Source organism: Microtus pennsylvanicus, chromosome 15, assembly GCF_037038515.1.
Source record: "Microtus pennsylvanicus isolate mMicPen1 chromosome 15, mMicPen1.hap1, whole genome shotgun sequence".
Classification (NCBI taxonomy): Eukaryota; Metazoa; Chordata; class Mammalia; order Rodentia; family Cricetidae; genus Microtus; species Microtus pennsylvanicus.
Window position 1 is genome coordinate 10,014,190 of NC_134593.1, and position 72,089 is coordinate 10,086,278.

The following is a 72,089-nucleotide window of genomic DNA, read 5'->3' on the forward strand; positions in this document are numbered from 1 at the left end:
ATTTGCATTTCCCTGATCGCTAAGGAAGTTGAACATGACCTTAAGTGTTTTTTGGCCATTTGAAGTTCTTCTGTTGAGAATTCTCTGTTCAGCTCAGTGCCCCATTTTATAATTGGGTTGATTAGCCGTTTACAGTCTAGTTTCTTGAGTTCTTTATATATTTTGGAGATCAGACCTTTGTCAGTTGCGGGGTTGGTGAAGATCTCCCAGTCAGTGGGTTGCCTTTTTGTCTTAGTGACAGTGTCCTTTGTTTTACAGAAGCTTCTCAGTCTCAGGAGGTCCCATTTATTCAATGAGGCCCTTAATGTCTGTGCTGCTGGGGTTATACGTAGGAAGTGGTCTCCTGTGCCCATGTGTTGTAGAGTACTTCCCACTTTCTCTTCTATCAGGTTCAGTGTGTTCAGACTGATATTGAGGTCTTTAATCCATTTGGACTTGAGTTTTGTGCATGGTGATAGATATGGATCTATTTTCATTTTTCTACAGATTGACATCCAGTTTTGCCAGCACAATTTGTTGAAGATGCTCTTTTTTTTTTTTGAACTCTGAAGTTTTATTCAGTGGATCTCTGGGTCTAGAAGAAGGTGTTAGGCCTCTTGGTAGTGAAGCGAGGCTTGTGCTGGCGCCGCAGAACACGGTGGGGCAGCGGGAACTTGATCTTGGAGTCATGGAACTGCTTGACAGCTGGCCTGCGACATTTGCCGGCGGCAATCTCTTCCACCTTCATGATCTGGATGGAGTGTGCACGGGCACGATGCCGGGCACCCATGTCTCGGTAGCACTGTGTGACAGCCCCAGCAGTGGTCAGGTCGCGATACTCGCGGTACATGTTGTGTGTCCCACTGCGGGAGTCATAGCGCAGCCAGATGCCGAAGTTCTTCACGCGCAGGGGGGACTTCTCGAATACCTGCCCACAGTACACAATCTCCCCGGATGACTTCTTCATCTTCTTCAGCTGTGACACGAAGTACCAGAAGCGGGACTTAGCCACCACATGGTTGGGGGCGAAGATGCGCATTCGGTACAGCGGTGGTGTGTGGCACTTCGGGGTGGGCAAGCAGCGCCCCACCACCTTGTACTCCCGGAGTGTGCCCGAGGCCTTCATGGCGGTCCGTCCTCGTCCGCCGCCAGTCACAAAAGGACAAGATGCTCTCTTTTTTCCATTGTATACTTTTAGCTCCTTTATCGAAAATCAGGTGTTCATAGGTTTGTGGGTTGAAGTCAGGGTCTTCTATTCGATTCCATTGGTCGACTTCTCTGTTTTTATGCCAATACCAAGCTGTTTTCAATATTGTAGGTCTGTAATAGAGTTTGAAGTCAGGCCTCCAGACAATCCTTTATTGTATAAGATTGTTTTGGCTATCCTGGGTTTTTTGTTTTTCCATATAAAGTTGATTATTGTCTTCTCCAGATCTGTGAAGAGTTTTGATGGGGATTGCATTGAATCTATAGATTGCTTTTGGTAGAATTGCCATTTTTACTATGTTGATCCTCCCAATCCAAGAGCAAGAGAGATCCTTCCATTTTCTGGTGTCCTCTTCAATTTCTTTCTTCAAAGACTTAAAGTTCTTGTCAAATAGATCTTTCACTTCCTTGGTCAGAGTTACCCCAAGATATTTTATGCTATTTGTGGCTATCGTGAAAGGTGAGGTTTCTCTGATTTCCCTCTCTGCTTCCTTACCCTTAATGTATAGGAAGTCAACTGATTTTTTTTTTGAGTTGATCTTGTATCCTGCCACATTACTAAAGGTGTTTATCAGCTGTAGGAGTTCTTTGGGTCGCTTATGTATACTATCATATCATCTGCAAATAACCAAAGCTTAACTTCTTCCTTTCCAATTCAATCCCCTTGATCCCCTTATGTTGTCTTATTGCTATTGCTAGAACTTCAAGCACTATATTGAAGAGGTATGGAGAGAGTGGACATCCTTGTCGTGTTCCTGATTTTAGTGGGATGGCTTTGAGTTTTTCTCCATTTAATTTAATGTTAGCTGTCGGCTTGCTGTAAATAGCTTTTATTATATTTAGGTATGACCCTTGTATCCCTAATCTCTCCAAGACCTTTATCATAAAGGGATGTTGAATTTTGTCGAATGCTTTTTCAGCATCTAATGAAATGATCATATGTTTTTTTCTTTCAGTTTATTTATATGGTGGATTACATTGATAGATTTGCGTATATTGAACCAGCCCTGCATCTCTGGGATGAAGTCTACTCGATCATAATGGATAATTTTTCTAATGTGTTCTTGGATTTGGTTTGCCAGTATTTTATTGAATATTTTTGCGTCGATGTTCATGAGTGAGATAGGCCTGTAATTCTCTTTCTTGGTTGGGTCTTTACGTGGTTTTGGTATCAGGGTAACTGTAGCTTCATAAAAGGAATTTGGCAGTGACTCTTCTGTTTCTATATTGTGAAATACATTTAGGAGTATAGGTATTAGCTCTTCTTGGAAGTTCTGGTAGAATTCTGCATTGAAACCATCTGGTACTGGGCTGTTTTTGGAAGGGAGATTTTTGATAACAGTTTCTAATTCTTCGCGACTAACAGGTCTATTTAGATCGTTCACCTGGTCTTGGTTTAGCTTTGGTATATGGTACTTATCTAAAAAAAATGTCCATTTCTTTTGCATTTTCCAGTTTTGTGGCATACAGGCTTTTGTAGTAAGATTTAATGATTCTCTGAATTTCCTCTGTTTCTGTGGTTATGTCCCCCTTTTCATTTCTGATCTTATTTATTTGCGTGTTCTCTCTCTGTCATTTAGTTAGTTTGGATAGGGGTTTGTCGATCTTGTTGATTTTCTCCAAGAACCAACTTTTTTCATTGATTTGTTTCATTGATTCTCTGGACTGTTTTCTCTGTTTCTATTTTGTTGATTTCTGCCCTCAGTTTGATTATTTCCAGTCTTCTACTCCTCTTGGGCGTGTCTGCTTCTTTTTTTTCTAAAGCTTTCAGGTGTGCTCTTAAGTCCCCAATGTATGCTTTCTCCGTTTTCTTTAAGTGGGCACTTAGTGCTATGAACTTTCCTCTTAGCACTGCTTTCATCGTGTCCCATAGGTTTGAGTTTGTTGTCTCTTTATTTTGATTAAATTCAAGGAAGACTTTAATTTTTTTCTTAATTTCTTCCTTGACCCAGGTGTGGTTCAGTAGTTGACTGTTCGGTTTCCATGAGTTTGTCAGCTTTCTGGGGGTAGCATTGTTGTTGCCTTCTAACTTTAGTCCGTGGTGATCTGATAAGACACAGGTGGACACTGATTTTTTTTTTTAGATCTGTGGAGGTTTCCTTTGTTTCCGAGTATGTGGTCAATTTTCGAGAAGGTTCCATGAGCTGCAGAGAAGAAGGTATATTCTTTCCTATTTGGGTGGAATGTTCTATAGATGTCTGTTATGTCCATTTGCTTCATTACCTCCAACAATTCTCTTACTTCCCTATTAGGTTTCTGTCTGATTGACCTGTCCATTGGTGAGAGAGGTGTGTTGAAGTCTCCTACTACTAGTGTGTGTGTGGTTTGATGTCTGCCTTGAGTTTTAGTAATATTTCTTTTATATAAGTGGGTGCTTTTGTATTAGGGGTGTAGATATTCTGGATTGAGACTTCATCCTGATGAAATGTTCCTGTTATGAGTATAAAGTGTCCATCTCGATCTCTTCTGATTGATTTTAGTTTGAAGCCAGTTTTGTTAGAAATTAGTATGGCCACACCTGCTTTTTTCTTAGGACCATTTGCTTGAAAAACCTTTTCCCAACCCTTTACTCTGAGTAGACGCCTGTCTTTGTGGTTGAGATGTGTTTCTTGCAAACAGCAGAATGTTGGATCCTGTTTTCGTATCCAATCTCTTAGCCTGTGCCTTTTTATAGGTGAATTGAGACCATTAATATTAAGTGATATTAATGACCAGTGGTTGTTTACTCTGGTTATTCTTATTGTTTTTGATAGTAGAGTTTGTGTGTCTCCCTTCTTTGAGTTGTGCTGGTGAAGGGTCACTAGTTGCCTGAGTTATTGTAGGCAGTGTTGGCTATGTTGGATTTCTTGGGTTGTGATTTTCCTTCTATTACTTTCTGTAGTGCTGTATTTGTGGCTACATATTGTTTAAATTTGTTTTTATCCTGGAATGTCTTGTTTTCTCCATTGATAGTGAACGATAGCTTGGCTGGGTATAGTAGTTTGGGTTTGCATCCATGGTCTCTTAGTTTCTGCAGTACCTCTATCCAGGACCTTCTGGCTTTCATGGTTTCCATAGAGAAGTCAGGTGTAAGTCTGATCGGTTTACCTTTATAAGTTACTTGCCCTTTTTCCTTTGCAGCTCTTAATATTCTTTCTTTAATCTGTATATTTTGTGTTTTGATTATTATATGGCAAGGGGATGTTTTTCTTTGATCCAGTCTGTTTGGTGTTCTGTATGCTTCTTGAATATTCAAAGGAATATCTTTCTTTATGTTGGGAAAGTTTTCTTCCATAATTTTGTTAAAAATATTTTCTGGGCCTTTGAGCTGTGACTCTTCTCCTTCTTCTATTCCTATTATTCTTAGGTTTGGTCTTTTTATTGTGTCCCATATTTCCTGAATGTTTTGTGATGAGAATTTGTTGACTTTGCTGTTTTCTTTGATCAGTGTGTTTATTTTCTCTATGGTGTCTTCAGCATCTGAGATTCTTTCTTCTATCTCTTATATTCTATTGATTATGCTTGTTTCTGTAGTCTCTGCTCGTTGACCTAGATTTTCCAGATCCAGCTGTTCCTCAGTTTGTGTTTTCTTCCTTGCTTCCATTTCAGTTTTCAATTCTTGAACTGTTTCCATTACCTGTTTGATCGTTTTTTTTCTTGGTTTCCCAGGGTATCATTTGCGCACTTACTCATTTCTTCAAACTTTTTGTTATACTTCTCATCCATTTCTATAAGGGCATTTTTTTACATGTTGTTTAAGGGACTCTATTGCTTTCATAAAGTCAATTTTTTTTACTTCTTTTGTGTTAGGGTGTTCAAGTCCTTCTGTTGTAAGATCATTGGGTTCTGGTGTTTTCATGTTGTTTTTCAGATTGTTGGGTGAATTCTTGCCTTGGCGCCTGCCCATCTCCTTCTATCGATGCTATCTAATGGGTCTTTTAAAACAGGAATGGGTTTTCCTGCTGGCCAGGGGCCCCGCTTACAAAATACCTTCTCTTCGTTTCTTGGGTCCCCTTGCTGGCCGAGATCTCTTTCACCACTTAGAAAAGTCTTCAGGACCAGGACCAGGCTCTCCGTTCGCCAGGGACCTCGCCAACAAAAGGCCTACCCCTCTGCAGGCCAGCCACTAAAACAGAGGAACTCCCGCTGCCCTCTGCCCTGAGCTCCCTATCCAGCGCCCAAACGGGCTAAAGTGGGTTATCCCGTGGCCCCAAGGAAGGGAGGGGGAGTGAAGGAGGTCCCTGGGCGCCAGCTGCGATGGGCCAGGGAGAGAGAGGTAGCAGCAGAGGAGGAGCAGCCCCAGCAGAGGGTACCAGCTCTCGCAGGTTAACGGGGTGGGGGGGGGTGTCAAGGGGTTCGGGGAATGGCCCCGTTTCCTGTGTCCTTCCTGTGTCCCGCTGCAGGCCAAGAACACTCTCCCGACTCAGGGTGGTCTTCAGGGACAGGACCAGGCTCCCCGTTCGCCCATGGACCTCGCCAATAAAAGGTCTACCACTCTGCAGGCCAGGCCCCCAAAAACGTGCTTGATTTAGTTGTAGTGGGGCGATCTGCTCTCAGTGTGGGCTTCACTGTTTCATGCTTGGACTATCCCCCCGTCCTCTGCAGGCTTTCACCGCGTGCGTCTTTTCCAGTCATTTTCAAAGGCTCCATCTTTAAAGACCACAGATGGATAAGTTTCTGCCTGTTTAAAGGCTTCTTTGGAGGGCTTAGATTTGAACACGTGAAACACTGGGAGCTACTCAAACCATATCCATAAGCCAGGGCAGTGAGCATGTGCTCCCGAGTTTACAGTCAGTCACTCCCTCTGCCAAGCCAGAAGCACAGTGTCTTTAAATTAATTACCCTTAAATGAGCAACTCATAAATTAGACCTCATTACCCGGTCAACAATGGAATGTTTAGGCCTTAATCTTCTCATCTGGGTCACTGTAATACTGCCTTGATCTTGGTTTTCCTGCCTCAAACTCTCCCACTTCAAATACTAAACTCTTCTGCCAATTTGTAGAGTCATTTGTAAGTTGTGGCCTATGGCCAACTTGAAATTAGTAAAATCCAATGTCCTGTGTAGATAAAAGTAATGATGAATTCTAATTCTAAATCTTATTCTTTCCCTAATGCCCACACCTTGAGCCATAAGGTGCAAATATGCACTTGGGAGACTGAGGCAGGAGGATCTCTGTGAATTCGAGGCCAGCCTGGTCTACAGAGCGAGTTCTAGGACCGTCATGGATACAAAAAGAAATCCTGTTTCAAAAAGAAAAAATACACTTAATCATTAGATATTCATCAGCTGATATTTGTCAAATGGTGAACTCTGTGCAAAGCAATAAAAACACAGATAACCCAGGCAGGTCCTGTCCTGAGCAGTTCTAGTGTGTTAGGACACCAAGACATAGAGAAGCAAACAAAATAGAAAATGTTCAGTGCAAAGATGACTGTAAGCAGCACATCTTATGTGAGGAGAAGGAAGAGGAACCTTCTTTGGACACGAGGCAGAGTGTTCCAGAGATGACAGGAGCCACACGTGAGAGACAGTAGGTGCTACACAGGAAAAAGGAACAGTATGCATGGGACATGGAAATCGTTCAGGTTAGCTGGAGTGCAGCGTGTGAAGGGGAAAACACAGGGACGAGCCTGCGGGGATCAACGGAGGTGAGAACCACAAAGAGGACAAGCATGGGTTGGAATTCTTCCCTGATGGTAAGAGAAGCCAATGAAAGATTTTAACCAAAAGTAGCTTTAAATCTAAGCGTAGTGGTGCACGCCTTTAATCCCAGCACTCGGGAGGCAGAGGTAGGTGGATCTCTGTAAGTTTAAAGCAGCTCAGTCTACAAAATGGGGCTTTTAGGGCATCTAGGGCAGTTAGAGAAACATTGTCTTGAAAAACAAAGAAACAAACAAAAAAAAACAACAGGGAGGCTTTAAAAAATAAAAATGGGCTGTAAAGATGGCTCAGTAGTTTAGAAAGTATACTATTTCTGTACAAGCCCTCAGCACCTATGCTCAGTGGCTCAAAACTGCCTGTAATCCAGTTCCAGCGGATATGACAACTCTGGCCCCTAAGAACACCAGAATTCACACACACACACACACACACACACACACACACACACACACACACACTGGTATACATAAAAATAACAAAAAAATAATAAAGGCATTCCTTGGTTGAGTGTAGGAAACAAGTGTTGGGATGAAGTCATTTAGTTGTTGGGGTGCTAGCATGCAGGGGGGATAGGCGTATGCAGAAGAGGAAGAGGGGGCGTGAAACGCTGGGATACTTCTGGCTTGGGAATGAGGTTGCGGATGCTGTCCTTCACTGAGTGACCCTGGAAGGGAAGGAGCTAAGCTTTGGACATGTTGAGGTTGAGGAGCCAGCAAGACAGAGATCGGAGGTCTAAGTCTAGGGCCCAGGAGAAAGTTCTGCTCCTGAGACACACAGAGCCCCTGAGCACAGTGGCAAGTGGAAGCAGCTGCGGTAGGGAAGGGGTTCCTGAGGTCTGACTCTGGAGGGAGCTCACAACGAAAGAACAGTGTGCCTGGGGGAGGCATGGCAGACAGCGGGGTAACAGAATGTAGAGAAAGGAGGCCAACACCAGAATTAGTAAAACGGTGGGAAATCAAGACCTGCGAATGTATCAGAGGCAAGGGGAGCAACGGGGGAGCAGGAGTGGAATTTGGGGGCTTTAGATAGTTGGGAAGCCAGCATGTCACAGGCTGAGGAAGGGAAGATGGGAGACAGCTTTTTACAGGAAGCTGCTACACTCTGGTTATGTTGGTAGTGTTTGGGAGAGATGCGTAGAACTACTCATTGAGCGTTGAGAAGTAAAAGTTTGGGTGTCAGTAAAAAGATCAAGAGTAGAGAAACATACAGAAGGAGAGTCAACCTGGGAGTAAGGGCTAGACTCAGTTAGCAGGGAGCATGCGTAGTGTACTCTCTGGGGTCACACATCATAGCAATGGTGTTTAAACAGGGAACACTGACTGGTGGGGTGCGAGGGGAACATTTAAGCTGAGCTATAAAAGACCAAGCACCCCCAAGGCCAGGTACTGGAAGAGGATGGCTATACCTACCCATTTCCATTCAATGGGCAGCCTGAGCAGAGAGCTAGTTAACAAAGCATCCCATGGTGATGGTACTAGGATCACACAAGTCTCTGAAGCTGGCATAAGCTGGCTGGTGACAATTCCAGAGCTAGTGAATCAGAGTTTTAAGAAGGATGGATATGAAGATATGCATTGTTCCATCTTCCTCAGAAGCAGTTCTCCACAACACTGAAAGTCAGTGGGTGGTAATGAGGTGAACCAAGGAAGTGGGTTTCTGGGAAGAGGAAGCAGGTGTACATGACCCTTCAGAGGGGTCATAGAGCACGGAGCAAGGAAAAGATTACTGGACAGGCTAACGAGCTCTCTGCACGCATACAACCCCCACCAGGTGGATAAGAAGAGACAGACCAGACAGTGAATGGAACCCAACAAAAGTAACTGTAATTCTAGCCTTGGGAGGCAGCAATGGCTGCCTAGGGAACTTGGGGCTCAATGTGCCCAGGCTTTGGATAAATCACAGCGTTGAAAGCACGGAAGTCAAATACCTTCTCCAGGTGTTCGATAGTAAGGAAAACAGAAGACGGACAGAGGTTAAGAAGGAGTCAGAGGACTGGATGAGAAAGGAGTTGGGAGGTGTTTTTAAATGGTAACATTTAAAGCTAATAATTAAGATTGAAAGAAATAAGGCAAGTTGAAGATGCCAGAGAAGAGGCACATGCATATGTGTTTGCTTTTCAAGGGCCAAAGGCCAGCAACTGCTCCTATCGGCCCCACAGCACAGCAGTCTGCTGTAGGCTACAATGTGGTGAGCCTTGAGATCACTGTGGTAAGTAAAACAGAAGCCAGCCACACGCCATCACTAGTGGTGCCTTATCATCTGACCCTGCATGTGAGCCCATTCATGAATGACCCAAACAGGCAAATGTATAGGGGCAGAAAGCAGGTTAGTGCTTGCCAAGGGCTAGGAGAAGGTGGGGGGATTGGGGCTAACCTGACAGCTACAGGGGTTCCTTTATGAAGTAATGGAAAACGTTCTGAAATTGATGGTGAACGGGCGTGCAGCATCATGAGCATGCAAAAGCGACTTTAAATTGTATTGGGGGGGGGTGCTCAAATCTTTACAATCCTTTAAATGAACAAAACAAACTTTGTGTACAATCATTGCAAACACTTGTTCTTAGAGCCCTGGGCCCTGTGACTAGCACCCGTGAAGCTGCTTACTAAGACTGAGGGGGGGTTTCAACAGGATCAAACGTTATCTCTTTCTAATAACACACTCAAACCAAACACTTTCACACAGATGTTTCACACAGTGTCATTGTTCATTGGCGAATTCTGACAGAAGCCTTGAGGAGCCCGTGAATATACTTAATGCCATCAATTTTATATCTAAAATGCTTAAACTTTATGTAACGTATATTTTACTACCACGAAGTTATGAAAAATGGAGTAATAATACAAGGTTCCCACCCACAGTGCTCTTTATGAGTTCTGTCTTGATAACAAAAGAGAAGTTGGAAACATTGCACACAGAGCACGCGTGGAATACACCTCCTCTGGCCAACCCTCTCCCTGAACAGCACAGCAGGACACCCATGATGGGGTGGCCGGGAGCTCTGTCTCCAGCAGATTCTATGTACTGCCTCAGGTCAGGTTGCAGGTCCCTAAGCTAACACTTGAAGTGAGGCTTCTACTGGCTGTTCATCACTTTTGCTACATTGTGAACCAAAATTTCCTAAGCAGCATCATTAGAAGTTGTAAATGGATATTGTGGTGCACACCTTTAATCCCAGGACTCCACAGGCAGAGGCAGGTGGATCTTGGGAGTTTGAGGCCATTCTAGTCTAAAAAGTGAGTTTCAGACCAGTCAGGACTACATAGAGAGACCCTGTCTCAAAAAGAAGAAAAGAAAGAGAGAAAAAGAGAAAAAAAGACGAAGAAAGACACGAAAGCAGTAGTCGTAGTGTGGCTCCCTATACTCTTCCCTGACTACCTCACCAAGTTCTTCACACTGAGGGCAGAAAAAACAAATGATTAGTTTAGCTGCAGCAAGGAAAACCAAGGCAACTTATCTTTACAAATCATTAAAAATAAACAAAAAAATAGATATTGAAATGTAGAATATGATTTAGTCTTCCAAAAGACTGGAAGTGTAGTGTAAACTGCAGCATGGATAGGCCTTGAAAACACTAAGAGATTCCACCTGCAGGAAGCAGAGTTCAATCGCAGCCATCACAGCGAGCAGCGGCTCAGAGGCTGGGGGGCGGGGGCAGGCTGGGGCAAGCAGATGCAGAGGTAGAGCTGGGGTAGGAATGTTCTGGAAATGAGCAGTGGCGATGGGTTCACAGTGTAAGTACGCAACGCCACTGAATGTATGCTTAAAATGCATAAGACAGTAGATTCTATCTAGTATGTATTTTACTTCACACAAGAATGAAAAATGCGATAGCATTCCTGAGAGAACTGCAGTGATGAAAACTGTACCTCCACAAGAAACAATCGTGAGTCTGGGATGATTTGGGCACTAAAGACACCAGGCTAAGGGGGAGGCTGTCTTGAGCACTCTCCCATGTGTCAGGGTGGAGTGAGCATTCAGGGACCACACACTGCTGGCTGCAGCAGGGGCTGTACTGTAGACAAGCCTGCTCTACCACAGTAGCAGCCTCTGCTAGGCATGGGAATTCTTCCAGCCAACCATCTATGTTCCCTTTAGGCACACACTACTGAGCCTGCTCCACCGCAGCCCAGACCCAGAAGGCTCGGTGGCTTTTGTTTGTTCTGAGATAGAATCTCATATCATAGCTCTGGTTGGCCTGGAACTCATGCAGACCAGGATGAATAAGAATTCACAGAGATCCAGCTGCCTCTGCCTCCCAAGTGCTGGGATTAAAGGCATGCGCCACCATGCCTGACTCTAGAAGATATTAATTACATAAGCTATGGAATGCAGAGGAAAGTTTAAATTGTTTATAAAATGAAGAACAGATTTTTCTTGCAAGTATTGTACGTGAATGGAAGGAAATGATATTTAAAAGAGGTGACACAGACTAGAGAGATGGCTCAGTGGTTAAGAGCAATGGTTGCTCTTCCAGAAGTCCTGAGTTCAATTTCCAGCAGCAAGATGGTGGCTCACAACCATCTATAACAGGATCTGATGCCCTCTTCTGGCATCAGTAGAAACAAAGCACTCATACCTAAAAATAACATAAATCAATAAATTTTAGCTGGTGGTAGTTAAGCATCCCTTTAATCCCAGCACTCAAAGGCAGAGGCAGGCAGATCTCTGAGTTCAAGGCCAGCCTGGTCTACAGAATGAGTTCCCTGCCTCAAAAAAACGTAGATAAATAGAAAGATGGATGGATGGATTAGAGAGATAGACAGGCAGACAGACAGACAGACAGCAGGTGTCTTCACAGAAAGGTTACACAGAAGAGGGTTTAGCATATCCCTAGGAGTCTCAGCTTACTAAGTGTGACCCACTTTCCCAGGAAGCTCCAATTTCCCTTTCTGTTACCTTGGAAAGAATGTCAAGGGTGGGGGTGGGGTGGGCAAGTCCATCCAGTTCAATGCTTACAAGGTATAATGAGGAATATGGGATACTGGGTTTATTTGGGATAGAAAATGGTAGGAAAAGAAAAGAAAAGTTATTTGTTGTTCCGTTTTTGTTTTTCTTTCTAGCTCTGTCCCTCTAGAAGACAACGTCTGGGGAGATTTGTCGCAAAGGAAGAAATGAGCAAGGCAGTGAGGGCCCCACTGCCCTTCCTGGGCAGAGCACAGGCTGCTAATCTAATCACATCTGACAACAGAGCCCATAAGTGAATGACCCATGAGATTTTATTATCCAGGTGTTATGTGTCTGCCCCCTGAGGATGAGAGCCAACTAATCCATGACGCACAGGAACAATCAGAACCGTGCCTTGTTTATGACTTCAGAACCTATGTGGAAAAGTTAAGACATGAATTTATGTAACTCTAATAAGGAAAATTTGAAACCAAATGAATATTTATAAAACGTATTTCAGAGACGTGGAAGGTAAAAAGTCCCTTCCAAATACTTTGCAAATTGGGAGACATGTAACTACTTTAAGCAGAATTCAGTCTTCTATTTCACTCCAGATTACATTAGAGGAAAAGCGGTCATCCACCCTGAACCTGTGTCTCCTGGAAGTCAGTGGATGGATTTCCAGAGTGATTTTCCTCATCCACATTACACAAAATCTTCTAGCTGGAAAAGCCAGATATTCACATTCTTCTCAAGAGCTGGGTCAAGTTTTAGGTATCAACGAACGCAGAACTCCAGGGCTCGCCATGCTGGGCAGGAAGAACTTCACATCACCACAGGGTACAGTATGAAGTGAAAATAGCATTCCCTCTGGCCGTCATGGCTGCAGCTTCTGTTATGATGACCCTAAGGACACAAGGCTCTGCACACGCTCCGGCTAGGAAGTGTTCAGGAGGCTTCCAGCACGTCCTTGTCTGGCTCCTTCTGACTGCACAGCGCGAAGGATTCCTGCACAAACTGCCGGCACATGGGACACTGCTTGAAGTAGCACACACAGCTGTCGCACAGGCAGGCATGCCGGCAGGGCAGCAGCACCCAGTTCACGCCCCCGTTCTGGCACACCACACAGTCCTTGCTGCTCTCCTCCACGGGCTCCACGTCACTCCCGGCCAGTCCTGCCTTCTCCAACAAGCTCTGCTCGGCGCTTCTATCTGCTGGAGAGGGCCTGCTGGAGGGACTGGGGCTGCTGTTGGCAGACATGAAAAGTTGCTGAAAAGCAAAGAAGCAGTGTAAAGGCAACTGTGAACAACAGGCGCTCCGTGAAGCCGGAGTCATAAAGCTAGCAAACCCAACAGCAAGACTAGTTAACTCTACAGCTAATGAGAAACCATAGTTCTCTTTACAGACAGCCATTCCTCCAGCTCTAAAACCAACAAACACTACCTCGTAGGACTTACCTTAAGATCATAAAATTGACCTTGAGCCAGGAGTAAATATTGATACAATATTCTGCAGGGAAGTTTGTAAGTCTTATCAGGAATATGAATTACTGACACCATGGAAATCTAAAATAAAATTTGGACATAAGTCAGTACTTAAAACTATTTCACAGAAAAGTGAAAAAAAATAAATGCTTCTCAAATAAGAGATATATTAGAATGTTTACACTAATTTATATAAATCACAGCACTCTAAGGAACGGTCACTGACAGATTTTTGACACATATTAATTATACTGAAATTTACAGATTCATTGTGGTCCCAATAAAATCAGCGTAGAAGAAGAAACATATAAGAAGAGGTAGGAAGGTACTCAATAGTCCTAAGCAGCCTAACTTCATTAAATATTAAGTCGTATTGAACTGATTCATAAGTAGATGAACGGAAGAGACAGAAGAAACAGCCCAGAAAAAAATAATAAAATAAAAAACAAAACAAAACACTTATGTGCAAAAATACAAAGAAGGTGTCATCTTGAACTACAAGGCACAGGGAAGTTTTGTTTATTTTCTTTAAATAAATAGTTTAGAGACAACTGGATAACAATTTGGAAAAATGTGTAACTGATGACTGTCTCATATGACACACACGTGACTTCACGTAACTGATGACTGTCTCACATGGCACACGTGACATCACGTAACTGATGACTGTCTCATATGACACACACGTGACTTCACGTAACTGATGACTGTCTCACATGGCACACGTGACATCACGTAACTGATGACTGTCTCACATGGCACACGTGACATCACGTAACTGAAGACTGTCTCACATGGCACACGTGACATCACGTAACTGATGACTCTCACATGACACACAGGTGACATCACGTAACTGATGACTGTCTCACATGGCACACGTGACATCACGTAACTGATGACTGTCTCACATGACACACAGGTGACATCACGTAACTGATGACTGTCTCATATGGCACACGTGACATCACGTAACTGATGACTGTCTCATATGGCACACGTGACATCACGTAACTGATGACTGTCTCATATGGCACACGTGACATCACGTAACTGATGACTGTCTCATATGGCACACGTGACATCACGTAACTGATGACTGTCTCATATGGCACACGTGACATCACGTAACTGATGACTGTCTCATATGGCACACGTGACATCACGTAACTGATGACTGTCTCACATGGCACACGTGACATCACGTAACTGATGACTGTCTCATATGGCACACAGGTGACATCACGTAACTGATGACTGTCTCACATGGCACACGTGACATCACGTAACTGATGACTCTCACATGGCACACGTGACATCACGTAACTGATGACTGTCTCACATGGCACACGTGACATCACGTAACTGATGACTGTCTCACATGGCACACGTGACATCACGTAACTGATGACTCTCATATGGCACACAGGTGACATCACGTAACTGATGACTGTCTCACATGGCACACGTGACATCACGTAACTGATGACTGTCTCACATGACACACAGGTGACATCACGTAACTGATGACTGTCTCACATGGCACACGTGACATCACGTAACTGATGACTGTCTCACATGGCACACGTGACATCACGTAACTGATGACTCTCATATGGCACACAGGTGACATCACGTAACTGATGACTGTCTCACATGGCACACGTGACATCACGTAACTGATGACTGTCTCACATGACACACAGGTGACATCACGTAACTGATGACTGTCTCACATGGCACACGTGACATCACGTAACTGATGACTGTCTCACATGGCACACGTGACATCACGTAACTGATGACTGTCTCACATGGCACACGTGACATCACGTAACTGATGACTCTCATATGGCACACGTGACATCACGTAACTGATGACTCTCATATGGCACACGTGACATCACGTAACTGATGACTCTCATATGGCACACGTGACATCACGTAACTGATGACTGTCTCACATGGCACACGTGACATCACGTAACTGATGACTGTCTCACATGGCACACGTGACATCACGTAACTGATGACTGTCTCACATGGCACACGTGACATCACGTAACTGATGACTCTCACATGGCACACGTGACATCACGTAACTGATGACTCTCATATGGCACACAGGTGACATCACGTAACTGATGACTGTCTCACATGGCACACGTGACATCACGTAACTGATGACTGTCTCACATGGCACACGTGACATCACGTAACTGATGACTCTCATATGGCACACGTGACATCACGTAACTGATGACTCTCATATGGCACACGTGACATCACGTAACTGATGACTCTCATATGGCACACGTGACATCACGTAACTGATGACTCTCATATGGCACACGTGACATCACGTAACTGATGACTGTCTCACATGGCACACGTGACATCACGTAACTGATGACTCTCACATGGCACACGTGACATCACGTAACTGATGACTGTCTCACATGGCACACGTGACATCACGTAACTGATGACTGTCTCACATGGCACACGTGACATCACGTAACTGATGACTCTCATATGGCACACGTGACATCACGTAACTGATGACTCTCTCACATGGCACACGTGACATCACGTAACTGATGACTGTCTCACATGGCACACGTGACATCACGTAACTGATGACTGTCTCACATGGCACACGTGACATCACGTAACTGATGACTCGCATATGGCACACAGGTGACATCACGTAACTGATGACTGTCTCACATGGCACACGTGACATCACGTAACTGATGACTGTCTCACATGACACACAGGTGACATCACGTAACTGATGACTGTCTCACATGACACACAGGTGACATCACGTAACGGATGACTGTCTCACATGGCACACGTGACATCACGTAACTGATGACTGTCTCACATGGCACACGTGACATCACGTAACGGATGACTGTCTCACATGGCACACGTGACATCACGTAACTGATGACTGTCTCACATGACACACACGTGACATCACGTAACTGATGACTGTCTCACATGGCACACGTGACATCACGTAACGGATGACTGTCTCACATGGCACACACGTGACATCACGTAACTGATGACTGTCTCATATGGCACACGTGACATCACGTAACTGATGACTGTCTCACATGGCACACGTGACATCACGTAACGGATGACTGTCTCACATGGCACACGTGACATCACGTAACTGATGACTGTCTCACATGGCACACGTGACATCACGTAACTGATGACTGTCTCACATGGCACACGTGACATCACGTAACTGATGACTGTCTCACATGGCACACGTGACATCACGTAACTGAAGACTGTCTCATATGGCACACGTGACATCACGTAACTGAAGACTGTCTCACATGGCACACGTGACATCACGTAACTGATGACTGTCTCACATGGCACACGTGACATCACGTAACTGATGACTGTCTCACATGGCACACGTGACATCACGTAACTGATGACGGCCTCACATGGCACACGTGACATCACGTAACTGATGACTGTCTCATATGGCACACGTGACATCACGTAACTGATGACTGTCTCACATGGCACACGTGACTTCACGTAACTGATGACTGTCTCACATGGCACACGTGACATCACGTAACTGATGACGGCCTCACATGGCACACGTGACATCACGTAACTGATGACTGTCTCACATGGCACACGTGACATCACGTAACGGATGACTGTCTCACATGGCACACGTGACATCACGTAACGGATGACTGTCTCACATGACACACACGTGACATCACGTAACTGATGACTGTCTCACATGGCACACGTGACTTCACGTAACTGATGACGGCCTCACATGGCACATTTGTGTGATACCAGGGCTGGGGAAGAGCACATGGAGGATCCTGGGAGTCTGCTGGCTAGTCTAGCCCATCAGCGAGCTCTGTTCAGCCAAACACCCAGCCTCAAAAGCATAAGGTGCAGAGCAACTGAGGAAAACACCTGACGCTGACCTCTGACCTCCACAAGACACGCCCACATGCACACACTCATGAACACACTTATATAAGTGGAAAGTGACTGAAGAGGACGCTCAGCGCTGATCTCTGGACACACACACACAAAGGTAAATGGTTTCTGGGATTGGATTCACGTCACCTGGCTTACAGACCAGCATTTTATCAGATGAACAACCTGGAATGACTTTTCTTCAACTGTACTTATCTGAGGTATACAACAGCATGTGCTGCTGTGGAATGTGTAGTAAATGGTCGTTACAGTCAAGCAAACTAACACACCCATTACTTTACAGCGATTCTCCCTCTCTGTGGCAAGAACACCCATGCTCTTCCAAAATATTCTGAATATCACCAACTGTAGCCTTCATATTAGGTACCACACCTGAAGCTTTATAGCAGCCACCTACACTTCTCCATTCCTCCCCCTCTGGCTCTATTAATTAAGAAAAAAATCAAAAAGGTTTCGGTTTGATTTTAAAAGATAAAATTTGAAGCCAGTCATAGTGGTGCACGCCTTTAGCCCCAGCACCCAGGAGTCAGAGGCAGGTGGATTGTTTGAGGTCAGCCTGGTCTGCATAGTTTCAAGACAGCTATAGCTACACAAACAAACCTCAAAACAAACAAACAAGCAATAAATAAATAAAATGAAATTTGAGATACTTATATGCAAATAACAAGTTATATTTTCCCATAAGGGTCTGTACCTTTCAAAATTCAACACACACTTATTTCATGAAGATACTCTGCTGTTTTGTTTTTGTTTCTTGAGACAAACAGTTTCACTGTGTAGCCCTGGCCATCCTGGAACTCACTATATAGACCAGGATGGACTTGAACTCACAGAGATCCTATCTCTGCCTCCCAAGCTCTGGGAGTAAAGGTGTGCGCCACCAGTGCCCAGCAATACTCTGCTTTTTACAGAAGGGTAAAAGTAGGGAGCCGGCTCAACGGTAGAGCACTTGCCTATCACAGATGAGGCCTAGAGTCTGACCTGGGGAGAGCAGGGCTGGGATTTTTCTCTGCTCTGCTTGAGTCTAATAGAGACCTTTGTGCTAACACCCTAGGCTGTTGCTGAAAGGAAACCACAGGCTCATGTTAGTGAATATATTTTGCACATTATACACAAAAGTATCATTAAAATGTCACTGCATCTTTACTAATGAGCAAATACAAGCACTGGGTTTCTCTGTGTAGCCCTGGCTGCTCTAGAACTTGTTCTGTAAACGGGGCTGGGCTCAAACTCACAGCTGCCTGTCTCTGCCTCCCAAGTGCTGGAACTAAAGGCGTGCACCGTCATACCTGCTTTTGCCAAGAGTTCACCAAAAGTTTGTAGATATATGAGTTAAGTTTCTCTGATTAGAAATGCTTGGAAGTAAAAGTGGTCCAGATTTTAGATTTTTCAGATTTGGATATATTTGCATATACACAATGAGCTATCCTAGAGAAGGAGATGAGCCCCAAGTCTAACCAGGAAATTAATTTGTGCTTTAAGAACATCTTAGAAACATGGCCTAAAGATAATTTTCAAAAGCACGTTTGGTACACACACACTTAACTGTGGCTGGTGAGTGAGGGCGGGTTAGAATTTCCTACATGTAGCATATCTCAGTGCTCAAAAGATCTCCAGTTTTCAGAGCGGGATGCTCAACCTGTGTACGTTTCCATCTCTCACAGAGGGTGGAGACTCGGGGCTCTCTGATCACTCAGATGCTTTTATGCTCCAAACAGGGAACAAACTACCATTCTAAAGAACCAGTACGTAGGGCCAGAGAGATGGCACTGGCTGTGCTTCCAGAGGTCCTGAGTTCAATTCCCAGCAACCACATAGTGGCTCACAACCATCTATAATAAGATCTGGTGCCCTCTTATGGTGTGCAGACATACATGCAGACAGAACACTATATACATAATAAATATTTTTTAAAAATCAGTACATAGTGAGAAAACAAGACTATCAAATGACTGCACACAGAGATCCCAAGTGGAAAGCACAGGCTTAACAAGGAATCCAACGGACACAGGCAACAAAACTATGGCCCGAGAAGAACAGACCTGGTCATAAAGCCAGGCACTTCAGGTCATAGTGATCCTGATCAACTCAGACACGTATCCCAAAGGACATTTTCTCTAAAGCAAATATTACCTAACAGAGAGGACGATATTAACTGAGTTCAACAACAATCTACCTTTTATTTTATAAATAAGCCCATGTAGTTGTCATCTACAGGGAGTGGGGAGATGGGGGATCATCACAGTCTGAAGGTGTGTTATAGGTACAAAAATTAAACAGGGACAAATCCATATTTTAATTTTTTAAGACATGTATGTCCAAGACCAAATATGTTTTCAGAAATGATCTTTTTTCCTATCTCAGAAATAATTAAGAATCACCCCAAATCTTGTAAACGTAAAGTGTTCCGGATGCTTCAGTTACTTACAATATCATAAATTTCCCGGTCCTCCTCATCAGCAAGGGTCAACAGAGCTACCAATGGATAACGAGATCTGGGCACTGGACCAAAGTCGTCAATTTCAGTATCGCTCGGTAATTGGCAATATAGTTCTTCTTTGCTGTGTTTTTTAATACTTTTAAATATGTAAAGGCAAATTGCCGAAAGAAGAAACATATCTTAAAGAGTCAATAACTTGGTAACATTTTACTGCATCCAGTCTCACTTTTCTGTGCAGTGGGTGCCCCTGGGAAAAGGATACAAATACTGCTCTCGGTGGAGGTAGTCACTGTACAGTGCTTCTTCCAATGCTTGCGGGGTGCTTATCCGAAAGCAGTAAACATGCTTCTGAAGAGCTTCGTAGAGTTTTTGGACACTGCACCCCCAAAAGCACGTGAGATGGCTATCTTCAAGGCAATCTGCTGTCAAGGTCATGCCAGCTGCAGAAAACAATCCAGAAAGAGATGGGTGTCACTAATATAATAATAACAAGGGTAAGAAACACAGGCTTTGTTCTGGGTGGTGGCCAAGCTGATGGCAGTTTTAAATGTTGTTGAAGGATATGTATCTACAAATATAAAAATGCCAATAGCTATGCAGAACTTCAGCAATACAGCAAAACTTCATTATTATAATTTATCTTTAGAATGACTGGCCCAGTTTTCCTTTTGGTAACTATAACCGCCTCTTTCCAACAATATATGCAATCATTGTGTGATCAGCACAAGGGTCAGACAGGAGAACAGAAACATCTGAAATGGGTATACAGAAACCATGGGGTCGGATGGCGATCACTGAAGAAAAACACTAAGAAGAAGCTGAGCTTTATTATTAATATACACAATGGCAGTGTTAATGTCCGTCACACAGTTAATGTTCCACGGAATACAACACAGCCTGAGGAATGCCTAGGGATGCCAACCATGGAAAGTCTAATAGCAATACTCTCGTTTTCTCCTTGCTTTCAAAGACAGGAGGTGATAGTGTCAGTGGACTTGTAAGAGGATAACTAAGTGACATACGATTGTACGTGCTGTTTCATGTATGGATTTTATGCTTACACAGTACTTTAAGTGCTATCAATATGATTTTCTCCCCTCCCTATTAGTGGCAGTTGAAGCATACCAAGTTCAAGTGGCAAGACTTCTGGGGTCTCCTACTGTCTGGAGGGGAAGCTACCACAGCCCGTGCTCAGAGGCGGGATATGTTTGACTAGAACCTACATGCAGTCTGGGTCACTGTTCCTGGTGCAGCAGCTTAGCTTCTGAACCTAGGCTGGGGGCCACCAGCAACTCTGCAGGGCTCAGGGCGCCTTTATTGAAGATTTTTCTGCTGCTTGTAACAGGAAGTGTGACTGATTTGTTACCTATTTTAAACATGTGATCAGGAGAAGATGCTGTGAGAAGACACAAATTCAAGTACATGCTCCACAGGGTGACCAAGATGGTCCCCTGCTCCTCCCTGCTTTGCTGGTGTGTGACAGAGTGTGACAGCAGTGACCCAAGACCACGATGAGTTCAAATTTTAATTAGCAGGAACTCTGCAAGCCAACTGGAAAGAAATTCTAGTTCAAATGTATTTATTTTATTTCACCAGGTATTAATTCACTGACAGTGGAAAAGTAATCACACTTTTAATATGTCACTAGAACTAGCACTAGAAGGAAATGGAAAGGAGCCGCAGCATCCGCAGATTCTCCTCCACTCTCTCTCAACCTTGGCCATTACAGAGGACACCACCTGCCGAGAGGTCAGGCACTTCTCTGCCGAACTGTTCTCCCCTTTCCCCACTTCTCCTGCAGGGGGTTCCCCCTTTCACACATGCTTGTTCCTCCAAATTGCAACGCATACACAAAACTGTTTTCCATTACTATCACTAACAAAGCTGGGCAGCTGTGAATCAGAAAGGTCAAAGCCAAGTGGGTACGACTTCTTTCAACTGTCTTCATCCAGCACAGCTTCGCTAGGCTAACAGCATAAAGCGCCGGAGACATCCCTGGCTCTGAGCCATTTAATAAGAGCAGCACAGGCAGGAAAACCATCCTGCTCCTGTGACGCCATGCATGACGATGATGAGACAGGAGAGGAAAGTGTCCTGGAGAGAAAAGTTCAGGATGCAGGAAACCACTCTCCAAATGCTAATGTTTGTTTTCCCTAAGTCTTTTGTTTTATGTTAGCTCTTATTGGATCTGTTAAAACAAAGTGGGCTGGAATAGGGGGGTTACTTCCAACGTCTTCCTGAAGCAAATTCATCCAATTCAACTAATAGATACTGGATATCTAAATTATAGTTTCATTAAAGCCTTCATCTGGGGACACGAATTAAACAAAAATCCAAACGCAACACTGTTATACAATAACAAAATCCCAGCAGCCTGTTCTAGCAAACGGATTGGCGAGCCTCTCATTTGTTTCAAGTTACACCACATCCAGAGGTTTGTTCTCTCTCCTGTGCTGGGGAGCCTCTCCTTTGTTTCAAGTTACACCACATCCAGAGGTTTGTTCTCTCTCCTGTGCAATCTGTCAGGTACTTGGGATGGAGTGGTGAGAAAAAAAATATGGGTATGAAAGAAAATAACCTTAAAACCACTTTGTAGACATCTTAAGGATATCTACCTTTCCATGGGCCTTGTTCTTATAACTTCCACCAAAATCCTTTTCTCCCCATAGAACACAAAGAAGGAATGATTTTTTTTTTCAAGTGAGTTCTGTTAGGAGCTCCACTCTCAGTGAACACATTTGTTTTTCCATCAGTGGAGAGCGTCGGGCCACGGCAGGCTGAGTGCTCCCCTGACTGGCTGTCTTCTCACTTGCTCAGGCACTGGCAGCCGGCCCTCCTTGAGACTGCTTCTGCCTGAGTGGTGGGGATGACTTCCTGAGTTCTAGCTCCAGAGGAGTGTGTGCTTCCTCACAGTGCCCCCAGCTCTTCTCCCTCTCAGTGGACTTGCAGACTGGAGGACTGCACGGCAGGAAGACACGGTTGACTGTTTTATTAAAGGCAGTCCTTACCTAAGAACCAGATGAGACTTTGTAGCGCGTTAAAATCTAAAGCTGCTGAGGGGTGGGGGTGGGATTAAACCATCACTGTATAGTTTAATCAGGAATGTATGTATGACCTACTGTCGTACTTTTTTTTTTTTTTTGGTTTTTCAAGACAGGGTTTCTTTGTAGCTTTGGTGCCTGTTGTGACTAGCTCTTGTAGACCAGGTTGGCCTCGGACTCACAGGGATCCAGCTGCTTCTGCCTCCCGAATGCTGGGATTAAAGGTATGCACCACCACCACCCAGCTTGTCTTGTTTTAATAAAGGTAGTTTCTTTCTTTTTTTGGTTTTTCAAGACAGAGTCTCTCTGTGTAGCCCTGGTTGTCCTGGAACTGACTCTGTAGTCCAGGTCGGCCTTCAACTCACAGAGATTGACCTGCCTCTGCCTCCCAAGTGCTGCGATTAAAGATGTGCACCACCATCTCCCAGAGAGGTATTCTTTATGTCATATCTTAAAATTTATTTTTCTAAAATAAAAAAAAGTCAGAATAAACACTTACATACTCTTGGGGGAAAAGGATCTTCATTTCCTTCAATTTATAGGGTGGTATTATTTATAGTTAAGGAGAAAGAATAAGGAATTACATACTTTTTAAGAACTGTAAGTCAAGATTTACTTGCTGAGGCCCACTTGGGCTATATTATGAATTCCAGACCAACCTTTAAGGTCCTGTGAACCAAACAAACAAAGGAGACGACTCAGATGGTGGCCGATGGCTCATGCTGACTAAGGAACCGGTTTCCTGTCAGGGGACAAGCTTTGGGAGTGACAGGCATGAGACTGACTAAGAATGGTCCACAAGGCACTCTGTGAAGAAGGAAGCTCAGCTCTGGAGGTGAGTGTGTTCTCCAGCCCAGGACTTCCGCTGCAGGGCCGCAAGTGGGACCCAGAGGAGGCAACCAGTGACCTTGGCTACAGCCACTTCAGTAGAGCCACTTAGGGGAAGAAAACTAAGTCGTTCAGAGAGTAAATGGAGAGAGAGAGCACATTTCACAATCGTGTGTGCACTGTGCGTGTATGGGTGTGTGTGGTATGCAAGCATGTGTGCACCTGTGCCTACACACGGCTTTTCAAGGTGAATGCTGAAAATCTTCCTCAGAACCTCGGCCTTCTTTGCTGAGGCAGGATCTCTCAAATCCACAACTCACGTCTAGTCTTGCTGGCCAGCTTGCTCTGGAACCCCATCTCTACCTTCTGGAGCCGGAGTTACAGATGGGCCACCACACCCTCCTGACATTTTGTGGGGGCCTGGGGATCTGAATTCTGGTCCTCACACTTTTATCTCTCTGGTCCAAATTTGAAGTTTTTATGTTTGTTTGTTTGTGGTTTTCACAGTTTTGAGGGAAAGAAAATGAGTTAGTGGCAAGAATAAGCTGAAAAGCTACAAAGATTAGAGTTCCTGTTAAGATTTGAAAGGTGTCGGGAGCAGGCACCTTTGCCCAGATTCTGGGGCTGCTTCCTCTCCATCTCCACTGAACATCACAAAAGCATCTCAAAGCCCACAGGCTCAAACCCAAATTCAATACTTTTCTTCCCAACCCACCATTCCTCCGGTTTTATCCCTGTAACAGGAGCTGTCTCTGGAACCCATGTCAAGTCTTCTAGACTCTTCTCTCTTACCTAGTGTCTTAGCTTCTTTCCCTGTTAGAGTGCCCTGCTGAGAGCAACTTTAGGGACAAAGGCTGGCTACAGTACAAGGGTGCAGCCCATCATGGGAGGAAGGATGCAGCTGGTCACATGACCCCCACATCAGAAACGAGAGCTTACTTCTCTTTGTACAATTGTTCACGATTAGGGCCAAGGATCAAGGCCAAGCATGACTTGCAGTCTTCTCAATTACCACAGTCAAGATAACCCCACAGGCATGCCCAGAGGCCCATCCCCAAGTCATTTTGGATTCTGTCCAGTTGACAGTTAGCACAGACCTTCACACCCGCCCTATCCTGTCTTGGAGCCACAAACGGCCTCTTGGTTCTCTCCTGCGCTATATTCCTCACTTACTTGGGTGCTCTGTTCTCATTCCACCTAGAAGGTTCCTCAACCCCCAGCAATCACCTGCTTAGAAGGGGGACAGGAGCGTCCACACACTTTTTTCTACAAGACTTCCTAAACATCTCTACTGCACCAAATGCAACGCTTCTGCCTTTATATTTCAACTTAATGGCTCCTAAGTAGACCTAACGAACACAGAAACAAACGTGCCAACTGTAATTATCACATCAAAAATAACATATTATAGCCAGGCATGGTATCACTCACCTTTAATCCCAGCACTTAGGAGGCAGAGACAGGTGGATTGCTGAGTTCAAGGCCAGCCTGGCACCCTGGTCTAGAGAGTGAGTTCCAGAACAGTAAGGGGCCAGGTCTACACAGAGAAACCCTGTCTCGAAAAAACAAAAACTAAACAAACAAATCCCATATTATATGAAAATAATGTATACTAAAATATCATAATATCAGATTAAAAAATCAGTTGTTCTTAAAAAGGTGAGCAACCTCAAACTTAATGTTCAGAAACATTTTATCAGTTTTCATTTCACTGAAGACCACAAAAGTGGCGCCATGTCTTAACAGACTTGTTTACTACCCTGAAATGCTGCATTCTCCTCCTTATGCACACATGTCTCTATTAGTGGATAAACACTCCCAGGAGAAAATTTATGAACTTTAATCTTTACGGTGCAGCATGCAGTTCAGTGAATGGTAAAGTTGAATGAAGAGAAAGCAATAGAGAAAGAAAACAGAAGGGTTAACGACAGGGGACTAGAGATCAGGGAAATCTTTGGAAGAGCCACCAACCTGCTAGGGAAGCTGAGGACGGGTTACTGATCTCTAAGCCAAAAGGGTTCTTGACTTGTCTCATTTGTTTCTTGAAAGTTCTTGTGCTGAACTGGGTCTCTTCTGAATTCCTCAGAATTACCGGAACATCCCAACCAAACCTACAGAAAGGAAAACATAAAACACAGCTTCAACAAATCTGAAATTCTGGCCATATAGTTTTCCACGCTGAGACTTTCTTTGTCATTGATGTTCTCTTTTGGTATGTTAGTTAGTTAGTTTTGATTTGCATTTTGGGCTTTTTCTTGTTGTTGTTTAAATTTTATTTTATTGGGGGGAGGTTTCAAGGGCAGAGGGTGGCTATGAAGGGTCATGGGGAGATGGATGGGACAGGGATAAGCAATGTGAAATCCACAAAGAATAAATTTAAAAAGTCTTTTTTTAAAAAAGTACATTAGGCTTCATTACATATTCCTTCTAAAAACAAGCACCAGGAAAAGAGGCTCAGCCGCTTATTTTTGTTGTCTTGCAGAACCAACCTAGACTTGAAGGAGGTCAGAGGTCTCTCAGAACTGCAGTGTATCATTTGGCTGAATAAATCAGCATGCTCCCGAAAATAAGCAGCTCTTCCTTTGAATTGTGGATAACAGCGTGAGAGCTCAATGATTATAGGTGAGTTATACTTAGAATAAATTACATGGCCGTTATTGAACCAAATACTCAAAAGATATAAAAAACAAATGTTTACTCAATATACAGACTATGTTATGATTTATGAGGCCCAGGAACTATCAAAATATCAAATAGACATTTAGAATTTCTAAAATAACAAAGCAAAATGTCAAATACAGACTTTCATTCACATAATGTCTTTTAAAGGTCAAAGGCACTATGCAAGAGCAGGAACTGTGACAATCCACACACAACAAGCTTCCAAACAAAGAAACCAAATGAAATATCTAGTAAAATTACAAACCAGGCAACTTTACTCAGCCTAAACAGAGTGCCCTAAAATAAATCCACAGTTGGTGCTTGGTTAGAACCTCCAGCTCTTTTCTGCACAATCTGAGAAGCCCCATTCCCCCCACTCTCCAAATCCTACCCTCTCAGAGAATCTCCAACAAAGGAAAGGTACCAAAAGCCCAGCACCACTTTCAAAACCGTTGCGGCAGCTCCTCTCCTGAAGGTGCCTAAAGCAGTCAGCTTTTGTCCACACTTGGGCACAACCCCAGCTTGTAGCCGACAGGTCATCACCCCCACCTACAGGGTGTATAACCTTCATGCTTTAGTTCAGGGTGCATGACTTCTCGGGCTTTGATCTCTGGGACTAGAGACCTCACCCAGGAGTTGCTTTGCAAATAAATCTGTTCTTTTACTTTTTCAATTCAACTTGATCTGGCTTACTGCATTGGCAGAGAAATCTATTACCTGACTACAGAAAACCTATTAGTTGGACCACTGGACTTCACCCAGAGTGCCCTAACATGTTTCAGCAGCTGAATCAGTGGACTTCAGCTATGTTCACACTCTGATTACATCCTTCTCTCCAAATAGACAGCACTGACAGGGAAGAAAAAAGAAACAACTGACAAACTGGCATAATCCAGGGAGAGTGTATTCATAGTCAGCACTGAAAAGAGGTAGTACATTGCTAGAACCATGTGGATAACTTTCAAAAATATGAAGTCTGGAGAGAGGCTCAGCAGTTGAGAGCACTGGCTGCTTTTCCTGAGGGCCTGCGGTTCAACTCCCAGCATCCCCATGGCAGCTCATAACTGTCGGTAAAGGCTCCGACACTCTTTTCTGACCTCTGTGGGCACCAGGCACACAAACGGCACACATACATATATGCATGCAAAGCACCCACATACAAAATTCTCAAAAAAGTATCAAAAAAAAGAGATGCTGTAAGATTATCTAATATGAAACTCTAAAAGAGGCTAAGCTAACCTATGAAATAAGAAGAACAAGGTTGTTTCTGAGTGTATACAGCAGGGGTACCTGGGCAAGTGCCCGAAGAACCTATCAGTGTGTGGTGCTCAATTTGGGATTGTCTAGATGTATTTGGTAACAGCAGGCAATCAGCATCTTCAGATCTGCACATTCCACTGAAGGTAAACATCACTTCACTAGCACTTGGGAGACAGAGGCAGGCAGATCTCAGAATTCAAGGCCAGCCTGGTCTACAGAGTTCTAGGACAGGCCATTGGGGGGGGGGGACATCTTGATAAAACAAAAAACAAACAAACAAACAAAAATCTCAGAGGGGTTAGGTCACTGGGGAGTGGGGAGACAGCTCAGTGGGTAAAGAGCTGAGCAGGTGTGAGGGCCTGAGCTAGAATCCATGCAAAGCTGACGTGGGAGTGTGTGTCTGTGCAGTGCTCCAACAGCAGGATGATGAGGAGACAGGAGAAGCCTGCGGTGCAACTAGACTGGCAGAGGCAGTGGAACAAAGAGATCCTGTCTCAAACAGGACAGAAGGGGAGGACTCCCTGGAGGAGGCTGCCTTTTACTTTCAGGTGCACACCGTGGAACATGCACGCATCTACACACACACAGGGAGGCACTGAACATACAAATTAAAGACTACTAGAAACAAAACACTGCACCGCTGTAGAATAATCTTTTTTTATACTATGAATATGCAATACTCTCATTTGCTAATAAAAAGCTGATTGGCAGATAGCCAGTCAGAATGACACTGACCTTGAGAATCAGACTAAGAGAATTCTGGGAAGAGGAAGGGTGGAGTTAGATAGTTGCAGCAACTGCAGAGAAGCAAAATGATGATGCTAAACAGAGAAAAGGCACCAAGGCACGTGGCAAACCACAGACAAAATTATGGGTTAATTTCAGTGTAAGAGTTAGCTAGTAACAAACATGAAGCCTGAGCTGGGCATTTATAATTCACATCCAGCATCTGAGCCCGTTATTTGGGCCCAGACAGTTGGGACAGGAAACACCAATTACATTGAACTTTAGCTGGTGATAGTCATATCCTAGAACTTTGGGGTGAAGAAAACAATTTACTTTGAGGTACGTCCTGAAATAAGATGAACACATGATTGGAGAGTAGGAAGGGATGAATAGGCAGATATGTAGTGTAATAAATGTTGATGGCAGAACTAATTATGTATGTTCTCTATGTTATTTTTCCCTGGGTCCTGAATGTTTGAAAATTCATATAATAAAAAGTTGAAGAAAAGGAGACCTAGCTGGGTTTAAAGGCAACTACTTTTAGGGAAAATGCACTGGACAAGGCTATTGGCATGGACTGTTGGGATCTATGCCTGGAGCAGGTGGTGGAAACTAAGTCTACAAAGGCCAGTATAGGCCATGCATGCAATGCAAGGGTTAGGACAAGGCTCACACCGAGAGCGGGTTGGGTCAGTGTCAATCTGCAACAGAGTGTCACTGCAATCTCTTGTCCTAGGCTGGATGTCTAAGCATCTAGCAATAGATAATTATAAAATAGTAAAACAGTAAAGGTAAGAAGAGAAAAAAAACCTTCCACTAATATTTAGATGGTAAACTAAAATTTTAGAATAAACTATCAATCTCGTGACAAAGGGAAGCCAATAAAATTAACAAGCAGAATAGACAGTTACTTAAGATGATGGACCTGGTTTTACTGAATTAGATGAGGCTTCTGTGGCCCAGCAAAGAAGAGGAAAAGTAAGCCTCTAGTAGATCAAACTGTTTCTAAGGAAATTAACTGACCCAGCACAAAGCGTAAGAATATGTGCAAGATAATAGGATAATAGCCCAACAATCCCTGAGGAAAATTTAGGCTTTCCAATGTTTATCGTGCTTTAAAAAGTTAATTGGCCTGTAAAGAAGCAGAAAATATTAACCATAAAGAGGAGACAAATGAATCTATAGAAAAGTATAAAAATGCTAAAGATGTTAGAATCTTTCTTTTTATACAAGGTGATCTACCAGGCTGGCCTCGAACTCACAGAGATCCGCCTGCCTCTGCCTCCTGAGTGCTGGGATTAAAGGCGCACACTGCCACCACTTGGCTTCAAGCTGATAATTTTTATCTTTTAACTGGGAACATTTCCATAATTGTCAGGACTGTATTCTATGTGCTCAAGAATGCTAAGGAGATTGAAAACTGTACAGACATAGAAAATAGTTCAAAACACTCAAATCTGTTTTAACAGATGACAAAGGCAATGTTTGAGATAAAGAATATGCTGGTCAGGCTTTACAACAGATCAGACACTGAAGAATGGAGAGGAAGCCATGTGAAGACACTACAATAAAAGTGCCCCATACTGGGGCTATGAGGGTTCCTTGGGGTACACTGCCTACCAAGAATGAGGCTGTAGGCTCAATTCCCAGGAAAACACAGACAGACAGACTTTTTAGGCAGACAGAGTCTCTGTCTCTCAAAATGAAACAGAAAGAGAAAAGAAAATTGAACAAAAATGAAACATCCAAGGGACAAGTGTAACCAAAATCTTTAAAATGTTAAGTGAAAATTAAAGACAGACTAAAATCCTCAAAGGAAACTCAAAGTTGTTGTTAACATGCCAACATGGTCATTTAACGCATGCAAATGAAGAGTAACAGGTTGGGGAAGGTGATGTGGGAGTCCCTTCCCCTCCATATGCTGTGATTACCATTAATGAATAAAGAAACTGCTTTGGCCTGTTGATAGGGCAGAACTTAGGTAGGCAGGGAGGACAGAACTGAATGCTGGGAGAAAGAAGGGAGGAGTCATATAGATGCCATGGAGCCGCTGGAGACAGACATGCTGAAACTTTAACCAGTAAGCCACTGTCATGTGGTGATACACAGACTATTAGAAATGAGTTAAATTAAGATGTAAGAGTTAGCCAATAAGAAGTTAGAGATAATGAGTCAAGCAGTGTTTTAATTAATAGTTTCTCTGTGATTTCAGGTCAAAGCTAGCCGGGCAGCCAGGAACGAACAAGCAGCAGCTCTTTGTAACGGGAAGGAACAAATCCAGACAAATCAAATAAAAACAAATTGTAAGGGGCTGGAGAGGTGGCTCAGTGGTTAAGAACACTGGCTGCTCTTCTAAAGGTCCTGAGTTCATTTTCCAGCAACCACATGGTGGCTCACCATCATCTATAATGAGATCTGGTGCCCTCTTCTGGCCTGCAGGCACACATGGAAGGAATGTTGTATACTAAATAAATCTTTAAAAAAAATTCTAAAATAATGGACCTAACTCCAACCACCCTAATTATCACATCAAATGCAAATGATTCAAATTCCCTAACTAAAAGATTGGGATGTTCAGACTGGAAAAAAATGTAATGCTAGGTAAATGAGACATATAAGAAACTCACTTAAAATAGATCTTAAGTAGAGGATGAAAAAAGATATTCTTGCTAATACCAACCAAAAGAAAGCCTGAAGTCCTGGGATGTGGCTCAGAGGTAGTATGCCTAAATGCTTAAGATGCTAAATTTAATCCTGAAGAAAAAAATGAAAAAAGGGGGAGAGAGAGGGCTGGGAGAGGAAGAAAATGAGCAAGCTAGCTGTAGGGGCTATGTTAATAACAGACAGCAGAAACCAGGGCAGAGATTATAAGAGGAAAAAATAGCACTGCTTCATAATGAGAGCAGAGTTAATTTATCAGACACAAAATTCTAAATGTTTATGCATCCACAGATAGTACTTCAAAATACAAAGAGAGAGACAGACAGAGAGAGGCAGAGAGAACTCTAAAAATAGAGAAAAATACACAGAGATTTCAATACTCTGAACCAATGCAATAATTGGTAGCACCAACCAAGAGACAGAAAATCAGTAAGGAGACCAAGGACTTGACTAGCACTATCAACCTGTTTGACCTGTTGACAGTTACATAGTATCTCACCAACAGGCAGGGAGGACCACCCTCTACTATACTAGTAAAGACAGACCAACTCTGGCCTATAGGTTATAAACATCTAAGATTCTGAACTGGCTAAAAATTAAAACATAGGTATCAACTCTGTGTGATGCTGATACTGCTGTACTTAAGAGGAAAACCTAGATGCCAAAAAAAAAGAGAAACCTTGAGCTGTCTCAAACTTACTGAACCAAGTTTCAATCAGTCCAACAAGTATGTGGGGCTCCAGGAACCCTGGAGCAAATATCCAAACAGATGTATCTGGCCTTGGAACATCCTATCCTTCTCTAACCACCCTAACAATGTCTCCTATGGAGTGCAGTTTCTATAAACCAGGGGCTCTCAACCTTCCTAATGCTACAGTGACCCCTTAATACAGTTCCTCATGTTGTAGTGACCCACAAACATAAAAGTATTTTCATTGCTACTTCATAACTGTCATTTTGCTATTGTTACAAAACATAATAAATATCTGTGTTTTTCAGAGGTCTTAAGTGACCCCTGTGAAAAGGTCACTGGACTGCCAAATGGGTGGAGACATACAGGTTAACAACCATTGCTATAGACACAGATTTACAAGTAGAATGGGCTATTTCTCAGAAGGTCAGGTTTTTGTCCTACTGGATGGGGATCTTGGATTGGGACAAATGATAGGACTCTTTTGTTTAGAAAGCAGCTGTCCCAATGGTCCTGCCACAGGATCTTCACGCCAGGAAACACTGACTTTCCCACTCATGGTAAGCAGGCTGCATCCATAAGTAAAAGAAGCTCAGAGCTCTCAGCTTTAAACTGGACCTGGTGGCTCATTCCTGTAATACCAGCACTCTAGAGGGAAGCTAAGGCAGGAGGACCTGTCCAAGTTCAAGGTAAGCCTGGTCTACCTAGTGAGTTCTAGGCCAACCTGGGCTATAGAACATGTAACACTGAAAAAACCATGTGAGGGTTGGAGAGATGGCTCAGAGGTTAAGAGCACTGGCTGCTCTTCTAGAGGTCCTGAGTTCAATTCCCTGCAAGCACATGGTGGCTCACAACCATCCATAATGAGATCCGGTGCCCTCTTCTGGTATGCAGGCACATGGAGGCAGAACACTGTATTTAAAAAAAAAAAAGGCCAGATTTCAACAAGGTTGACTACAGGACACAGAACAAAGGGTTTAGAGCCCTCAGAAACTCTGTGACTCTCTAAGAGAGTGTGTGAGTTTCAAGTTTGCTTACTTCCTATAAGTCCTCCAACAAGCCCAGGGCATCCCATCATAGCACCAGCGTACAGTCACAGTCCGCAGATCTCCAATGCCAGACAGACAAGTATTATAAAGACTTGATCCCCAAAGTACCTAATCCAGAGACCACTTCATCACAATCAACCAAAGGCATCTCTATTTAAGTTCATCCCAAAGCCATTACATGCCATGGATTACTGAGATCTCATTTCTCATTAGCAAGGAACTGAAGACTATCCCAATAACAATTAGGTGTCCAGGTTATAATCAACCCAACTCTCAAGCTCTATCTTTGATGGGATTTTGTTCAAGAATCCTCTTCTGAGTAATACTTTATCAGTCACAGTCTATTCAGGAGACTAGAAGCACATGAACTATTTGCAGAAAGCAATTAATGTACTGAAAACTACTAAGCAGCACTGGAGATGTAACCCAGTGGAAGGGGGCTTGCCTAGCAGTAGGCGACCCCGTCACCAGCTATTATCCCTGAGACAAAGTCACCAAAGAAAGAAAAATTTGGAGTTGGGACCCCATGGTGCTGCAACTCCAACACAAAGAAATGGGGCTGACGTAGGAAAGTGGAACACTATAAACTGGGCCCAGAGCCACTGCCAGAATGGAGCACTGCTGTGACAGAAGATACACAAGGACCAGTCAGAAACTGCTGTGGGAGCACATTCTGCTCCTTCGGCCAATAGCCTTTAAGGTACCAGCCCACTTGAGCGTGGTCTCTTCTACAGCAACAGCAGAGGAAAGCACATGCTGCTCTCTGTAAGTTTTCCCCTTAAATAAATAACCCTTTTATTAGCCATAGTTCTGAACTGCAGTGGGATTGTTTTGTGACTTACGTCATCACAGAAACACTGTGCCCCTTAGTGCTACCTAGACTTTCGGTCTGTATCCTTTCTTGGAGAAGCATTATCAGCAAACAGCTAGCAAAGGAAACAGTGGTTTAGAGTTCTGTCCCAGTTCACAAGCAGAGTGTACGGAGAGCTGTAAGGCTGACAGCCAACCTTACTAAACTGTGCTGCAGAGGAGGCAGGGAATCACTGCCAAGTGAATTTTTTTTATGATTATTTGTATAAAGCACTTGAGGACACCTGTGTAAACGGAGACTAATCTGTTTCCCAGCCACCCAGACCTGAATATTCACACAGAAACTATATTAATTACAACACTGTTTGGCCAGTGGCTTAAGCATATTCCTAGCTGGCTCTTGCATCTTAAATTAACCAATTTCTATTAATCTGTGTATCACCACGAAGTTGTGGCTTACAGTAAGATTCTGGTGTCTTTCTCCTTCAGTAGCTACATGACATCTGCCTGACTCCGCCTTCTTTCCTCTTCTATCTCTGCTTGGATTCCCCACCTAGCTCTTCTCTGCCCTTTTGCCAGTTGCCTCAAAGTGAAAATCTGATCAATTGAGCTCCTGTTAGCTTTGAATCTGCACTGGGCCTCTGCTAGGATTTCCTCTTACATGTCTGTTACATCAACTTCAGAAAGGTATTCGATAGCATCTGGAGGAAAAGACTTTGGAAAACAATGAGGTTCTACAGGTACCCAGAGAAAAATTGTAAGAATACTAGAAAATGCCTATAAAGACACCTTTGCATCAGTCAAAGTCTGTGGAGGACTGTGATCAGCTAGAGACAACAGTAGGAGTGTCAGGGGTGCGTCCTCTCACCACTACTCAGAATTAATAATAGCAGCAGCCCTGGGGATGAAGAGATAGGTGTGCAGATAGGTGGTGTGAGAATCAATAGTTTGTGTTTCACTGACAATGCAGCACTACTTGCTGAAAGTCCAAATGAACTGCAGGCCGTGGTAAACAGAGTGGTGGAAGTCAGTGAAAACTTGGTATGAAAGTAAACCTGGAGAAGACTGAGATACAACACATGGGAAGGGCGCACAAGGATGTTAACATTGTAAGAAAGAATCAGAATCTCAAGCAAACAGTCAACTTTGTCTATCTGGGAGGAAACCTCAGTTCAAAGGAGAGAACTAGTTCAGATCAGACACCAAGAGGTGAAATAGGGATAGAGACGACTGCATTCCAGGCACTAGGAAAGGTTTGGTCAGCAAGAGACATAACGACAACAATTACAAGTATGTGAGACACTTGTCTTGAGCTGCCTTCTTTACAACTCTGAAACCTGGACAGTGAAACACTCCCCTGAACAGTGGCTGAATGTGTTTGAGATGGCATGTCTCAGGAGACTTCTAGGTGTCACACGAAGAGATAGGCTGCACAGTGATGACATTAAGAAACATCTCCATCTACAGAAGGAAGTAAACTACAGGATACGGCAAAGGTGCTTGAGATACTTCAGCCATGTTATGAGAATGAATGACGCGGATTCCTGAAGATAGCACTGTTGGGAGGAGTGCACGGGATAAGGCGAAGAGGAACGGCCAAAAAACACTGGATAGACAGCATAAAGGAAGACTGGAACCTTGGGTATGACAATAACACAAGCATCTAGGACTGCCCAGGATAGGAACAGCTGGAGAACCACCATAAACGGATGCTCATGCATGCTTAAGCATTGCTGGGGCATAAATGATGATGAAATGATATATTCCATCCTGCCTTAGGCCAAAGAAGCTTCATTAATAATCAATGGTAATAAAACATATCCACAGCATACAGAGGGGAATCCCACATCTCACCTGACTGATGCTTTGGGGCTCACAAAAGCCATCGGAGACTAAAAGACATATAGTTCCTATAGTGTGATTCTTTTTTCTACTGTTATTGGGATCTAGAAATCAGAGGCTCCTGTTCTTTGGGCATGCTCACCAGCACAGGTGTGCTGCAGGAGCTCCTTCCACTCCTTCAGCCAATAGCCGCTGAGCTACCAGCCCATTGGGGCATGGTCTCTTTCTCTTTAAAAAGCAGCGGCAGCCCTCCGCTGGCTCTCTTGCTCCAGCAACTAGACTCCTTTCCTGGCTGTTGTGTAGGACAGGGTTCTGTAAGTTTTTTTCCCCTCAAATAAACAACCCTTTAAATCCAAACTGGTGTGGGATTGTTTTGCGCATTACAGGTGGACACAGCACGGTGGAGAGAAGCAACAGGCAAGAACCCCAGCTGTAAGGGGTAAAGATCATGACTTCGAGAAACAGACAACCAGTAAAGATCCAACTGCAGCCATTACCAAAGCGAGATGACAAGGATGAAAAGTGTAGCACCTAACAGTTTATCTCTGTTGCCTTGGCTGGGATTTGAGAAGGATGTTCCTAAGGTTAAAATGGTGTCCAAGCTATCATCATTTCTAGTCGATAAATCTGGCTTTGGGTTAGTTTGTAAAGAGCACATAAAAAGCTTATCTATACAGATGAAGCCAAGCCAAGTGCGAGGAATGGTTGCTTAGGTTCACCATAACTGGTTAGGTCCAAATCAGGTTACAAGTTCTTGCATCCTAAGTAGGGCTCAGCCCAGACTTCAAAAAACAATAAGTCAATAGACACTTGCAACACTCCTGAAACTTACACTGACAAGAGGTAGTGAAATAGTCAAATAGTCATTGTACATTCAAATCAAGCCTTAGACCTGGCAGAGCCAGGTTGTCTGACTCCAGTGTCTGCCTTTTAACCAACACACACACACACACACACACACACACACACACACACACACACACGGAGGGAGGGAGGGAGGGAGGGAGGGAGGGAGAGAGAGAGAGAGAGAGAGAGAGAGAGAGAGAGAGAGCGCACTCCTGGCTTCCCTTTACCTTAGGATGCCAGCATTATGTACAATATGAATTCCACCCTTTTCTCTTAGATATCTAAGAGATAGAACTTAGTGGCCTATTTATCAACACATAATGTAATTATCAACTAGATACCAATTTTCCCTATACATTATATTAGTATTATAGTTCTTTAAAAACTGTGTATTATGATTACCTTTTTCACTTGGGAAACATCTTCCTAATTCCAATTACAAGCTTCCTTGAAGTAAATGACAGCAATTAAAACCTGAAAGGTTGCAGGCAGTGGTGGCCCACGCCTTTAATCCTAGCACTTGGGAGAAAACCCTATCTCAAAAAACAACAACAAAGAACCTGGAAGGCTAATAATAAATAACACTTTAGGATCCAGGCATAGTGGCACACTCCTATAATCCCAGCACTTGGGAGGACTGCATGCATATGCTATCGTGAAACCACCTATCTTAAAGAGAATAAACAATCTGTGTAAGACCGAGCTTCATCTTACCCGGCTCACATCGCGGAGTTTTATGCTGTACCATGGGGGGAGGTGTCAGCTGGAAATACTACGTTTTCCTTCTTTTCCAAAGGTGGTATCTATTTTCAGAAGCTGACAGGGACCTGTGTCTGTCTTTAAAGTGATGATGAATATGTAATCAAGTGGTATTTTTGAGCTTGATTTACAAAGCCCGCTTCAGTTCCAATCCTTCTGCTTTCTGCTCATGCGGAATGCATGAAAATGCATTCGGGTTTGTTTGTTTGTTTTTCCCTCAAAATCCTTGTTCTCCAACTGTAGCTCATGTCTCTTCGGTAAGGTCCTCTTCCGGCCATAACTCTTGTTCACTTAGAAACAGTGTTCAACACATTTGGATCCACCGTCTTTTCAAGGGCTATGAAGGCTACAGTCTAGAACAACCCCTGGCTAGTTCCATGGTTTCCACTAGCTGTATTGATAAGGCTGGCCTAAAGAGGATACAGACACATCTCCTTTAGAGAAACACCGGAGACTCTCCGGGGTTATGTAACTCTCCGAGGAGCAAAATGCCTCCAACCCACAGAATAACTTACTCCTAAAATCTCGCTACCCTAAAAATTTGTGCTCTCAACTAAAGATCACTTCAAAAAAGTGGACTGCTTTCAATTCATTTCAAGTCATTCAATTACCGAATGGTAGCTACAGAATTCGGGTAAAAGTTCCTCCGAACGATATTGAAACCAAGCAGTTCAGGTGAGAAACACAGTCAAGTTCATTCGTAACCCATCTGGGCCCTGTGGGACCGGTGACCAGTCTCACTGGGCACGGAGGAGGCCCCGGCCCGGGGCAAAGCCTTCGGGACCCGCACTCTGACCCCGCACAGGACCAAGCTCTCCCGGAGCGGTCCATCTCACCGGGGCACCAGCCCGGCCTGAGCCACCCGAGCACGGACCCCACACCCGGCCGGCGGTCCCTTCGCCCCTCGCTCCCAGCCCTGGACACTCACCATCCTAGGACCAAGCCGGTGGTGACGATGAAGCAGGTGAAAACCACCGCGATGTAGAAGAGCGGCGAGTATTCATAGAGCGTTACCAGGAACACTGCGGCCATCAGGGTCTCCTAGGCTCAGACCGGCCCAGCCCGGACGGCCGGGACCAGAGCCGGTATGGCGCCCCGGAGCGGACAAACTTTGTAGGTCCTCTCTCGCCCAGGCTTCTGGGCAGCTGGAAGCCGCGGCCACCGGAACCAGGATGCCAATCACAATGTTGATAGCAGGCACGCCACGCCCCTCCGGCTCCCGTCCCGACTATTGGCTGCGTAGAGGGGAGGGAGCAACCTCGCCCCGCCCATTCCAGGTCCCGGGGTTGGTGGCCTGAGAGAACTCCTCCAACCTGACCCAGTTCGCAAATTCCAATTCGCAATTTGGGGACAAAACTTTAGCTGTGGCAGATTCTCAGGTGCGCCGGGAAACCCTACAGACCCTAGGCTAATTTGGGAAGAGGAGCCGGGCCGGCTTCGGAGGGGGGAGTGGAGGTTCTACGAAGTGAAATAAACTTAACTCCTGGTTTGATCTCTATTTACAAATAGTCACGAAAAATCAGGAAAATGGTCTCTACAGCCAGCGATTTATTGGAACCTGGTCAACCTTTTCTAAGTAAGTTTAATCAAAGATAATTCGGCAATACGTATTCAAGATTCTCTTAGAAATAAAGCAGTTGTTCTCCCACGGCCTCTTTTTCTCCTCACATTAGAATTAGCCGGACCTTTGAGGACTTTTAGCAACTTATTTTTGTTTATTAGGAGGTTTTTTTTCCTTTTTTTTCTTTTTTTATTAAGATTTTTTTTTTAAAGCTGGGCAGTGGTGGCGCATGCCTTTAATCCCAGCACTTGGGAAGCAGAGGCAGGTGGATCTCTGAGTTCTAGGACAGCCTGGTCTACAAGAGCTAGTTCCAGGACAGGCTCCAAAGCCACAGAGAAACCCTGCCTAGGAAAAAAAAAAAAAGAAGATTTTTTTTAATACAATCTTCTCATTTTACATAGCTATCCCCGTTCCCACTCTCTCCCCTCCTCCCACTCCACCCCAACTACTCTTCTGGAAGGGTAAGGCTTCTCATGGGGTGTCTACAAAGTCTGACACTTCACTTCCAGGAAAGATCAATGGAATACTACTCAGCAGTGAAAAACAATGACATCTTGAAATTTACATACAAATGGATGGAACTAGAAAAAAACTATCCTGAGTGAGGTAACTCAGAATCAGAGGGACAAATGTGGTGGGTACTCATTCATAAGTGGATGTTAGCTGAAGGAGAATAAGTGCAGAAAGTAGTTTAACGTCCACTCCCTTTCCTCACTCTTGTCGATGTGCCAAAGCAACATCCCATAGGGCTCTCATAAAACCACTTGTGTCTATTTTACTAGAGCCCTAAAGCCTTACCCACACCTGGAAATTGGAGAAACACCTCCCACCATAAACCCCAGTCTGTTAGGGAGGAAGAATGGGAGAATGGGCATTAGGAGCATAACTAAAGGTCCCTGCCATCGCCCTAAGTCAACAGGAAATTCCTGCTTCAAAAAGATGAGTTGGCTTTGTCTAATGGCCTTGAGCAAATAACCATTGTATTTTTCTGGAGTACTGCTATTTGAGAAGCTTGTTTTCGATATAATTTTTCATTAGTAGATATTAATTTGTAAAGGTTATGTTATATAAATCTGTGCTCATTGTTGGAAATCTTTTCATTACTATACCAAGCGAACATCCATTACTATACCAGTGAACATCCATAAAGCTAAATTATTTCTTTAGGGTATATCACTAAGGTAGCACTTTCTTATATATGTTTATTTATTTGTTATGTATACAATGTTCTGTCTGTGTGTATGCCTGCAGGCCAGAAGAGGGCACCAGACCCCATTGCAGATGGTTGTGAGCCACCATATGGTTACTGGGAATTGAACTCAGGACCTTTGGAAGAGCAGGCAATGCTCTTAACCTCTGAGCTATCTCTCCAGCCCCTAAGGTAGCACTTTATCAAGTATACAGTCACACCATTTCAACTGCAACTTTAACAAAATTCTTGGCCAATCAGAAGGCAACTTTATTACAATGAAACAAAAATGAATATTTATCCTGAAACAAAAATGTAGAAAATTGCAGGTAAAGTCAAACATTAAATACAGATATAGGATTTTGCTCTTGCCCAAACTCCATTGACCTACAGTGTAAAGATTTAAGATGCCTAAACGCCCTTGTCACCATGCCTGATGGCCAACTTGAGCCCCCTGGAGCCATATAGTAGAAGGCAAGGACAGTGGATAGAGGAGGATGGCAATGGCACTGTCTTGGACTTAAAGTGTCCCTCCGAAGGCAGTGTTAAAGGACTGATCCCCGCTGGTGATCTGATAATTAAAGATGACTGCATTGCCTGGGTGTGGTGTGCACACTTCACGTCCCAGCACACAGGAGGGAGCATAATAGGGAATCTCTGTGAGTTCAAAGCCAGCCTGGTCTACACATCAAATTCCATGCCAGCCAGAACTGTATAGTGAAATCCTCGCTCAAAACAAACAATCAAAAAAACTTCAGTATACTGGTCTACATAGTGAGTTCAAGGACAGCCAGAGAAAAGCCCTGGAGAGAGAGAGAGAGAGAGAGAGAGAGAGAGAGAGAGAGAGAGAGAGAGAGAGAGAGAGATATTTGATTGGATTGTGGGAATTCTGACTTAACCAGCAAACTAACCCTATTGATGGGTTCATAATTTGATGACATTACTGTGCCGTGGTGGAGTTAGCTGGTCACTGGAGTAATAGCCATTTCTTATCCCTTTCTCCATCTCTTTCCTGGCTGCTATGGAGTGATCAGCTTTGATCTGCCATGCCCTGCTACCATGATATTCTGTTCTTACCATGAAACAGCAGAGTCAGCAGGCATCCGCTGAAACCTCTGAAACCGTGAGCCAAATGAACCTCTGCTCTTGTTTCTCCTGTTATCACTGTGGTTTAAAAACAAGCACATCATCTACTGGAAAAAGATACACATCAAGCAAAGAGCTTTCAACAAAATAAAGGCAACATGCTGATATAGGTATGAATAAATTGCATTGGTGTGGATTTTAAGGTCAATTTTGTTATATGTATATGTATTTCTTGATCTTGATTAAGGTATTGTGATTATGTAGTTCATTTAAAAATGTACTGTATAATTAAGAAATATAGGTTGTTGATGGATAATTATAAGTAATAGTCAAGTTTGTAGTCATGTCACTTAGATTTTCTAGATATATAGAGATATATTTCAGATAGGCATTCTTCATATCTCTCAAAGGCTGCAGAATATGGCATTTAAAATATTTTAATAACTTAGGGTTTTCATGACAATGAGACACGTCTACTCCTGGCAGCACCAATCTACTTCTAGAGGAAGATGGGCATCGAAGAGGATCCTTATGGAGTTTGATAGCCATTTGGGCAAGAAACTGCTCTTGCCTGGACTGTTGCATAAAATGGACACAGAGAACCCGCAGAGAGAGGACTGCCGAACTTGCCTAAAGGTGAGACGGTCTTTTGGGGTTCCTGATTCATGAAAGAGTCTGCGAGACATTCTGCAGGACACAGCAGATAGTGACTGAACTGACTTTGAAATTTCCTGCTTGATGAAAATGTCTGCTGGATACTATGGGCCTGAAGGCTGAAGATGGATGCCCCAACGGTACAAAAGAACTTTGGGTGACTGTCCAGGCAGCAAGATGTCTCTGTCATTTCTAGAGTTTTCTTATTTCTTGTTTAGTTAGGTAGTATTATATCCTTCTGGAGTCTTTGATGGAGTTGAAGAATGAATAGATAGTTATAGTTTTCCTTAGTTATGATAAATGATAAAATAGATATAAATATTGTAACTGTGATTCTTGCTTGATAACTGTTTTGCTATATATAATTTTGCTATGTTAAAGTTAAAGCCTTCCTTTTTTTGTTTAAACAGAAAAAGGGGAAATGATGGGGGAGTGTCATATATCAATCTGTTGATTTCATTGGTTAAACAATAAAGAAACTGCTAGGCCCATTTGATAGGCCCACCCTTAGGTGGGTGGAGTAAACAGAACAGAAGGCTGTGAGAAAGAAGCTGAGTCAAGGAGTCGCCATGATTCTCCCACTCCAGACAGATGCAGGTTAAGATCATTCCTGGTAAGCCAGCTCGTAGGCTACAGCAGATTATTAGAAATGGGCTAGTCCAGGTGCGAGAGCTAGCCTAGAAGAGGCTAGATAGAAATGGGCCAAGCGGTGTTTAAAAGAATACAGTTTCCATGTAATTATTTTGGGTAAAGCTAGCCGTGGGGGCGGCCAGATGCCGGGGACGAAGCCCCGCTGCCACTCCAATTTCAACAACATGCCACATTCTGTTAGAAGAGTGACAAGGGACTGTGCAGACTTAACGTGGGGGAGATGGAAGAATACAAGGTAGATAGAAAGCAGATGCTTGGCGTGAAATTTGACAGAAGCAGGCTTGCTGGTGTAAGGAACAGGAGGGGAAGACATGGCCTGTCTAACCTGCTCCTGCAGGATGCAAACAGACGAGGAGAGCTATGGTTGCATCCCAACCACAACAAAAGACCATAAGCTTACATGAAATAGTATGAGGACAGGGGATGTAGCTGATCGAACACTTACTGGCATACTTAAAGACTGGGCTCTATTCTCAGTACTTACTAAAACCAGGCACAATGGTGCATAGCTCTAATTCCAGCCCAAGGGAGGTGGAATTGAGAAGTTCAAAGTTATACTTGGCTACATTGTGAGTCTGAGGCCAGCCTGGGTTGTGTGAAACTTTGTCTGGAGACAGAATGTTTCTTTTGCATTTTTTTCCTAACTCCATTAATGCAGTTCTCCAGCATGAACTTTGTAATTTACAACATTGTGTTGCAATGGTAAAAAGTTGGGCACACCTGCCACTTTAACATACGCAAAGGCCCGGAGATGGAAGTTGAGAAACTGAAAGGTTAGGGTGAAGTATGGAGAACTAGGAGAAATGTAGGGCCCTGGTCAAATAGTCTTGCCTGTTAACTGCTTGCCTGTACCCTATAAGAACAATTGAAACACAAGGCTGACAATGTATCTGAAATTTCAGTAAATCACTGTGGCTAGTGTACAGAATAACTGATGGAAAGGACAGCAGGGTGTGTGTAAGTAATGGGATAGCAACTACCAGATTATTTCAGAAGGCCAGGTAAGAAATCTGGCTAATTCTCCCTAAAATAGTGACAAGGACTTAGAAGGTTTTTTTCTTCTTCTGTGAACAACAGAAAACCGAGAGAGATATAATTACAATTTCCTCTGAAAGTTGTCTTGGCAATGAAAAGCCAAGACCGTGTTCTGTTGTGGGAGACTCCTTCTATTTGATTCCAGTATTCAGACCCCTATTCCTCAGGTCTTTCCATGATCTAATATGGTTGATCCAGGGGCCATCACCCTGTCTGCATCCCTGTTAGCATAGAGGAGGAAAAATGAGGCGACTTCCACTGAAGAAGGTTCTAGAGACATATTACATATTCCATTGACCACAAGTCAGCCTTATGTCCGAATTTAGCTGCAAGGAAGTTTTTAAAACTATAGGCTTTGCTCAAGGAAATCATGTGTTTAGTTAAAGACCAGAATTCTAACACTAGATTGACCCAGTCTCAAAGAGAAACAGAGTCATGCTGGTAGCTCACACCTTTAATCCCAGCACTTGGGAGGTGGAGACAGGAGTGGTGTGGCTGGGTGGAGAGAGGACTATAAGGCAGGAGGAGACAGGAACTCGGATGCAGTCTGAGGATTCAGTCTGAGCATGCAGTCTGAGGATCATAGAGATGGATGCAGTGTGAGGTTTGGTAGAGACAGGCTCGCCCCTTTGGTCTGAGCATTGGTAGAGGTAAGAACTCTCCAGTGGCTGCTCTGCTTCTCTGATCCTTCAGCTTTCACCCCGATAGCTACCTCTGGGCTTTTCTTATTAACAACAATTAGAATTGGGGCTACAGAATGTACCGAATTATGCTCTAATAGATTCTGTCCCTCACCCCGTTGCCCCTCATCTGTTCTTCTCTAAGCACAGATCATAAATGGAATGCATTACTGATCTTCTACACACACTGATGATGGATGCAGGTTTATGAAACCAATTCCGGAGATCCATTCTAACAGTGTAAATACAGAGCTGCAATGAGGAAGGCCTGGCAAGTTTCCCCTCAAAACGTGAGCTTAATTCAAATTAGAGTACTTCAAGCTTCAAATTTACCCTACCGCTGAGAATACAAGTAGGACGGTTGGACCTTTTAGGTACCGATTCCATAGAAGTGCAGAGTACGGGTGGAGGACGAGGAGTGCTAAGGTGGACATGCTTTAAGTGCATGTACACCTTTAGGTCAGAAGAGGACATCAGCTCCCACTATGGATGGTTGGGAGCCACCCCATGGTTGCTGGGAACTGAACTCAGGGCCTCTGGAAGAGCCACCAGTGCTCTTAACCTCTGAGCCATCTCTCCAACTCCCCCTCCCCTATTTTAAAGATGGGGACTGAAGCGGCTAAAGAGCGGCTGGCACCACTGACTGCTCTTGCAGAGAAGCACTCACAGGGCAGCTTGCAACCACAACCATCGAGAAGAACAACTCCCAGGAATCGGATGCAGCCTTCTGGCCTCTGCAGGCATTTGCACTCACACATATACATACGTAGACATAAGTCAATTAAATCTTACAAAAGAAGATGGGGACTAACTATGTCACCCAGTCTATCTTGAACTTTTGAGCTCATGCAGTCCTCTGCCTCCGCCTCCAAAGTGGCTAGGACTACAGGTAAGCATTACTGTGTCTAGCTAAAGAAATGGCTAACCTTAAAATTAATGAAATAAAATACATGCAGATTCCAGAGTTGGCTATCCCTATTGTCCTAGTTAGAGTTACTATAGCTGTGATGAAACACCATGACCAATAAACAAATTGGGGCCGGGCGGTGGTGGCGCACGCCTTTAATCCCAGCACTTGGGAGGCAGAGGCAGGCGGACCTCTGGGAGTTCAAGGCCAGTCTGGTCTACAAGAACTAGTTCTGGAGAGAAAAGGATTTATTTGGCTTACACTTCTACATCACTATTCATCACCGCCCACTGCCTCCCCAGTGCTAGAATGACAGACTTTCACCGATATACAAGCAATTTATTGATTGAGCCATCTCGCCAGTCAGTCCTAACTGATCTAGTTTTGTCCTTGAACACTACTCCCATTCCAAATAATATGGGTGTGAAGGAAGAGAGAGCAATGGGAACTTAGTTTATAAACTGAGCGTCTTATTAATATTTGGGTCTGGGTGACAGCTTAGTTTATAAACTGAGCGTCTTATTAATATTTGGGTCTGGGAAGGGGGCATGTTATAGGAACATGTAAAGAGCTGGCCTGTGCAGTGGTGAGGGCATCAGCTCAGATCTCCAGAATCCTTGCAAAAGCCAGACACAGTGTGTGATCTGAGTGGTTCTGTAGCAAGGCGAAAAGACAAGCAAATCCTCAGAAGGTCTCGAGCCAGATAGTCTGGCATGTAGACCAGCAAGAAGCTCCTGTGACCGACCAGATGGAAGCTGAGGACTGAAGCCTGACCTTGTCCTCTGACCTCCATGTGTACTTGGGAGGCATGTCATGTGGCACACACATGAACACGCACACATCCATGAAGACTTTTAAAAGGGAATTGGGTTTTCCCGAGTTTCCCCTTTTAAGAATCTGGTCTCTTTAAAGAAAATTCTCAGTCTTCCCCTTTCCTTTCTCCCTTGTCTCTTGCCTCTCCTAAAATGACAATCTGATGACAGCAAGTGCTCACGGGACCTTGTGGTGGGTGGGGCAGGACAATGAGATCTCAGCTCTGTACCACGCACATAGGTCCTCACCAAGTTGAAGAAAGCTTTTGAGTTTCTGTTCTAGAGCATCCCACTGCTGAGATCCGGGGTTCCAGCCACTGACCTGTGTCAGGAACACCCCCAGAAGCATACAACCCCTAAGCTACAGGCCTGCTAGACTGCTTGTCTCTGCTTTACTGGGGAAGGGGGCATGTTATAGGAACATGTAGATTCTTCTACATGTCCCAACTGGTTTCAGAGGTATCTTAAGATAGCAGATTAGGGGACTGGAGAGATGGCTCAGTGGTTAAGAGCACTGGTGGTTCTTCCAGAGGTCCTGAGTTCAGTTCCCTGCTAATGACTTTGTCTCAGCTTCCCTAAGGTGTGGTATATAGGAAACCCCATATTAACCATTATCAATATCTGGATTTAAAAAAATGCTAACATGGCTTCAAAATTGTATATGACCCCCTCTTTTGAAAATGTCTGGTTTTCTAGGGCTGGAGCAATGACTCAGCAGTTAAGAGCATTGGCTGCTCTTCCAGAGATTCTGAGTTCAGTTCCCAACAACCACATGCTGACTCCCAGCCATCTATAGCGGGATCTGATGCCCTCTTCTGGCATGTAGGTGTACATGAAGACAGAGCACTCATACAGAAAATAAGTAAATAAAATTTAAAAGAAAAGTAGAAAGAGAAGGAAATGCCTGGGTTTTTTAAAATGTGATTGTGTTTTGGAGAACCAAATCTCTGTTTTTAGAAATCAAAGTTGTTGCTCGCTTTTCTTTTTTCTTTCCTCCCTCCCTTATTTCCAGTCTTCTGCTCTTTTTTTAAAAAATTATTTTATTACTTTGTGTGTATGGGTGTTTTGCCTGCATGCAGGGGCCCTGGAGGCCAGAAGAGTGCCTTGGACCCCCGGAGCTGGAGTTACACTGGGAGTGACCACGTGGATGGGTTCCGGAGAGCCAACCAGCGTCCCAGAGAACCAATGCTTTTAACCTCTGAGCCGTCTCGTCAACCCCCATTCTTTCTTGATTTTGATTTCTGATGCCACAGTTCTAGTAATCTTTTTGAGGATAATGATTACTTCTTCTTTCAAGGAGAAAGTTCCAAAGGGATATTAAATAGAAGTTTTAAAAATCTCTCACAATTTTCTTTTTCCGTAAAGATGCCAACCCTTTCATTCACAAAGCCTTTCTTGTATCTTGTATTCCTTCATAGGAGGACAAATTTATCTTCGTTTCGGAATACCAGTAATAATAAAATAAAAAGGTCGTAACTTTGTCATACTTCAGTTTCAGAATTCAATTTGGCAGTGATTTGAAATTAATAGTCCTCATAATCAATACCGATCACCATTTATTTAATATATGAATTCTAGTTGGAAAAGAAATGTGAGCAAGTTCTGGAAAGCAGGCAGGGTCAGGAACGGCGGTCTGGGATAGGTGGAAGGATGGAAACCGTGCCTAGGTTTGAAAAGCATTCAATCTGGAAGTAAGCTGTTATCAACAGGCACATTTACCACTAAAATCGTTGACTCGGGTTTGTCATCATGAAATTTCTGCCACTGAGACTTGTAGGAAATTTAAAGGTTCCAAGAACCTACGCCTCGAGGCTGGCCTCTTTCCATGGTAACTGGGAGGGCGGAACGAAAGAAGCTTCCTTAAGAAGCACCGGGAACGCTAGCGCACGCGTTCTGCTGAATTTTGGGCCTCGCCTCCCGCCGTCCGCAGTCACGTGCGGACCGCGGCAGCCGCGTAGCTAGGTGGGGGAGGCTGAGCCGGGCGCCAGCCAAGGCAGGAAGGGAGGTGGCTGCCGAGCCATTCTTAAAGGGGCCCGAGAGATCCTGCAGCGACGGGCCGCTGACGGCCGGAAGGAAAATGGTGAGTGGCGCGGAGGGCGGCACCGCGGGGCTGGGCGGGCTCGCGGGCCCTTCCCGACTTCCAGCGACGGCCGGGACGACCCCCGCCGCGGGCCGCCGGTTGGAACGTGGCCTCCATGGACAGGGGTCTGGCCCTTGTGGTCCCCGCGGCGGGACGGGCTGGACCCGAGGGACGGCGTTGGCGGCGAGCGCTTGGGTTCCAGTTGCATTCTGCCCTCGCCCAGGCTTCTTTCTATTTGCGTCCCCCAGTTTCCCGCTGCATAGACCCCTTTTCCTGCATTCTTCAAGTCGAGGCCATTGGAACCCATGTGACCGGAGGTTCCATGGTTTCGCCTGTAAGCAACTGTCAGAGATTTAGTTTTGCTGCGTCTGGGTCCGTGGCTTCAGCTCTCCTTGACGATGGACCCCAAGCGTAAAGATCTAAGTGGAAAATTAAGTCAGTTGCCATCAAGGATCTTCTGGATCCTTCCCAACGTGCTTTTTAAAATACGGTCAAGTTCCATGGAAACAGCAACAGGAGAACACTGTTGTTTTCTGTAACTCCTCTCTTGGGAACCACTTCCATCTAGCTGCTAGACGCTAGCGGGTCTTGTCGTGGTCATTGAACCCAGCAAAGTCGTGGGTTTTCATCATTACGACCTTTAAACCACATTCCAGGCTGCTGACACTCCTGTTAGAAGCATTCCTTTCGCCATGCTTCCCCCTATGCTTCTGGGGTTCAGAACTCCTGACTTTTCCTCCTCCTCCTGCTGATACATCTGTTTTCCTTGGATTCTGTTCTCCATTTCCTGGACTGTGCTCATAAGAACCCTAGCTAGGCTCCATCCTGAGGCTTCATTTTCTGTTGCATTTCCTTTTGCTGAATTCCTCCCTCCGGTTACCGCATACTTTGAATTGAGCTATGAGTTCCTATCTCTGACCTTACTTCTGAGATCCAACCAGAAGTGATATTCCACTTTTTGGTTAATATACTCAGGAAACAAAGCCGGACAGTGGTGGCACATGCCTTTAATCCCAGCACTCAGGAGGCAGAGGTAGAGGGATCTCTATGAGTTCGAGGCCAGCCTGGTCTACAAGAGGTAGTTCCAGGATAAACTCCAAAGCTACAGAGAAATCCTATCCCGAAAAACAAAACAAAACAAATATACTCAGGAAACACTTCACCACACAGATACCACAGAGGCTCTTCAGTTTGTCCAAAAATAACTCATAGTCCTCCTGCCCCCACATCTGATCATCATTCAGCCAGAATTCTGTAACTTGACTAAAGGTGCCACAAGCCAGAAGTCAAGTTGTCTTTGTAAGCCTTTATTTCCTCCATATTGAATCTAGCCCAATTCCTGTGTAGTGACTAAGGGAAAGAGCTATAGCTGCCAGGCTACCTGGTTGCTTCCTGGGTCCACTACCTGTATGTCTTAGATTTGGGGGAAGATGCTTGTAGCCAGTCTGAGCTTTGACATTTCCTGCTAAATAGGGGATGGTGTTAGTGTAGGTGATGTGGTGTGGAGCACAAAGCAAGAATTAGCCTTCTTATGCTGATGTTCAGCCTTCCAGCTACTTGCCATCTCTTACCCGAAATGGTAACTGGTGCTGCTGTGTTCTTCCTGGCTCTCTGCCTGTTTGCTGCCTATCAAAACAAATATGATCTTATCAGAATCAAATATGGCCATGTTTGTCTTCCCCACAATACCTACAGAGTGTTGACAGCTTCGATTTGCCATGGGATAGAAATCTGAGTGCCTCCAGGCCATAGCCTTGGTCCTCGCTCCTGTTCATCGGTGGGCAGCTGAGTCACACTATGGTCTCATGATTTGGGCTGCTATGCTCACTTCAGTCACTTTAGATGGCTTTTCCTGTGACCGTGGTGTTCTTCACCGTCACTTCTCAAAGCATCTGTGCTTCTCCTTGCTAGCATTTATCATAAGGACCAGCCTACAAATTTTTGCCTGGTCTTTTTGATGTAGGTCTCTTCTTTACTAGACTATCATGTAAGCTAGCACTTACCAGAGTGTTGGTGCTCATTAACTATTCATTTATGGAGTGCACCAATAAATGGGTCATTCCCCACCTAGAATTGTTTCTATAGCCTTGTACTCATTCTTAACCACTTCCAAATGTAAACTTGACTAAGAGCTGACCATTCTCTTCTCTCTCCCCGCCCTTTCCTTTTTAGAAAAGACAGTTGATCCTCCTGCCTCAGCCTCTAAGTGCTGAAATGACAGACATGTGTCACCACTCCTGGTTTCTGAGTCTTTCTTGTAGAATGGGGTTTTGTTGTGGCTTTGGGAAGGGAGAAAACACACTGAATTACACAAATTAAATCAAAGCATGTTTTCATCTTTTTCACCATGCTGGGGTCACACGAGGCAAGTAGCCAGCAAATAAAAGTTACACCTTGAGCGTGTGTTCATGGGTTCCTGGCCTATGATGTCACGCTTGTACTTGTGGTCTCATTAGCAGAGCTGAAAGGTAAGACTCGTATGACAAACTGGTTTTGTCTAAATAAAAATCAAAAGTTTTTATTAGCTTCATTATATTTTTGATCAAAGAAGATTGAATTTTAGCTTCAGAAGTTCCCAATGACTTAGCATCTCTCTAAAAACAGGTAGAAGACTAAACATATATCCCAACAGTGGTATTTTTGTTGGCTAGTGCCCTTGGCTGGCGTATACTTCCTGACTGATTGTGTAATTGCACATCGTATGACACACGTCACAGCTTACTGATATCAGAGTTCAGAATTTTAAGGACAGTTAAAGTGATAGCCATTTCCTGCTTTAGTGGATGCTGTCTTTAGTCCAACAGAGGATCAAGCACCCAGGCTTCCATTACATTTTTTTTTCAAACTTAAGTTTGGAAGCCTTGGTGCTTTAAGGTTCTGATGAGAATTGTCCAGATTTTCCTGAAGGGGAAGGGGAAACTTATAAGAAAAGTCCAGAGTAAGTGAACTTTTGCAGCTTGACTCAGACCAATTGTAAAAAATGTAAAACAATGAGGGGATTTGGACATTAGTTAGGTGTTGGAGACTAGAATTCTGGGAGGGTTTTTCAAGCAGAACGACTAAGATGTTTTATGTTTCTCATGACACGTGATGTCTTCAAGTGATGAATAGTACAGTATTTCCAGGTGAATGACCTGTAGCCTTTAGGTGAGACCGTCCATTGGGCCTAGTGATGTCCTGTGGGCAGTGATTGGAGCTGAATGATTAATGCATAGCATTTCACTATTCTGTTCTCCACATTGGTATGCTTTGCAAGGTTCCTTTAATTATTTTTTTTTTCCGTTTTTGGAGACAGGGTCTCACTCTGTAGCTCCAACCTTTCCCAAACTCAGAGATCTTCCTGCTTCTTCTCTCTAGTGCTGGCATAAAAGGTGTCCACCATCACGCCTGGCTGATTTTGCAGTTTTACCACTATAAGCATCAGAGCATGGCATGTTGGCACACACTTGGAATATCTATACTACTGGAGGGGCTAAAGCAAGGAGAATCACAAGTTTGAGCCAGCTTGGGGGAAGGGGGGAATAAATCCTGTCAAATACTAGCCAGCTGAGGGCTGGTTTGATGGGTGAGTATTTAAAGTAATTACTGTACAAACATAGGATCTGAGTTTGAAGCTTTGGAACTATGAAAAACCATAATCTCAGTGATCCAACAGCCAGGTGGGAGGCAGAGGCAGGAGAATGCACAGAAGCTCACCGGCTAGCTAACCTTTTCACTTAGTATGCAGAGGGATCCTGTTTCAAATAGTGGAAGGCTAAGACTAGCACCCAAAGTCATCCTCTGACCGCCACATGTACACTGTGACACATGTATGCCCAAATTCACATAAATGGATGTATGTGCACATAGAATTTCTATCTGTGCACCTGAAAACAAAGCCAGCTAACTAAACAACAACAAAACAGCTAGCTGGATGTCATAGCCATGCCCTGTAATACTAGCATTTAGGACACTGAGGCAAGAGGGTTGTAAGTTCAAGGACAGCCTGGGCTACTTACCAAGATTCTCAAACAGAACAAAATAAAAAGCAAAAACAAAGCTAAAAAAAATATAAGACTGTTTCTGTCCTCTTGTTTGTGGTGATAAATTACACCACTAGAAGAAAGCATTTGATGATTTCTGGGGAAGATCTGTTATTATTTCTTCATAATCTCTAAGCATTTCTTTTGGCTTTTATATTATTTCATCTGCTTTTGCTTTTGTACATTTGCTCCTCTTTTTCAAGGAGATAGATTATTGAGTATACTACAAGAGGGATCGGACTGAGCAGCCACCAGAGTATTGCCTGTCTTTTTGTACATTCTTTTGTTGTTTTTTAAAGACAGGGTTTCTCTGTGTAGTCCTGGCTGTCCTGGAACTTGCTCTGTAAACTAGGTTGGCCTCGAACTCAGAGATCTACCTGCCTGTCTCCTGAGTGCTGGGATTAAAGGTGTGCACCACCACTACCCAGCTAAAGATTTATTTATTTATGTATTTTATATGCATGAGTGCTTTGTCTTCATGCCCACTAAAAGAGGCACCAGATCTCATTACAGATGGTTGTGAGTCACCAGTGTGGGTGCTGAGAACCTAACTCAGGATCTCTGGAAGAGCAGCCAGTGCTCTTAACTGCTGAGCCATCTCTCCAGCTCTACTTTTGTACATTCTTAATAGCTAATTTTATATCTTTGTAGTCAACTAAGATATAAATTGTTCATTTTTACTGTTAGGTTTATTTTTATTTTCTTCATAGTTGTGAAACTCCAAAAAGTAAAATGATTTTCCTGTTCCTGCCATGCAGTGTGAGATCCTGTGCTTGCTTATCTGACGCAGGTGACTGCCCTTCACTTCTATGCTTCTGCCCTACCTCTCACTTCACATAAAATACTTCTTAGTATATGCTTGGTTTTTGAAATATTTATTAGCCAAACAGGATTAAAGTGAAGCTCACACTAGAGATGAACAGGTATGACTAATCCGTGTAGATCCAAAGGTCAGTAGAGCTGAAAGTTCTTTAATGTGCACAAATATTGAAGTCATGGCATTTTAAGTGTATGTATCCTCCTCTCTCTTGTAGAGTGAGTCTTTGGTGGTTTGTGATGTTGCTGAAGATTTAGTGGAAAAGCTGAGAAAGTTTCGTTTTCGAAAAGAAACCCACAATGCTGCCATTATAAGTAAGCTGAAGTTGCCTCGAAACTCTCTGATGTGGTTTGTGTTCCTTTGACTGTGCCGAGTCTTTAGAAAGTAACAGTTCTCCCATCCGCTGTCCTTGTCACTGCCACCTCTGCAAGTTAAGAACGTGCTCTTGCTACCTCCCTCCCACCCCCCAGGTCACTGCCCACTCGGCTCAGAAGCTGATTGTCTTGGTCCCTTAGGAATGAGGTCCTCATTTGTAGTGACTTTTTTGTCTTTCTCAGGGGGCTAACATTCACACCCAAATGGTAAAGTTCAGCATCTGTCTCCTTCTAACTGTACGTTACTTCAGTCTTGTGGAGAGGGCTTTACCTGTTTTTGTAGCTAATACTTTGTGGGCAATGATTTAGGTGAAGGAAGGTTGAGGGACTGAAGATGTAGACCTGGCCTAACAGATCCATCAGGCAGGTGGGTGTTAAGTCAACTGGTGACACCTTATGAATTTTGGTTCTGTTACAAATACTATCATGTGGTCCTATGGTTCTTTTGTTTGTTTATTATTATTTTTGCTGTATGAGTGCTATACATGTATGTCTGCATGCCAGAAGAGGGCATCAGACCCCATTATAGGTGGTTGTGAGCCACCATGTGGTTGCTGGGAGACTGGGAATTGAACTAAGGACTTCTGGAAGAGCAGCCAGTGCTCTTAACCGCTGAACCATCTCTCCAGTCCCTTTTATGTTTTTTTTTTTAATGGCCATATGGTTCTTAATAGGGAAGATGTAATAGTGCTGTTTACCCCAACAGATGAGGCTGTTTGAAGTCACATTGTATGTCCATAGGATTTAATGTGAATTTAGTACAAACTCCAATGTAGTTTATTCTTTACACAGATAGAAAGAATAAAGGCATGGGTGACTTAAGTTCCCTTTGATTTGGGTTTGGATTATATCATTTCTATTTGAATATATTTGAACAGAGGTGGAATTGGTAATTTACTTCCTTAGACTAATGACCATATGCCATGAAATTAGAATGTTGGAGAAGCTGGGGGTCTTGGGGTTTCTCTCTTCTGAGCCCTGGCCAGCTCTTCTTTGGCAATTCTAATCATGTTGCACATAGAGTCTTGGTCAGAGTTACTCTTCCAAGCCTCTTTTTATTTCGAAAGATACTCTGGAGTCATGAAGCTCTCCATCCATGCAGTCCATGTGAGGAGTTGATAAGAGTCTAAATAGGCAAGTTCCATGTTGGGAATTGTACCCAGAAGTGGAAAAGCTCATACCTCGGTGTATTTATGCTGTGTTTCTTGATGTCTTAGTTATAGGTGCTCCCTCCCTCCTTACAGACTAGAGCTGCATGGGCTGCATGGGCTGTGTAGTCTAGGTCACCTGGAGTCACGCTTTACTTATACTGTTTTCCTTATAGTGAAGATTGACAAAGATAAACGCCTGGTGGTTCTGGATGAAGAACTTGAGGTTAGTTCAGTGTGCTAATACAATTTTTATAGTTAAGCCATGTTTGTTGTCTAAACAATGCCGTGTTTGTTACGTGTTCTGGACCTCCTTAAATACGTGCTGATTATGCATGAAGAGCATGGCTAACTGTTGCTTCCACGTTGTCTGCTGATTTAACTGCCTTCTGTAAAGCAATGAGATCCAGCGTGGTAAGTAGGAGCTGGCAGTCTGTACCGAGCTGTGCACAGAGTGCTATCAAACTAAAGCCGGCCATTGGAGGGGTTAGTGGAGTTGCTGTTTCCTCTGCCGGTGTTTCCCCACACTGGAACCTGAGCACAGTAGAAACACTGTCCTTTAGCTCCACGTTTTGTTAATAGAAGCGCTTTTGTGATGTGATAGCGAATTCCTAGCTCTTACCAGATCGGGTGCTTGGGGGATCTTCGGCTAAGAACATGCTTCAAAGTTTCTTTTCTCCGTGCTGCCAGGGCGTCTCCCCAGATGAACTTAAAGATGAACTGCCTGAGCGGCAACCTCGATATCCTTTTCTGAGTGGTTTGGGACAATTTTTGTTAGTCATCAGGATTTTATTTATGAACCCATTTGTTCAGCTTTCAACAGATATATTTTATATGGCCTGCAAAGAGAATGGGAGGACTGTTGGGGGAGAAAGGGGGCAGTGAGGGGACACGGAGGACAGCTGTGAGCTGTGAGCAGAGGACTAATAAAAGACGGGAACTGCTGGTGTATTGTGCTGTCTGAGACGCCAATAAAACACCATGGCCACGGCCCAGTTAAAATACCTATGTGTGTCGTAGACAAGAACAAGGAAAGTTGATGCATTTAGATTTTGTTTTAAAATTTTTTCTTTAATATGCACATAGTAAAAACTGATAAAGAAAAATTAAAGCTGTACTTTTAACAAGTTTCTTTTTGAGAGGCTGCATGATTTTATAATTTGTCCTTGGGGCCTGTTTTGTAGACTGATATCAAAAGTGTGTTGTTAGATTGAATGAACAAGGCCATTCACTTGCTCCGGGTGTTGATTATTGCCTGTCCTAGAGCAGGGGCTTTAGTTTCTTTAACTTGAGAAAAACCTTCATTGTGTATAGTTATAAGTACCAGCATGATGACGGAAGAGTCTCTTACCCTCTGTGCTTCATTTTCTCCAGCCCTGTTGGTGAGTCACTTTCTCTAATAATGTCTACTTGGCTTTGATCCAATTGAACCGCCTTTTGCTATGTATAAAAATGAAGTTGTTGAGTAGCCTAAACTGAGGTCAGTTGATGTGTGTGTTTTGTGTACACACCTTATACACTCTAGAGCCTGTATCATAAAGTGTTATCTCTCAGGACGCACGTATCTCCGCCTGTTAATTCCTAGAAGTGTAATTGCTGAGTTCAATCATAAATTCTCATGATTCAGAAATATAATGGCACCTTTTAGATTCAGAAGTATATATTTTAGTCTTGTTAAGTATGTGATCTTTGTGCGGCTGTGGTACTACGCGTATGTTTATCTTTGTAAAAGGAGGTACTAGGGATCTGCCTGTAATCTCGAAGATGGTCCTTGTACTATCACAATTAAAATAGTGCTGAATAAAGTTTTTAACTGTCAAGACTAAAAGTCAGGGTCCACAGGAGACCTAGACCCATTTTAACTTTGAGTTGTCTGTCTTTGTGTAGACAGTATATATGGAAGAATTACAGTGTATCCATATACGTTTAGATCAAAGCTTCTGTAAACTTAGTAACCAGATCTTTGTGAAAGACCTTTGTTTCTGTGCTGTGTCTTCCAGGGTGCAAGCCTGAGCAGCAGATGATGTATGCAGGGAGTAAGAACAAGCTGGTCCAGACCGCTGAGCTGACCAAGGTAGTGTCTGCCCGACATGTCTCCTGTAGCGAACAGAGTGACAACTAGGCAGCAACTGCAAACGGGTTCTCTCTAGCCAAAGCCCTGTAACTAATGTGCTGCATAGAATAAAGCTTTGTACTAAGAGGAGGAGAACCATAGTAATCTTTGAACCAAAATGTGTTTTTAAAATAATTTGATTTTTAAAAAAGTAACTTTCAAAATGTGAGTAGCTTCACATAGTGGTACATGCCTGTAAACCCAGCACCAGGGGTTCAAAGTATTGGGCCACATAATGAGATTATCCTAAAAGAAGAAGGAGAAAAGCAAAGGTCATGGTAACCACAAAGCTATTAGGTCTTTGCTACTGTCTGCACCATAATGTACTAGAGCTGACATGCAGTCTGCACATGACTCTTACAGCTGCTGGCATCTCGCTCTGTATAGTTGTTGGGATTGACGGTCATCAACAGACTCATTGGATAATGCGACTTAGCACCAAGCCTCATAATCTTGAGTTTGATCCCTAGAACACACATGGTAGAAATAGAGAACCAACTTCTGCCAGTTGTTCTCCGGCCTTCAGACACGTACTATGGCTCATATGTGCACACATGTGCTTGCGCACACACACACAGATACAAGTGCCATTAAAGGTAGAAAGAAAAGCAGCATCAGAAGATGAATGACTTGTTCAGGGTTGTGTGTTAGTTAGAGCTAAGATTCCGATTTACATCTGGTTCCAGATCCCATCTGTTTGCTGTAACTTCATCTCCCTCTAGCCTTGTGCTCCCTGGGCTGAATCAGATTTCTGCTGGAGAACTGTAGCTGTGGACTTTGAGTGTAGCCTCACCAAGTTAGTCAACAGCTGGTGTTAGCATCTGATACTCAGACTGTGAAAGCCTGGCCTTATGTTTCTTCAGCTCCTTGCTGGGTTGATTTTAGATATGTATGCTTGGCTGTCTTTTCTAATGGGCAAGGTTTACAGAATTACTCTTTGAGCATGTATGTGCTGGTTTAGAATTTGTGGTTCTAAGAGTGCAGGCTTTATGCCATCTTGATCGCTATACTTTGGTAACTTAAGTATTTAGCACTTAAAAGGAGTTAAATATTGCTGAGAAGGTACATCTGATTTACTCAGATTAAGTCATTGTCATGACCAATATGAAGGAAACAGAACGTGGTATTTAATACTCAGTGCAATGTAGGGTTTGGTTTTTAGAGAGATGGACTATGACTTCAGTTTGTTTGTTTTTTCCTTCCTTAAGGTATTTGAAATAAGAAACACTGAAGACCTAACTGAGGAATGGCTACGTGAGAAACTTGGATTTTTCCACTAGTGTGAACTTCTGTGTTTCTAAAGTATTTATGTATTAACCTGACCATACTGGAACCAGACATAAATAGTTAATTTATGCCTCAGAATGCACTGTTACTTACAGTTTGTTTCCTGCAGTAAAGAAAACGTCTTCATTTGTGCAGTCTGAACAAAGGGGAAATCATCTTCATAGTAACGGAACTTTGTGACGTGTGGCCTTGTGTTTGTCATTGTTAGCTGGACACTTTTCTCCAGGGGTGATGCACCCTCATGACTAATTTCTGTGATTTATGGTTCAGGATGTACTGTTTGCAGACACTAGAGGAAGGCGGGTATTAGGCTATGGTAGACAGCAGGTCCTCCTTTGACCACCCCTGGGCCCGGGCAGTCTGTAAGTGCAAATAGTGTTCCATCACTTGTCACGCCATCCAGGTTCCTTCGGGCTAATGTCTCAACCTGGCCGATTTTGAGCCAAGAGCAGTGATTTAGTAGAACCTCTGTTGCACTTTCCATAAGTTTTCCTTCTCTCTTGGTTTCCTGTAGCTTTGTAATCAAGTGTAGAAACTATATCAATCACTCATTCTTAAGGTCTGTGAGTTGGATTTTATGGTAGAGTTAGGATTATTAGGTTTTCTTCTTATGAGAAATAGAATCCTAGTCTTAGAAGCTGGTGAGTTATATAATCAAGGGCTTCATTCCTGATTATGTCACTAATAGGGAACTTGGAATGTGGCTTGGTAACACTATAAAGCACCTCCTAATGTCTTGTGAGCACCGTTTTAAATATGTTAATACTGTGCCTTTGATTTGTCAGCATTAACATTAGTTTAAGACTTCTACACTGCCAGTATTCTAAATTTGGCGAAATTAATACTTTTTTAAAAGGTTCAAGTAAAACAATTTTCTAATATGTATAACTGAAGTTTGTAATAAAACCAACTTGTTATTTTTAAAATTCCAACTATCTGCCCAAAGTCCTGAATATGTGGTAGGTGAGAATTATGATTTGGGGTATAATTACTATTAGTTTTGTGCCATATGTAAGCATTACTTAAAATGTTGGTCATAGTTAATAGCAACATATCAGTTTATCCTAAATGTCAGAAGAAATTCTATTATGGACAAAGCCAGTCATGTTAGATGGTAGCACCATTGTTAGGAAGCAAGACTTCTAACCTACTTGCAGTTATTACGTTACACTTAAGAAAACATGTAAGAAACTGATGAATGGTAATTTGACTTAAAGAGAAAAGTAGAGAGACTATAGAGGCTGATCAAATTCTTATATTAAGAAGGTAATCATTTTGAGCTGGGCAGTGGTAATGCATATGCCTTTAATTCTAACACTTGGGAGGCAGAGGCAGGCGGATCTCTGACTTCGAGGCCAACCTGGTCCACAGAACTAGTTCCAAGCAACCAGGGTACACAGAAGCCCTATCTCAAAACAAAAACAACAAAAACAAAACCTAGCAAAAGCATTTTTATGCTGGTGCAGTTCATTGCATACTGTTCGTCTTGCTTAGGGTTCTGTGGCAGCTTTGCGGGAGGAACGGTAGTGGACTTAGACAGTGGAGTGGTATGTGTGTGCCCGTTAACCTGTATGTCAGGACGCAACGGCAAGTGCTCAAGGAGGTGTTTGCGTTGGCTCATACATGGAAAAGTCCTTTATTTTGGTTTCCAGAGAATGAGAAAAGTTCACCCAAGAAGTTTGAGATACAATGCAGGTTTTTTGTTATGGGCTAGAGAATAGCTTGCTAATAATCCTACAGAAAGCAAATGAGATCCAAGTGGAGAGTGACTTTAATGTTTCTGAATGAAGCAAATAAGGTTTTGTTTCAGCTGGTTGCATAAGTATGCTGTTGAAAGTAGTGCTACAAGAGTGTACATTTTTAATACAGTTCCTTCTTTTGGCTTGCACATTTAACTTAGTTTTGGAAATCTTGAGGTCTTCCATCAGGTTGAGGGCACTGGCTTGCCGTACACAGGACTCTCCAGTCCTCCAGCAGCAGCACCGTGGCTGCCAGCAGCTTGCTTCTTGAGCTTTTCCAACCCTTCCCAGTAAGTGTGCCTTTTGGAAGGCAGCACATTGGATTGGGTCATCAATAGAACATTTTTATTCTGCCTGTCCTTAACGCGGGTTTGTAAGTCCTATGCTCCAAAGTATTCCTCAAATATTTATGTACATTTCCATTTAGCTAAAATTTACATTCTTTTAAAGTATTTTTATTACTTTTCTACCTTTCCATAAAGAGTATGTCCCAATTCTATAATTCCAGCTTTTACACTCCATGTCTTTCTGGAACAACCATTCCTACTCAGCCTTAACTCTTAATTTTTCCTTTTTGGAAGCCACTCTTTCCAGGAAACTCTTTTGTTTTCTAAGTCAGCATTGGTTCGGAAATTCCTTATCTTCTTTAAATTGTGCATAGCATCTAATGTCAGAGCCAACTAAGAATTACAAAGTGTATTTAATACAGTTTTTGTGACAACATGGGTGATGTATGAAGAAAGGTATCCTCAGGTTACTGTGCTGAAATTCCAAAATGTCTGAGTTTTGAACAGTAATCACTTTGTTCTGATATTGAAACAATTATGTTAGGGAAAAGCTGGTTGACTGTTTTGTTTAATTGACTTCTGAACTCTGTTGGAATTGTCTCTCTGAAAAGTTTACTGAAAGCCTAGTGCTAACGTGAGGGCTGTTACTAGATTGTTTGTCATTACTAAATGATTTGTAGCAAGTGTGTGAGAGCATTTCCCCTCCCTTTTTGTCTCCTATTTTCAGGAGCCAAACTTAGCCATAAACTGTATCCTGGTCTGACACTTTCACTATGGTTTCCAGTTAGAGGAGTTTTTTGCCAAATTAAACTTGGCTCTTATCCCACCCAGACAGAAACTAAAGAAGGTGCACATAAGAAATGTTTGGACACTTGTAAAACTCATGTGAGGGCCTCAGTCTGTGTATGGACTAGTGAATGGATATTTTCATAAGGGTTGAAATGCCAATATTTGGGAAGTAGAAAGAAGAGTATATTCTATCAGTTCTATTGAGTGTTAATATGGTTGTATTCCTTATCTGTTCTCTAGACTGATAATACTGGAATCCATAAAGTTTGAGCCTTTACAACTTATGTGAAGAAATGTTGCGAACATTTCTAGATGAATCTTATTTTGTATTTCTGGAAGAATATACATAATCTCCTAGGCCTCTTCGTGCTGACGGTTCCAAGGCAAATGTTTGCTAGTCCATTGACATTTCAGATCGGTGAGCATATTCCTGCAATGTTTAAAACAGTCACACTAAGCCTGTGATAGAAACAGTTTCTTGCTTTTTAGAATATAAATACTTGAATATTGTTTGAGATCACCAACATGCCAGGGCAAGTCCCACTGATTTTGATGGTCCAATATAATCTCATTCAGGAGGCTTGAAACATTAGTGGTTTAGTCTTGTCGATTTTCACAGTTCTCTGTCACTGTTTAAGAAAACCAACAACTGGCACTCCTCCTTAAGCTGTGTTTCAGTCTCTGCTAGTTCATACCGCATGTTTATTTTGGAGTCTTTGGTAAGCATGGTGCTTGTATTGGTTTAAATAAAATGCTAACACGAAAGGATGCCTAGTGTTTCGTTTTTCACCTGCCTTCCACCCCTCCTGTGAGTTTCTGTGAGTCACGTCCCCATTTAGCAGTTTACTTTGTTGGGGAAAACCAAATAACAATAATAACAACAAAAAACAGGAATCCTTGGGCAACTTGATGGAATGAGAACATAATGACGTGGGACTTTCTAAAACTCGGTCTGATGCAAAAATGATGGTGAATAGCAGTAGAGGCAGAAGGAGCAATTCCAGGTGCTGAGCCTGGCCTTGAAAGGGAGATTAGGAGTTAGGAGGTCAGTGCCTCCTGTTATTGTTTACACTCATCCTGCCTAAGGCACTGTGCTGCAGGGTGTAGCCATGGGTGTCTCTTAGAACTGACACGTGCAAATCCCTAATAGCTCTGTAGTTTACCATGTACTGTTTGGGATGAAATCTGTTAACAGTCACAGTTCATTTGGGTTATGAAAGGAGTAATTAATGCTTTCCTTTAAGAATCTTGGAAGGAAACTTGACCACAGCCGGGAAACATTTTTATTTCTCAAATCTGGTCATTTAGCTACTCAAAGAGCCATTGGTTTTCACGTGGACATTCCTTGACTGGACAGTGCATCCCATTGCGGTGTATTTTTAGCTATACCAAGGATCACTTAATTGGAAGATCTATTGCCGAGGACGGTGGAGTCTGTTCTTACCTAGACATCTGTCTCGGTCTGTTGTGTGGTGGTGTGTCAGAATCCCTCAGGCTGTATCATTTATGAAGTACTCAAGTTGTTTCGGAGACTGTGAAGTCCAAAATGAAGGCCCAGACTCCAAAGGGCCCCTTGCTGCATGCTAACATGCAGAAGAAGGTAGGAAGGGTCAACACTGCTCCCTGTGTTCCATCTGTACTGACCATTACTTTACTCACGAGGCCTGACGGCCCTGCCTCATAAGCCTGCTGCTCTGGCCTCTAAGTTTTCTGGGCTTGGTTTGGTTTGGTTTTGGGGGCGGTTGGAAGGTTCCAGACAGGGTTTCTTTGTGTAGCCCTGGCTGTCCTGAAACTCTCTGTAGACCAGGCTGGCCTCAAACTCAGAGGTCTCTGGCCTTTGTCTCCTGAGTGCTTGGATTAGAGGCATGTTCCACCATTGCCCAGCTACATGAATTTTAGGGACCATGTCAGATGACAACAGCAGCTAGGTACAGATATCCGTTCGCTCTAAGAGGGTCTCTGCACTCCTTCCTCTGCACCTGTGTGTTCTTACCCCTCCTCGACCCCCAGTACACACTCTGCTTCCAGCCCCAGCTGACTGAACCCAAAGGCATCTTCTGTGGTATCGCCCAGTGGTTAACAAATAACGGTCTGGGTCAACCATTCTTAAACAGCCACTGTGGAAGCTGAATGTGAGGGTGCTGTTTAGGGAGATGGCATGTGCACCCCGCCCCCCCAAAGGCCAGCCTGGTCTACAGAGTTCCAGGACAGCCAGGGATACACACAGAAACCCTGTCTTGAACCCCCCCCCCCAAACAAAACAAAGCAAAAAAACAAAAAACCAGAAAACTTGCAAAGCAGCAATCACCCTTCCCTAGTTGGGGGCCTCAGGTTTTGTGGTTTGGTTATGGTTTCTGGGGCTGGTGGTTTTGCAGCTGTTGCCTTTGCTGGCCTTTGGTGCCATTAGTCTTTTGATGCTAGGCACCTTGCTTTTACAGCCTAAGGTCTAGTCTGGTCCTGCTCACTCCCTCTGTCATGGGTCACCTCTCAGCTCTGGCCTCTCTGTGTGTCTCTTATCTCATGTTGCCTGTTCTCCTAATCTGCACACCATCCTTTCCCAGCCAGACACTACACGGCTGGCTTTTCTGTTCCCAGCAGTACCCACAGCTGTCCCTCACGGGTCCTTTCCCTGCTCACACATCCCAAGGCAGCCATGTATGTCGTCATGTCTTGTCATGTGTGTCATTCTCACACTGGCTTCCTTCCCTCTGATACATTTTTTTCTGATTTTTGTAACTTAGCAGACTGAGGTCTCTCAATGGGAAAAGTATGAGAACTTTTGTTGCTATTTTATTATAAAATAACAAAATAACTGATTCAGACCCACTTTGATACATTTTTTGAAAGAAATTATATATTTAACACTCCTGTGTATTTTAACCCTCACCTGGAGAACTTAGCAAGTCACTGATTGCAATTTGGAGTTGAATAGTACAGAACATGGTTCTCAACCTATGAGGGGGCACGGCCCCTTTCGAAAGGGGTCAAACAACCTGTTCACAGGGGTTGCCTCTCAGATATCCTGCATATCAGATATTTACACTGCAATTCATAACAGCAGCAAAATTGCAATTATGCAGTAGCAATAAAAATCATTTTTATGGGTCAGGCAGTGATGGAGCACACCTTTAATCCCAGCACTCAGGAGGCAGAGGTAGGTGGCTCTCTGTGAGTTCGAGGCCAACCTCGTCTACAGAGGTAGTTTCAGGACAGCCAGAGCTACACAGAGAAACCCTGTTTTGAAAAACCTAGACAGGCAGACAGATAAATTTATGGTTGGGATCAGCACAACTTGAGGAACTCTATCGAAGGGTTGAGGATCACTGCTAGAAGGAGGCAGGATAACTTGGATAATTTACATGTCTAACAAGTGCCTGGGTGCAGGGGCCACATCAGCTTACTCTTTAAAGTTTTATTTTATTCATTGAAAGCTCTACTTGCTTGAGGTTTTATGCTTATCCAAATCTCTCTTTACATTTTGGATATAAGCTAGATGCAGGCTTGATTTTTCACAGTCATGCACAATGATTAACAGTACTATGAATATTTATATACCTATAGATATTTCCCATTAAACCTGTTTTTCTTCTTTAGAGAAGAAATCTCCAGACAAAATCTGGGTGACTTAATGGTAGATCTCTGTGCAATTTCTAGAGAGAAGCTTCTAAATAGTGTGTGTTCTGTCTGTGGTAGTTTATTTTTTATTTTTATTTTTTGAGACAGGGTTTGCTTCCAAAGTGATGGGATTAAAGGCATGCACCACCACCACCCGTCCAAATGGCACAGCTCTTTTTTTTTTTTTTGAGCCATACGTTTTTTCCACTTTCCTACCTTCCTTCTCTCTCCCCTTTGACCCTCTTCCGTGATCCCCACTCTCCCAATTTACTCAGGAGGTCTTATCTTTTTCACCTCCCTATGTAGCGATATTTCATTTATATTGATACAACAGGAAGTGTTGATAAGCATGAAGTGATATCCTTGCTCTATGGTAAGCTGAATAGGAGCTGTACCTATCGGTTCTCCAGAGAAACAGATTCAGCAAGAAACACACATGTGCGTGTATGTACACTCTCAGCACACATGCACATACACACAGTATCATCTCTTAGGATTCACAGGGGATTTGTGCCAGTATCCCTCCTTGGGTACCAGAGTCTGTGGCTGTTTGGTTCCCCTAAGAAAGATGATACAGTATTTATACATGACCTATGAACATCCTTCTGTGTATAGACACCTGTAGGTTACTCCTGATACCTCGTGTGATGTAAATCCTATGTAAATAGTTGTTATGCTGTAGCGCCTGCATTACGGGATGGTACATGAGCCGGGAACTAGGCTGGAGACTTAAAAACACATGCACACAGAGATATGGGGACACGGGTCTTCCTTGATACAAGAATGTCAACTTGATTGTGCTCCAGAGAAGCTTATATATAGGGATCCTTAAGTGATAGCCATGCCCCAGCTCTTAGGATTTCCAGCTGTAAAGCCCACCAGAATTCACCCCCCTGCCATCAGGAACTCATGAGGGTCTCGTGCTCAGAGCAGCTGCAGGGCACAGGACAACAAAGTGTTTTTCTCAGTTCACTCCAGCAGGCAAAGGGCCTGAGGCAGGCAAAGAAAGTCAAGGGGCCAGGGGTCTGCAGCCCCTAGATTATACTGCATTGTTTAGGGAATAATAGCAAAAATACTATTCTATTGTCTTAGTTAGGATTTCTGTTGCTGTGAAGAGACACCATGACCATGCCAACTCTTTTTTTAAAATATTTATTTATTTATTATGTATACAATATTCTGTCTGTGTATATGCCTGCAGGCCATAAGAGGGCACCAGACCCCATTACAGATGGTTGTGAGCCACCATGTGGTTGCTGGGAATTGAACTCAGGACCTTTGGAAGAGCAGGCAATGCTCTTAACCTCTGAGCCATCTCTCCAGCCCCCATGCCAACTCTTATAAAGGAAAACATTTAATTGGGCTGGCTTATAGTTCAGAGGTTCAGTCCATTATCATCCTGGTTCAAAATGGTGGCATGCAGGCAGACATGGTGCTGGAGAGGTAGCTGAGAGTCCTACATCTTGCTTGGGAAACAGAAAGTGAACGGAGGTACTGGGTGTGACTTGAACATTTATGAGACCTCAGAGTCCATCCTCATAATGACACACTTCTTCCAACAAGGCCACACCCACTCCACCAAAACCACACCTAATACTGCCACTCCCTATGAGTTTATGAGGGCCAATTACACTCAAACTACCACAAGTATAAATGCTCAGTATAAATGAGACCTTTTCTACATATTTATTTTTTGAATCCATAGCTATGGAATGCATGAAGAGCCAGGTATCTAATCTGCTTTATTTACTAGGAAGAATTGGACTGAATGAGTATAGATCTGAGAAGATACGGGATCTTCCTATAGCATGCTGGAGACTAAGGAAAGCTGGAGGATTAATTCTTGTATCAGTCCAATGGCCTAAGAACTGGGCAGCCATTGATGCAAATACCAGTCCAAGAGCACAGAAAATGGCTTTCCCATTCCAGAGGCAGACAGGAAGCAAAATAATTTCCATTTCTGTCTTTTATGCTATGTTCAAGCCTGTTGCCTGATGGGTATTGCCTCTCCACAATGGAAAGTGTAGCAGCTCCAGCTGTGAGTCTCTCTCTCTCTCTCTCTCTCTCTCTCTCTCTCTCTCTCTCTCTCTCTCTCTCTCTCTCTCTCTCTCTCAATGTTTAATGTGGAAATGACTTCTGCTAGCCAAGTTGACATGGAATTACCTGTTTCTGGATCATAAGATTGCTATAGTCCAGGCTGGATTATTGTGGCCGAGACGAGTGGATGGCTCGGCAGGTGAGAGCGCTGCTTTCCTGAGTACTCAGGTTTAGTTCCAACGCTGATGTTGGGCAGCCCACAACTGTTGGAGGAGGCCGCTAGTTAGTTCCCGGCTGTTTAGTCCCGAAATAATCACACAGAAACTGTATTATTTAAATCACTGCTTGGCCCATTAGCTCTAGCTTCTTATTGGCTAACACTTATATCTTAATTTAACCATTTCTGTTAATCTGTGTATTGTCATGTGACTGTGGCTTACTGGCTCAAGCACGGCTGACTCTGGTGGTGACTCCATGGCTTCTCTCTGACTCTGCCCTTCTTTTTCCCAACATACATTCTAGCTTTCTCCACCTAGTTCTGTTCTTCCCTGCCGTAGGCTCAAAGCAGTTCTTTATTCATTAACCAATAAAAGCAACACATAGACAGAAGGACCTCCCACACCTCACAACCTTGGTAACTCATTCAGGTTCAGTTCCAGCCCTGACATTGGGTGGCCCACAACCTTGATAACTCAGGTTCCGTTTCAACGCTGATGTCAGGTGACCTACAACCTTTTAACTCCAGGAAGTGGAGGCCTCAGGCCCACATATAAAATAAAAATAGTATTTTTTTTTTTTTTTTGGTTTTTCAAGATAAGGTTTCTCTGTGTAGCTTTGGTGCTTGTCTTGGAACTAGCTCTTGTAGACCAGGCTAGCTTCAAACTCACAGAGATCCACCTGTCTCTGCCTCCTAAAAAATAATAAATCTTAAAAAAGAAAAGAAAGAAAAAAGATTACCAAGGTTAAAGTTTTAGAGATTTCCTAAAAACTGCTGAGGCTGTGGATTATATTATTTTAAGGTGTGTTGCCTTTGTTGATGCTGCATTTGTTTAACTCTGTGAAGCTGTGATTCTTTGCCTGTCTAAAACACCCAATGGTCTAATAAAGCACTGGATGGTCCATAGTGAGGCAGGAGCAAGGATAGGCGGGGCTGGGAGGCAGAGAGGGTAAGTAGGAGGAGAAATCTAGGAAGACTTGATGTAAGTGGGTCTTCTTTCTATGTGTTGCTTTTATTGGTTAATTAATAAATAAACTGCTTGGCCTGATAGGTCAGAACATAGGTGGGTGAAGTAGACAGAATGCTGGGAAGAAGGGACGTGAGTTAGACACCATGATTCTTTGACCCAAGATGGATGTAGGCTAGAATCTTTCCTGGTAAGCCACCACCTCGTGGTGCTACATAGATTATTAGAAATGGGTTAATCAAGATGTGAGAATTAGCCAATAAGAGGATAGAACTAATGGGCCAGGCAGTGTTTAAAAGAATACAATTTGTGTGTTGTTATTTTGGGTATAAAGCTAGCCATGCACGAGCTGGGTGAGAACGCAGCCCACCGCTCCTTCTACAAAGACTGAGCAAGCAAAGAAAGAACAAGGAGGCGGGGGATGCTGGTCCAGTTACCCAGCCAGCCATGGAGTAAGATTGAAAGTAAGATATACAGAAATAAGGAAAGATAAAAGCCCAGAGGCAAAAGATAGTCAGGATAATTTAAGAAAAACTGATAAGAAATAAGCCAATCTAAGGTCGGGTATTCACAACTAAGAATAAACCTCCATGTGTGATTTATCTGAGAGCTGGGTGGTGGGCCCCTCAAAAAGCCAAAAGAGTAAAACATCACACAACACTTCACCCTGCCTTTATCATCTCATTTAATATATATAATTAGAATTGGTGACTTTTTTTGTTCATATTCCACCTCCACTCTTCTCTGGTGCTTGTGTGTGTGTGTGTGTGTGTGTGTGTGTGTGTGTGTGAGAGAGAGAGAGAGAGAGAGAGAGAGAGAGAGAGAGAGAGAGAGAGAGAGAAAGAGAGAGAGAGAGAGAGAGAGAGAGAGAGAGAGAGAGAGAGAGGCAGACAGACAGAGAGAGAGAGGGAGATAAAAAAGAGAGAGAGAGAGAGAGAAGAGTCTCCTTGTACCCCTAGACCTGGGAATTGGGCCTCACACATCTGTCTGTGTTTTACACAAGAGAGAGAGAGGGAAAGACAGAGACAGAGAGAGACAGAGACAGAGAGACTTTTGTACCCCTAGACCTGGGAATTGGACCTCACACATCTGTCTGTGTTCTCCCACCGAGCTGCATCCCCACTTCATTGTCCAGTCTCTTGACAGAGGCAGACTTCTATCTGAAATCCCCAGAGGTTGCCAGTGTGGTCTGGCCAGAAGGAACATTCTTGCTTACTTGTAAACCCTGTATGTAAGTCTGTAATGGCTTCCAGACCAGTTCCCAATGAGAGGGATGAAGTAGATTTCTTGTACTAAATTTAGTGAGGTTTTTGCAAACAGATTTTGTTGCCCTGTTGAAATGGCATTGCCATGTTCAATGATCAGATTGTAATAATAACTTTATTAAAATATAATTCACATGGGCTAGAAAGATGGCACAACAGTTAAGAGCGTTTGGTTCATAGCTTTGCAGTGGGGCTCAATCCTTTATTCTAGCACTTGGGACACAGACACAGGTGTAGTGTGAGACAATTGTCTATATTCTGTCAATCATGTTTTAAATAAATGCTGACTGGCTGGTAGCCAGGCAGAAAATATAGGCAGAAAAACCAGATAGGAAGTAGAGGTGGGGCAGTGAGAACAGGAGGATTCTGGGAAGAAGGAAGCTCTTTTGGCAGTCCTGCCCAGATCACTGAAGAAGCAGGATGTGATCTGCCCTGCTGAAAAAGGTAGTGAGCCATGTGGCTAACATAGACAAGAATAATGGGTTAATATAAGCTACAAGAGCTAATAAGAAGCCTGAGCCAATGGGCCAATCAGTTTATGATTAATATAGACTGTGTAATTTCTTTGGGACTTACCAGCTGTGGGAACTGTGCAGGATGGAAACTCCAACAAACCCGGCTCACAGGTGGATCTCTGTGAGTTCCAGGTGAGCCTGGTTTACAGAGTGAGTTCAAGGACAGCCAGAGTTACACAGAGAAATCCGGTGTGACCAGACGCTTAAAAGAAATTCCACACTAGCTCAGACTTGAAAAATAGATAGTTATTTAGGGGTAAACTCACATCAGAATTTTCTGCTTGATTGGTTGAATCACATGATCCGAAATGAACAGCCAGAAGAAAGGAGGAAGGGTAAGAAGAAAAGGGATGGACCCAGGTTTTTCATCAGCCCACAGTGGGTGGTGCCACCCTGGTAGGTGGCCCTGAATTATGTAAGAAAGCAGGTGAGCAAGACCACTCTTTTATGGTTTCTACTTCTGGTCTCTAGGTTCCTGCCCCTTAACTTCCCTCAGTGACATATTTGACTGTGACCTGAGAAATAAAAGCTGAATAAGCCCTTTCTTCCCGACCAAACTTACAAGAATAAGGGTTTTGAATGGTGAGTGGAAGGACCGAGGATGCGAAATAAAGAAGACAAAAAGCAATAGTTGGGACCAAGAGGTCTTGTGTAAGCTGATGACTTATGCCAAGCAAGTTCGTTAAGAAACATAACGCCACTGGGCAGTGGTGGCACACTCCTTTAATCCCAGCACTCGGGAGGCAGAGACAGGCAAAAATCTCTGTGAGTTTGATGCTAGCCTGGTCTACAGAGTGAGTTCCAGGAGAGGTTCCAAAGCTGCACAGGGAATCCTGTCTTGAAAACCAACCAAACAAACAAACGAAGTATAGCATCTTCCCATGGTTCTCAACCTTCCTAATGCTATAACTGTTTAATATAGTTCTTCATGTTGTGGTGACTCACAACCATAAGATTATTTTTGTTGCTACTTCATAACCGTAATTTTGCTACTGTTATGAATTGTAATGTAAATATTTTTGGAGATAGAGGTTTGCCAGAGGGGTAGTGATCTACAGGTTGAGAACCGCTGTATACTATTTGTATTGGGAAAATGGGCCATTATCAGCAGAGAGCTAACTCAGTGTTGGCAAAGAGAACACAGGATACCTCAGATTAGAGCTGCCTTAGGACTGGTAACCACAGCCCTTCAGAGGGAAAGCAGGAGCCTAGGAACTGAAATCTTCACTCCTTCAAGGTCCCGCGTCTTAAGGTTTCTATTGCTGCAATGAAACATGACCAAAAAGCAAGTTGGGGAGGAAAGGGTTTATTTGACTTTTACTTCCACATCACTGTTCATCATTGAAGAAGTCAAGACAGGAACCTGGAGGCAGGGGGTGATTCAGAGGCATGGATGGGTGCTGCTTACTGACTTGTCCCCTATGGATTTCTCAGCCTGCTTTCTTTTAGAATCCAGGAACTTGCCCCGGAGTTGCATCCCCCACAATGGGCAGGGCCCTTTAACATTAATCACTAAGAAAATGCCTTACAGGCTTGCCTACAGCCAAGCTTTTGTTTTATTTTATTTTATTGAGAAAGGGTCTCACTATGTAGCTATGGTCAGCCTGCCTCTCCCTCCATCTGCCATGCTCAGAAAGACCCACGGGTTTTCCAGATGTGCACTGGTCTGGAGGGACTGAGACAATGCCGGCACAATGCTGTTCAGCTCCTGGTTAGGAAGTCGTGTCCGCGAGACTTCAAGGGTGCAGCTTCTCACATTCGCAGGAAACACAATTTCACAACCCCTTTCCCGACCCTCTGGCTCCTACAGTCTTTCCACCCCCTCTTCAGTGACCTCCGAGCCTCAGGTGTGGGAGCTGTATCAGAGATGCATCCATTCTGTAATGGCCCCTGTCTATTCCAAAGAGAAGTTTCCTTGATGAGGGGTGAGAATTACACTTATCTATGGGTATAAGGACAGATATTTAGCAAATAGCTAGGAATTATACTAGTATAGTAAAGTGGTAGTTATAGGTTCTCCAGGATCCATGCCTTCACTAGCCCTAGGTGGTTGGCTAGGTTCCAGTACCAGGCATAATTTCTTCAGCAGGTCTTAAGTCCAGTTACAGAGCTATTGGTCACTACCAAGGTATATGTGGCACTATACTGCACCCTTAAGGTTATTTGCCATACTGGTCCTTGTGGTTCGTGTGTATCCTAGCTGGGTAGGACTATTGGTTGCTTCCCTGTTGGTTTTCCATTGGCTTAGTGGCTGCACCTGCGTCTACTGATACTTTACTGCCATCTGCAGCCCTGCTCTCCTGCTGCCCTGCAGCCAGTGCTCCTGGCGGGAGTTCTAGTCCCGCCAGCACCAGCTGGGTCGCTGCCGCCAAATGCAGTTTTTACCTGAGTCTCTATTGTTCTATCTATCAATAAAGACTTGGGAGTAAGATGTTGGGGTGAAAACCTGATAGGTCAGAGGGGCTGAGAAACAACCAGCTGACCTTCCTTTTGGCTGCAGCCCCATCAAGAGAACATCTCTCCATTCGTCCCAAAGCAAAAGGACCACAAATCTCTAAGTCCCTTCCTACTCCTTGTGCGACTTTCTATCTGTATTTCTTTTTTTTTTAAATTATTCTTTATTTCTTTTTTTTTTAAATTTATCTATTTAACTTTATTATGTTCGTTGGTATGAAGGTATCAGATCTCATGGAACTGCATTTTCAGACAGTTGTGAGCTGCCATGTGGGTGCTGGGAATCGAACCCGGGTCCTCTGGAAGAGCAGTCAGTGCTCTTAACCGCTGAGCCATCTCTCCAGCCCCTCTATCTGTATTTCTATATACTCTCTATGGCTAATTCTTGTCAACTAGTTGCTGGCTTTGCCCCCATTCAAGGTTGATTTTATTAACACAGTCTCGGGGGTCCACAATGTGATCAAATATCCCAAAACACTTCCCTACTTTGGAAACTTGCATGGTACCTTCTGGTACAGTGAAAACTAGCCCTTAGGGAGTAACTCGGGGCAAGAACAAGAGCCTGTAATGTTTCGGGAGTCTCTGGGATAACCCTAGCCTACAACTCAAAAAATGCTTCTCATGCCTGGTGTTGGGTTTTTAGGGTGATCTTTGACTCTTGGAGGAATCGTCCCCTCAGATGAGAACGTCTCATTAAACTCTATGTGCATCTTTGTACACAAACACACATGTGTTACTGGGATTTTTTTAAAAGATATAGTTCAAAGTAGATTCCTTGTGACGTTCTCAGACACTGTTACCATTATTTGGCCCTTCTCTCTTCTCCTGTACATCTCCTTCCTCCAGTCAGCCCCCTCCCGTCCCCATCAAACCACTCAGACCTTGCTATTCACTTCTCTGTTGCATCCTCAGCCCCCACCCTGGCAGCTGCCTCTTTTTCCTTTCCTGGCTTTCATAGTTAGCCTAGGATATA

General features: G+C 43.6%; 3 protein-coding genes and 1 long non-coding RNA gene across 4 annotated transcripts; 2 read left to right on the forward strand and 2 right to left on the reverse strand.

The window, feature by feature from the left end:
- Positions 1-528: 528 nt before the first annotated feature.
- On the reverse strand, positions 529-1,136 carry LOC142835957 (large ribosomal subunit protein eL20). The gene has a single exon (XM_075949806.1). It carries the CDS (start codon positions 1,103-1,105, stop codon positions 575-577), a length of 531 nt encoding a protein of 176 aa, XP_075805921.1. The 5' UTR covers positions 1,106-1,136; the 3' UTR covers positions 529-574.
- Positions 1,137-12,022: 10,886 nt separating this feature from the next.
- Positions 12,023-37,998, reverse strand: Cgrrf1 (cell growth regulator with ring finger domain 1). Its single transcript, XM_075949973.1, has 6 exons — positions 37,744-37,998; positions 25,482-25,621; positions 19,904-20,081; positions 19,630-19,777; positions 13,170-13,277; positions 12,023-12,981 (listed from the first exon to the last, which is right to left on the reverse strand). The coding sequence occupies exons 1-6, from the start codon at positions 37,845-37,847 to the stop codon at positions 12,661-12,663; spliced, it is 999 nt and encodes a 332-aa protein (XP_075806088.1). The 5' UTR covers positions 37,848-37,998; the 3' UTR covers positions 12,023-12,660.
- Positions 37,999-38,076: 78 nt separating this feature from the next.
- LOC142835893 (uncharacterized) lies at positions 38,077-39,757 on the forward strand. Its single transcript, XR_012907955.1, has 3 exons — positions 38,077-38,194; positions 38,325-38,391; positions 39,628-39,757. It is a non-coding gene; the product is annotated as an uncharacterized LOC142835893 (long non-coding RNA).
- Positions 39,758-47,336: 7,579 nt separating this feature from the next.
- Positions 47,337-57,398, forward strand: Gmfb (glia maturation factor beta). The gene is given in 8 exon segments (XM_075950298.1): positions 47,337-47,470; positions 52,527-52,623; positions 54,008-54,057; positions 54,522-54,571; positions 55,131-55,213; positions 55,832-55,905; positions 57,153-57,218; positions 57,220-57,398. Coding segments are annotated over 8 exon segments (465 nt in total). The 5' UTR covers positions 47,337-47,467; the 3' UTR covers positions 57,262-57,398.
- Positions 57,399-72,089: the final 14,691 nt, after the last annotated feature.

Excerpts from the sequence above, each read along its gene's own strand:
- LOC142835957 (XM_075949806.1), bottom strand. The coding sequence starts at position 1,105 with ATGAAGGCCTCGGGCACACTCCGGGAGTACAAGGTGGTGGGGCGCTGC.
- Cgrrf1 (XM_075949973.1), bottom strand. The coding sequence starts at position 37,847 with ATGGCCGCAGTGTTCCTGGTAACGCTCTATGAATACTCGCCGCTCTTC. Across the intron at positions 19,778-19,903 it reads CTCCACCGAGAGCAGTATTT|TATTAAAAAACACAGCAAAG; the intron begins GTATCCTTTTCC and ends CATATTTAAAAG. Across the intron at positions 12,982-13,169 it reads GTCAATTTTATGATCTTAAG|CAACTTTTCATGTCTGCCAA; the intron begins GTAAGTCCTACG and ends TTTGCTTTTCAG.